Source organism: Calypte anna, chromosome 14, assembly GCF_003957555.1.
Source record: "Calypte anna isolate BGI_N300 chromosome 14, bCalAnn1_v1.p, whole genome shotgun sequence".
NCBI classification, from domain to species: Eukaryota; Metazoa; Chordata; class Aves; order Apodiformes; family Trochilidae; genus Calypte; species Calypte anna.
The window spans coordinates 6546273-6618361 of NC_044260.1; the positions used below are offsets into that span (position 1 = coordinate 6546273).

Here is a 72089-nt window from a genome sequence, read left to right on the forward strand (position 1 = left end):
TACAATCAAAACAACTCACCTACAGTGGTGTTTTCCCTTAGAACAGCAAAGTAGTGGATTTGCCTCTTGTTTCAATATAGGTGAGAGTTTTTAGAGCAAGAGGATCTGGCCAGTATCTGTTGTTTCCTTAACAATAGCATCCCATTGTTAAGCAAAATATTTATTCCAGTTACATTTAAAGCACTAGAAATCCAAAATTAAGGCAGGATAAAATAAGTACTGATTTCATTAAAATGGTAATGTATGGCAGTTCTTTTTGGGATCCTAGCATGTACACATTGTATAACTTGAGGTGAAATAGAAAAGGGGAGGAAGATATCTGAAGAAAGCCAATAACCCCCATGCTACACTTAGGGTAGTATCAAACAAAAAAAGAGTGAGAAGTGATGTGCTGAATGAGGGTGTATGTGCCATTAAGGCAGAGAACTTTATGAACAAATATTTATAGACTATTAAATTATTTTTTAAAAATAGAAATTTTAGGGTGATTTCCATATGTATGCAGTAATTGATGAAGCTGTAAAGGTTACCCCTGCTGTGCAAGGGAGAAGACTTACTCTGAGACCTTCAGATAATCAAGAACAAGAGTTCTTGTCTCCTCTCTGACAATAGAAATTAATGATAAACTGATACTGAAGTGTTTACCTGACCTATATTTGATAGACATCAAAGTAACTTTAATGTCCAAAGCATGGGGCATTTTCAAATTGTGTTTACTTAGTTTTAAGTGAGGAAAACTGGTACAAGGAAATGTTTCTATTTCCAAGCACAATAAATCAAACCTTTTTCTGAGACTTCTTTCCTATCTGATGTACTTACACAGAATGATGGGAGAAAAGTAAATTGGAAAGGAGGGAAAGAAGTTCTGCATTTATTCAGAAGAGAACATTACAGCAACTTGGCTAATGACAAAACAGCCCTACAAGATTCCAGCTCCAGAGGAGCTCACAGTGGAGTTCTATTAGAAAAATGAATGTTTTGTCCTGGATCTATGAAAACCCATTAATCACAAAGAGGATTAAGCCAAATAGCTCACAGACATCATGGAAGTCCATAGGACATGTAACCACTGACAGTCATTTCAAAGGCTTCATCTGTTCAGTCCAAGGGTTACCACACACACTGGGTACCTCCCTGCTGTTTAGTTGCTGAAATTTTACATGAGAAATGACAACTGCAGCAGGGAGGAGATAAGAAATGAGATTTGTTTAAAAGAGGAGGATCACAGTGTTTTAATTTCCCTCTTGCTCTGATGCTGTGGATCTCTGTTGGCATCCAGCCTTGGAACCTGGGCAGGCAGAGTATGGTAGAAACAGGCAAAAAGGAATTGAGTGCCAGCTTCTGCCTTCCTTCTTCCTATACCCAACCCAAAAGAGGCCCTCCCATCACTTCCAGGAGTTTTTAATGTCTTTCTAGTGTAGGGTTCACACTGCTACTAGTCGCAATTTGAAGGCTTCATAGGGGCACTGATTTTTCTCAGTGAATGCCTAAGGTCTAGGCTGGATTTTTCCATTTTTGGGGGGGAATACATCCCCCACTCACAGGTTTTTCCCAACTCAATGAAAGAGAGCTCTGTGCTGGTGTCTCATGTCTTAACTGCCTGTTCCCATCTCCTAAAAACATTTCATCTATTATAGCAGATTTCACCAGGATGGTCCCCTTTCAATTCCTATGGTTTCAATATTTTAAGGAGAGGGAAAGAAATTGTTTGTTTTTAATAGAATAAGTGTAGAAAATATCTAACAAACGATCAATATTGAGAATATTTTACAATGTTACAGAGACAATAGCATGTTTTGATGTTATTTGCAGCTTTAATGGTCAGACTGCAACAAATATATAGAATGAATATTAGCACAAAGGATACTTTTAATGACACTAGTGAAATTCAGTGTGCAACTATCATTTTTCACTTCTGTTATTATCATTGCTTGGTCCCTGAAAAAGAACAGTGTAAGCACTTAGTCTCCAGCAAAAAATAAAGAGAACTCCAGAAGAGAGAGAAAGCACATCAGCAATTTAGTTTAATTGGTCTTCTGCTCTGCATCCCAGAGTGCACAAATCTACACCCTGCTTTCAAAGAAACAAGTTTTATTAATAAACAATTTCCTATTTTTTTCATGTTTCATCTTTTACTCTGTGCTCTGTTTCTTTCCCATTTCCCTCCATTGAAGGTACTTAAGCATCCCTGTGATGCTTCAGAGGTAAATTGTAAAGCTCTCTGATGCCAGAGGAGCAGAGGAGGATGTTGCACCTCCTGAGATTGTACAAAGAGTGATGGGGTTTGGGGGGGGAGCAGAGGCTGAGGCTCAAAGATCTTGAGACATCTCTAGAAAAACCTCAGGGTGTAGCCATGGACTCTGCCCTTCCTGCAAGAGAAGCCTCTTCCTCTCCTTTTTGTCTTTCCAAAGCATGCCACAAAAGTCTCTGTCAGTACAATCCTTTTCCTTTTTTTAGGCATCACTGTCCCCCAAATCCAGATATGTTTCAAGCTGGCACTGAGTGCATCCCTCCCTCCAGTGAACACGTTTCTTGGCAGCTCTGCTGCAGGTTTAAGTATCACCCAGAGCCACCTGCATGGGAACTGCAATTTCTTCATCCTCCAGCCTCCTGCTTTATACCTTTTATAAGGCTCAGGAAATGGATTTAATTTACTTTCTGGGGAGATAAGTATTCCATTAGTGCTTACTCTGACCTTTGCACACTGCAAGGTATTTGCTTTCCCTAATTCTAGCATCATTAGCACTCCATAAGTTTTGAAATCTTCTTACACCCCAAAGCAGCAATGATTATCTGCTATACTTGCTTAATGAGTCATGAAATGCAAGAGCTGTTGATTTGTCCTGCATACAATTAATCCAACAGTTAAGTAATGTCCAAGATTGCTGAAAAGATACAATAAATCTAGTAACCTAGACAACACCTCAAGGTATTGGCTTTACTAATCACAATCAATTAGACTTTTTTTTTGCCTAAGTTTCAAAAAATAAATAGGAAAAAAGTTTTAGCTTTTTTTTCCTTTGTGAAGTTTCAATAACAATTAAGCTTGTCTGTCATTCTGAGGAATGCTGACAGCATTGATCTTTGCTTGTTCTAATCATGTTAAAAGGGTTAAACCAAAGACTTGAAGAGCAAACAGTGTAACACTAACACAGCAGAATGGTTTCATCCCACTAATGAAAAGAAATTGTTGAACAAGATTAGGTGCAAGTAGGCACTCAGATCTGGCTTCGTGATTTGCGTGTAACACAGCTCCATGGAGGCAGCAAAGATGTATTAAACTGAGAAATTAAATTAATCAGGTTGGCAAACTTACTAGTAAAAAGTAGTAGTCTTAATATTATCGAGCCCATGCTTTTTATGAGCTTCACTCAAAGGGCAGAATCCAATCATCAAAAGCATTGGACAAACAAGGTTATTGAACCTAAAAGATCCCTGTCTGTTAAACAGGGAAAAGAGTTGAACATTCTGAGCATGGGCATAAACCTTACAGTAGCTGTTTCTGTAGTGAATACGTTGCTGACCTGGATATGGATGGAATTGCCTTGTGTTGAGCCAGCTCATGGTGACCCAGTGCTCCTTGTACTGGGTTTTAGGATGCAAAGATGGGTGTGCAAGTCCAAAAGGGTATTTCAGCAGCTAAATATTAGCATAGCCAGGGCTATAAAACTTTAGGGGAAATCAAAGCACTGGAGTGTAAAGGATAAAAGCTCTTATGTTCACTACCCAACAGCATAAAATAATCTGATGTATTTTCAGAGGCCTAGCCTAGAACTGTAACTGCAGTGAAATACGTAATGGTGCAGGTTTTGATACCTGCTGCAAGAACTGTTTCTGGTCAACACAAAGTCATGCAGAGGAAGAGTGGTGGAAGGCAGCTGCAACAAATGGCAAACCCAGGAACCCCACCAGTCTGCTCTGTTAAGCAGAAGGGTGACCACGTCTGGTGAGGAACCCCATCTGTTGGGCATGTCTGAGCACGTGTGGTGTATTGAACCTCTATGATAATAGAAGTGAGTTTATAGAAGTGAGAAGTGATTTTACTACAGATGTAAACTTAAGTACACTGTGTTTCTGGCTGAGAAGAAAGCTTGTGACTCACCTTCCCCACCCCAAATCCATAAATTGCCTCTCAGATTGTCAGTCAAATGCACACATTTGCTGAGCTGGTGAAAATGTATTAAGCAGATGAATACATAAACAAAAAACCTAGCTGGATACAGACAGAAATGAGTTCCTCTTGTCTGGTGATACTTTATTGCCACTTATAACCAATCAGACTTAACAAATCTGTTGTTGTACACCAGATATAAATGACAATTTGATTCAGACTTTAATTGTGCAAGTTTCAATAGCGATGTAAATGTTTTAAGATTTAAAAATTACATTTTTCATAAACACATGTCAGGAGAATTAAATTCAAGTATTGTTCAGTGCTGCAACAATGAAGGATATATGAAGGAAAGCTAATAGACTTCATCTATTCTCTGGAGAAGAGCAGTCACTGTGAAGGCAGATGATCTTTTCTAAGAAATTACTTTTAATAAATAAACCATAGAAAATATTGCAGGGTGTTTCAACATTACTCCTGCTTCATGCTGTATGTGATTATGTTATCATAAAGCTTTGGTTACTCCCAGTCTCTAATCCTGCATACTGCCTTTTTTAAAAGTCTCTGCCTTGCCACGTGTCTTTATAATGAAATGTGAAATCAAGGCAAACAGTGTTTTGCAAAAATTTCTTTTGCTCTTAGGCTTTCCGAAGCTGTAGGACTAGCTCTCAAGCAATGAATTTTGTGTGGCCATGGGAAAACCACTTAGATTTTTTTGATGATTAATTTTCATATCTGCACCATGCTCTTTGCTATGCTTCAGCCACAGTACCACCTAAAGAATTGGGTTTTGCCATGTATATTTTATAAGTCATCACTGATTTAAGTCAGTTCTCTAAGGTCGTTCCCTTATCCTGTGGGGATTTCAGCAACTATGGTGCTTCAGGAGTTGTTGTTTTATAATATACCTCAAAGACAGTGTTGTGAACAAACCCAAGGACTGGCTGAAAAGGCATCAACAAATGGTCAAGACTGGGAACTCTTAGGCCAGAGATATCAGGCCATGGTTTGACACTTAGTTGATACAACTTACTAAAAGGATCTTTGATTCCTAGAAATCAGTGTTAGAATAATATTGTAGTACTTTTTTCCCCATTAGCAACTAACTCCAGTTTTCATCAGTTCCCTGAATCAATTTATTTTTGCTCTCCCTTTTGAATTAATCCAATTTTATTCAAATTAGAAAGTATCACTGCAGCAAATGTATTTGTAAGACAGAGGGATACTCACCCTTGATAATGAGCCAGCCACTTAAAACTGTTCAAATATGTGACCAAGAGGTGAAAAAGAATCTCACAACTTACCAGTGAAGTTGTAAATGTATGTCTGAGAAATGGTTTGGGTGTGATCTGGTTTTACACAGAGCTATTTAAGCTGCATTTGAAACAGAATGTGAGGTGGTGTGGAATTAAAATATCCCTCTTATTTCATGTAGCCTTTGTGAGCTTGTGGGGCAGTTTAAAGTCAGTAAAGTTTTCACAAACTCCTTTCAGGTGTCCCAGAGCTGTTCTCCTGCTCTCTTCTCTATTCTCTCTTCTCTATTGCCAGCTGCAAAAGCTTTAAAAGTAAATGTCCACTGAAATTCTTCTGGTTTTACTACCACCTAAATCTAATTTGTTCTGGTTTATACCCCTGTAAACCAGGTCAAGACTGATGAAAAACAAGACCAGTATTTTAAATTCATAGAGAGCAGTTTATGGGCATAAACATTCCAGAATGCATGTTCCTTATCACCAGGCAGATGCTGTTTATGTGACATGAAAAATGGGCACAAATGTTTAGAGTAAACATAAATAAAGCTGGATGTCTTTTGAGGGGAGATCCAACAAGAGAGGCTGAGTTTTGAATGCAGGTTACTTTGAGTATTTTTATTTTAAGAGAAGACTTATGCACAGATGTCTGTTTTCTAATCTCATTTATGTCTGGGTTATTCTGGGGCTCTTGCTGTAGACAGCAGCCCCTGAAATCATTGAACAGTTGGATGGATGTGTCTCTGAGTCTTTTATCTTTCATACTCTGCTCATGCTTTCAAGCCACCAGCACTTCACAGGTTTGTTGTTTGCTTTTTTTTTTTAACAGTACACTTAAAATATATGTTCTTTAGGACTCCTATAAATGTATTTCACTTAGGCTCTAGACAACTAACTTTTAAAAGGTTACTGGATTCTGGTTTTACCTCTGGCCTTTTGAAATTTTCTCTTCCTACTTCTTTTTCACTGCTCAAGGTCTGATTATAAATTTCATCAGTAGTTCACATGATAGTTTTAAAATTTTGGTTTACTTGGATTTTTTCCATTTTTACTATTTTTTTTTTTTTCCATTTTTTTCATTTTTTCCAATTTTTGGAATAGAAGGAAATAATCAGGGCAGATGCTGGCAGGAGCAGAAAGCTGATGATTGCTCTTAGAAGGATATGGATTGCTGAGCTCTAGATAATATTTAGATTAGGACTTGCTTTCACTTCTTCAAGGTGTGAAGTGCTCATTTTGCACTGCAAACCCATAGAGTCAGGGGCAGACCTGGGATATGGTATCTGGATATTTTGTCTCAGGGTTGGGGTGACAGGCTGGAAGTGCAGAGGACCTGATAGGGATAAGAAGATTAAGCAGAGGTCTGGAATTTTTTCCTTCAGTGAGCTGCTGGGCTGTGTTCAATGGCAGGTTGGTGTTTCCCTCAACTGCAGCTGAAATGCTCAGTGTGTTCCTGGGTGTAACAGTGCCTGCAAGACCAGGGTGAGGCTGACAGAAGCATGGGAAAACAGCACAGAGGGTGGTTGTTTTGGTTTTTTTTTTTTGAAGCCACTGATTGCTGTGGTATAATTAATGTTTCCCCACTCTAATATATGCAAAGGAATTGCCAAGGAGGAAGATCCACGAGCTACTGGCTCCTGTTCAGATGTGGCTTTTCAATTTCTGTTGCTCTTTATGCTAAGCCTCTGTGTTTTCCAGCACTACAAGTTGGTGCATGTCTTGTCTCCCTTGCTGCTGAACTGAACCCTTCCCAGCAGCTGCTCCATGTGTGTGGCAGTGCCCTTCTCACCCTGCCCTGCACAGAACCCCTCTGCAATCACACATTTGCCACCTGTGAGTGGCAAAAAGAAGAGACAACCTCTAGACCTATCTGCTGGCTTTCAAAAGAAAAAGTCTGAGATGCAATCAACTCTACCAAAGATTTTACACCTCTGCTGATTTTTGCTTCTTCAGGTCCAACTCTACAATCCCTTGCTAAGAAATTCATAACAAGACTGGATAAATGTCTAAATTTTTTACTTATGTCTTTAATTACATGTTTGTCTTTTATCACAAAGGCCATCTCATGGATTAGACTATCTTTGTCCTTATTGACCTGATCTGTTGGCTTTAAGTGCTCCTGAACTTGCCTTACTGGATTTATTCAGGCAGTAACTGGGGAAATGATTTTGCAATCTGAATTTGCATAATGGCTGCGAATCTTTACACATCTCCTGTAAAAGAAAGATCAAGAAGTTTGTCACAAGCCCAGCTATTGCACATTTTGAAAGGTTGTAAAGCTGCTAGGTATGTGATAAATGCTAGAAGAAACATTGGCTTTACTGCAGCATGAGGGAAATTCTTCCCCGGAGGAATTTTATAGGGTTCCCAAAGCTATGCAGTGACTTTCCAGCAAAGATTATTGTGAAACATTTGTGTTGGGATCAAGTTGTGTTTTTTCAGCTGGGAATCTATCTTGTAATGTTGAATTGTAACCAGCAGTCAACATTGACACTCAATACAGCTTGTTTATGAGTCCATCAAGAAACATAAGCAGTCTGTGTGTTTTCCTTTGTTTCTCTTTAAAGGTCATTTCCTTTGCTTTGACTCAAGCAGACTGTCCTACAACCCACTGAAAAAAATGGGGGCACGAAGGTCTAAACTGCTTGGGTGGGTCCTGTTCGGAATCTTCTCTCCAGAGCCAGAGATCTCCTCTGGGTCCTTGTGGTGAGTGGGACCTCACCACGGTTGGACGATGGAGGCAGAACCACTATGATTTCTTTGAAAGCATTCCCTTGAGAGACAGCTAGAGATGAAAGTGCTTTTTCTGACTCTGAGATTCATGGTTAGAGTTTCTGGAGCTGGATTTAGCCTGTAGATGCAGAAAGGAAACTTCAGCTGTGTTGTGGTACTGACTTTGGTGAGCACTGGTCTGACAAAAGTTGAACATCAAGTGGCTGCTCCATTGAGAGGAAGCAGATAACAGAGATTCCTTTTTGGCTATTCTTTCAGGGAGAAAGCTGAGAAAGATAGCATTTTGGCAGCCAATGTCAAAAAGCAACAAAAATATGTGCAAAGAGATGATCTTCATTGCTCAGATGGCAGTAGAGCCTCTGACTGAGTGAAGTTGAAACATTCAAAAGGAAGCAGAGTTCCCTCAGCCCCTGGCTAGCGATGTTCTAGGATTTGGAATAGAGGTCTAAACTGCAAGGTGATCCTTGTGTAAGCTAACTATATATAGGTATGACTTCAGCTTTTATTTTCAGCTTTCCTGCTGGAGGTCCATGTTGGAGCAGGAGTGAGGAATCAGAGGGCTGCAGAAGGTGCTCCCTGTAGAGGTGCTCTGCTTTGAAATGAGATGTTGAGAGCTGGGGTTAACTGCAGTGCCTGTGTTTGTATTGTTTCTGTGTCCACTTCAGATACATTCTTCACACTGTGCAATTTTCAAATTCTTCCCTGCATAATAGCAGGAATAGCATGGGACAGAGTCTGTGCTGTACCCTGATAGCAGCAGACAAGTGAAATTCCAGCTTGCATTGTTCGTGCTCGCCAGGGTGTTTGCAAGGTGCTTTTTGAGGAGAACAGAAGCTTTAGCACTGTTGCAGGCAAATAATTCTCTTTAAAAGCAGGGCTAATAATGTGTTGAAGATTTAACTTCACATTCTTCCAAGCTTCTGTTTAAAGATCTCCACACTATCATTTTCTTTGCTGTCTGCTCCTTCCAAGCAACTTGAATATTCAAATATTTGGATGTGCAAAAAAACCCAACTTGTTTCCTTCCATGCAAAGATGAAAGGGGAAGTTAAAACATATTTTCCATGCTACTAGAACATATTTCTGCAAAACATTAATGGTATAGATACCCGATTATTGTTCTGTGCAATAATTTTCATGGAATTTTGATATTAAAATTCAAAATCCTGTTTTGACTAAGAATCACTGGGGATAGCACAATCTCTCATTATTCTCTTTTCAGCATAGAGAGAACTCCCAGTATGAATATGCAGATTCTTAATGCAGCAATGACATAGTAAAGTGGAGCTGTTTTTCAGCTATCACATAATTTAGCAGGCCCAGTGAATTATGTCTTATAGCCACTTTGTTTTCTCACTATTTTCTAAAAGGCCTTTCCTGTGCCAACTCATATCGTTTATGTCAAACATGAGGCATGGGGAAGCATTCCCCTGAAAAATTCTCTCCACCAGCCAAAAGCTTTGCTCTGCATATTCAGTCTGTAAAGCCATCTCCATCATCCAGGCCTCCCAGTCCCCCAGCTGGTCTGGCAGCTTAAAGTTGGGGTTTCAGGTATCATCCCAGACTTTCCTCTCTGGGAATCAAAGGGCACAGTTATGCTCAGCCTCTTCTGCATCCCAGAGCCAAATTTCCTGTTTCAAAGATTTGGTCTGTCAGAGTAAATAGCAATTCAGAAAAATGCATTTTTATTTCCTTTTCATTCCAGGTCAAATGTTGCATCATATCACCATGTATTTGAAGTATCTGCTTCTAAAACTTAAGTTTTGATAAATATTTTAAAGAAGAACTGAAAAGCCCCTGAACTCTTTGTCCCCCTTCAACTGTGTGGATTTTTCAAAGGTTTGGGAAAATGAAACCTTTCCTAATATAAGAAAAAGTAGCATTGCTGCAGCAGATCTCATAGATGATTACTGTGGCTCGTAGTGACAAGGGTTAACCAGTCTTGTAAGCTGGGTCTGACAGAGCTTTGTGGAATAAGATTGTCAGTGCTTTAGGACTAACTGCTTCACTTGGATTCTGGGAACTCAGAAGATTGATTTTGTTTGCCTTTTGATTAAGAGAACAGGATTTGGACATGAAAATCCAATTAGATGATTGCTGGGGGTGGGAGGGAGGCAGGGAGAGAAAGAGATGAATGGCATACAAATCTCCTGCAAACTGACCTTATTCTGAAATCTGGACTGCATCTCCACTAGCTTTCATTAATTGTAAAACAGCTGCTCTCTCTGTGCACTGAAACAAAAAAATCACAAAGTTTTAGCATTTCCAGGTGATAATACTGAACACTCACAAAAAGAAATCTTGAAACCATTGAAAATAAATAACAGAAGTCTTAAAAAGGGAGAGGTGGTGATATTTTGTTATCTCCAGTATTTCTTGCAGTTAAGTATCTTGAATGGTCTGTCATGCTTTGCTATCAATAAGCCTTGCAGCAAACCCCATCTGTCTGTCATTCATAAAGTGAGATGTTGCCATTTTGCAGAACCATAAACCACATTGGGAGTTTATCCAAAAAGCAGATGATAAAAGTCAAAGTATAATAATCCAAACACTTTCTAAGTGAAAGACTATTCAAAGCAGCTGTTTTTTTTATCATTAGAGATAATTATACTGTCACAACAGCAGAATATTAACTTTTCACATCTCATTCACCTGTCTATAGAGAGGTCTCCAACTGCAGCTGTGCCAAGAGTGATGGGGAGCAATGAGGCTCACCCTGAATCTGCAGATTCATGCTGAGCAATCAACCAACTCATCCTTTCAAAAGCTAACCAAGGCCTGGGGGAAATATTTTAAAAGAGGAAAAAGCTTGCAATGGACCCTTGTGACTCTGTCCTTGATTCAGAATTTCCTTCCAAGTCCCAACTACCTGGTGCTAACTTGCTGTCAAGTATGATGTTGGGGTGGGGTTTTCCAGCAAAACTTCTTTTGGTGTTTATCTCCTTAAATTTTTGTTCACCAAAACAAACAATGATTGTGAATATCTTTAGGTTCTTCAGCCTTCTGAGGTCTTGCAGCAATAAATTCCATAGGTCTGTTGGTGTCCTCAGACGGTCACTTGTACCAGCTCTGCAATAACTGCTCTTACTCTGTACATGATCTAGATTTAGGGGAAAATGGAAAAGGCACCTGCATTCCTGTTGAGATCTTTGTAACTTCATGCAAAAAATGACTTGCTGGTGGAATCCTGGTGATTATTTTACAGTGGTAGGAAAAAAGGTAGGAAAAAAAGTTTTAATAGGGGGAAGACAAATATGTGAAGGAACCATTTGAATTTTCACTTATCTAGTTAAGGTATAAATCAGGTTAGAATGCTTCAGTGAAGTGAAACCTGAGCATTGCTGTGCATTGCTCTGTTAAAATCTACCAAAGCTTAAAATCCACGAAGTTTTACACTAATTTCCTTGGGAATCATGTTTGAGGAGAGTAGCTATGTTTCCCTTGAAGTGCGTCTTCAGTTTTCTGTGGTTATTGAGCTTGCAACTCTATCTCTTATCTGGGGAATGCTAACCATAATAAACAAGGAAATAATTAGGGCCAAATGTGAATTCTGGCAGTTGTTTTGCATTTTCTGCATTTGGTACACTAGGGATGTACACAGATCAAAATCCCAGAGGCTTTATAAACATTGTAGTCCAGAAGCTAATATGTATTCCAAAGCTTTTATTTTCCTTTGTGAATATAACCTGGTTGACAGTGATTAGTGGTTGTTATGATTCCATCTAGAAACCACTAACTGCAGTTTAAAAAAAGGTAATAAATTCACATATAGCAAAGTATGTTAACAAAAACAGCAATGGCCCTAAGGCACCACTTCTCTTTTGCAACTGATGCTGCAGTTGTCCTCTCTCTAGATAACCACATGAATGTGTGTGTGTATCTGCATGGGACTGTGAGTATGGGATCCTCAGCTGGTTGGATCACTGAGGATGCTGTCAGACCACTCTGTGACAATAGAGACAGTCACTAGTGAAGTGCCTGAAAAATTAATTTGCTGAAATCAGTGTTTTGTATTATCCCTCTTTTGAAAAGGGCTGAGGACACAGGGACCTTACTGCAAAGGAAGAGGCCAGACAAGAGCTGCTCTTAACATACGAGAAAATTATACAGTTCCTGTCTTGAGTACATAATTTGCCTGGTGTGACTTGAAGAAACCCTTCTCTGTCATTCTTTATAGAATGAGGACTGAAAGTTGAAGAGTGTTAACAAATGGCTTCTTCTGTGACCTATGCAGTGCTTAGTGGTGATACAGAAAATACAGTTGCAGGTAAATTGGGACCAAGCAAAATTTGTTTTCTTGAATCAGTAAGTAGTTTCTTGAATGAGAAGTGTGTAAAACCAAATAGAAAAAGCAAATGCTTTCTTAATGGATAATGCCATTATGAACTGAAAACAAACAAACAAAAAACCCCCACAAATAAACAAACAAAAACTAACCCAAAAAACCCTCAGCCCCAAGCTGTTTCCAAAATAGTGAAGCTATTAATGAGGTGGTTTTTTTTTGTTTTCCTTAGAGCAGCCAGATTATTCACTTTGTTTTCTCACCTTTCTAAGCAGGGTAAGAGCCAGTTTACTTTAGATTTTTCCCTCGGAAAAGGAGAGGGAAACCCTCCAGCTTTTATGATCTCTGCAGCCCTAGGTGTTGTGTGTGTGCTCCTTGCAGCTGTGACATCTTCTTGGCAGCATTTGGATCCTAATAAAAACTGACCTCCTTTTTGACTTATCTGGAATAGACTATGCTATAAAGAGGAAAAAAATATGTAACATGTTACATGTAAAAGAGCTATATCTACACACAGCCAGCCCTGGAATTAGCTTTTTTTATATTTTCCTTTGGGTGCAGTGAAGAGACTAACTTATCTACAAGAAGTCAGCATTATTTCACTAAATCAGCTCTAAATTGATTGTGTCTTGCAGTATTAGGTTCATTTTCTTCTTTCTCCCTTGTCATCTCTTATGCAAGTCAATAATTATTCTCTGAGTTTTAAAAGACTGCAAATCACTACAGTTCCATTATTTACCAATCATCTGAAACTTCCACCCACTACTTATTCCCTTCTATGTGTTTTGCTCACAGCTACCCAGTGTATGTCAAAATAGTTTTTCACATTTTCTTTAAGCAGCAGTAATTAATTGCTGTAATTCTACACATTAAAAAAAAAGCCTAGAAGGTTTAAACTGAGACTTACTCAACATTTGCTATGTGTACATGGCAGATTGTACTGACATCTTAGCAACAAAGTTAATTGAATCTGTTTCTTAAGTGTTTTTCACTGTAGAAGGAATATCTGGATTAGAGGAAGGCTTTCTGGTTGATATGAAGTACCTAATACTTTCTGTGGTCAGATTTGCTATGATTAGAAAAAAATATTTGATTCTGATCCAAGTGGAATGGACACCTCCATTCCACTGTTATATCAGTGTAAATAAGATGTACTGAAAAAAAATTAACCTACTGCAGAAATAACAACTCTGATCAATATTCCACTGTGTGGCTTTTACCAATCAAAGTTTCTCTGGTATTTGAGTGCACGAATCCAGCAGGTAAACTGACAGTGCAGGTTGGGGTAATACTCTATAGACATTTGCTGTCATTCAGGCTTGCAAATTTCTTGTAACAGACCATGGCTTGTGGATGGCTAAACATGCCACAACCAGCAGTACATACACCCAAACCCTGGAAACTGTGTGATTTCCAGGCTCTTTTCCAGCTCTTCACCTTGGATTGCAGGGAGATGCTGGCTCCCTGAGTGTATGAACTCGGGTTCCTGAAACTACTGCACAACTGCAGCTTTTTTTCTGTCTGTAATTGCTGGAGCACTGTACATGGGAAAGACACTGAGATGATGAAAGGATCCTGTCTTTTGAATTGGCAGTGTATTTAAACAGAAAGAAAGCAGAAAATTAGTTTTTCTCTGGTTTGTTTGTTTTTTGTGTATCTTCTAAGAGAGAGCTACATGAAAGGAACATATGCCTTCAGGCCTCCAATGGTTGGGGCTGCCTTGCTCTACCTGCTGCAGGTGCCCACACAAGTGAAACATGTATTTCCTTATTATTATTTTCTCCCCCCCCTTCACACCATCCCCAAAGATAAACAGTCACACCAAAAAGGAAGGAGGAAAGAGGAATACATAGAAATGGGAAAACCTCCCTGTGGGGATGATGGCAGGATCAGGAATGGAGATTGTGGGATGGGCACTCTTGACCAGGACATCAAAGGGTTGTTATGAACAAAAGTGCCAGGGGAGCTTGTGAGCATGGCTGAGCTGGGCTTGGTTAGGAGTTCTGTGCTGGGGAAGACAGTCTGGAGCTCTGCTTTGAGCCAATTTAATTAACAAATTTAGTTGGTTTTTTTTTCCACATCCTTAATTCCACTTAGGACTCACACAATTGCTGTTTCCCTTCTACAGAAACCAGGAGCTGAGCCCTGTCTTACCAGGAGCTGAGCCCTGTCTTGCTGAGGTCCCAGAAGGAACCTGGGAGCTTCAAGGGTTGTGGTTTCAGTGTGGGTATGGTGAGATTTGATGAGGTGTTCCAAGGAATGCTGCAGGGCCAAGAACTAGCTGGGGACATCCTGCTTCATCTAAGCTTGTGGCTGGGTGGCACTGAGGTGGTACCATGGATCTGCAGCCATGGGTCCTGGAATCCATGTGCTCAGAAGTTATGGTTATGTGGGAGGAAATTTCTCATAAAAATTGCTTATTACCAATATGTACCCAGAAAGAGATTTTTAGGGCCAACTGGCATTTTCTAGCAGTAAGCTGTTCAACAGAAAATTCCTGTTACACTCTGTTTGTAGGATTTAGTCTTCTTAATCAGAATGTCTTGTTCTTCCATGTGAATCTGCAAAATGCTAAACTACTGTTTAATTTTGTTTTATAATTCCACTGTAAACCTTTCCAAAAATCCTAAACACCAAAAAGCCAACAAAGCAAAACAGCCCTATGCTGTTTTCATTTAAACATTTCCTAACCAAGCAGATTTCCAGTAAGTAGAATCCAGAGTTATTTTGTTTTAGGAAAGCAAAACAAATCTATGACCTAAATAATCTCTCAATTTTATCCTCCATTTATTTTTTTTTTTAAGTGACTGCAAGTAGTCTTAAATCTTGCATTTTCCCTATAATAGAAGGGAGTTCAACCATTTGGAGAAAATGTGTTAAGCTAATGGCAGTGGATTGTACTGGCATTTGCATAAAATAATTGATGTACATGCATTTCAGAGTAACAGTGGAGCCAAAGGAAAAAAAAAATCCAAACTACTCATTAGATGTTTCTGAGACATAGATAGCTTTGGCTATCCTGGCCATTTGTCAATGAGTTGAGTTTGTGTATTTCATTTGTATTGAGCTGGAGATGGATGAGACAGAGTAAAATCTGTTTTCTGCAAGTAATTTGTTTCTTACTGTAAGAGTTCAAATCCTGTCTGCCTGCTGACCAGCAGATATGATTCAATTAATGTTATGTTTATTCAATGTTTAGGATGAGTGGAGGGGAAAACCCCAACAATGCAGCCTTTTTCAGTATGTGAACTTGTCTTCCACTCTGATATTCAAATAAATTAGCAGCGGATGTTTATAAATAGATTTTAATTCCAAACATTCCTTGCCTGTTTGTTTAATTACATTCCTGGAAGGTTACAGCCTTCCAGCAAATCTGGACTCTGTTTTTGTCGGGTCCTTGAATCTTCTTGGATTCTCTGCTTTTTTTGACCCTGCAATCTTTGATTTAGTTCAGTTATTTGATACAGAACAAACCCAGTCACCTCTGCTGAAGGCAGTGCCAGCTTTTCTTTTGGATTCACCAGGGACTGTGGAGCATCAGCATTTTCCTCTTTATTTTCTAGTTCTGCTCTTTTCATTACAGCTCACAGTGGTTCTTAGGCAGACACACAGGTGTCTGCAAGGCAGGACTCGTTCCTGAATTCTGTGCTATGTGCAGCAAGTGCATCCAGTTTTGACCTTACCTGATCTCAGCTCTGTTTCATGTGCCATGGTGGCAGCTTTGTACGTTCAGATCCCCTCCCCATTTCCATTGGAGCTGTGCATCATTTCTTTTATTACTCACTGCTTCTCTAGAGATGGGAAAAATCCCAGCCATACCACCATCACCTGATCAATCCCTTGTTGTATATTTGGAGGGCTGACCCGCAGGGAAAAAAAAAAAAAAGGAAGTCAGTCTTTGTGACTTTGGTGTCCTTAAGTTCAAGTTTCTGATGGGATGGGATCTTTTGTGACAGTGTCTATGGTGGTTTCTCACCAGCAGCTCCCTGGGTTGATTTCCTGTGAGGACATTGCACATAAAGGTTACTATCACATTATAGGTATATTCTTGAATCTTACCTGTCTGTATTTCCACATAATGAACCTCACCAGCCTTCCAGATATTTTTCTCCTTTCTTCATTCACATGGGGCTTATCAAATTATCCTGGCTCTCTTTGAAAAGTCCGTACAGATCTATGAGAAAGCAAACACTTTAATGCTAAAAATACTTACCTAGATTTCTGTAAATTGTATATAAGTTTCCTGCTGAGGTCTGAGTAAATTTTCTCAAATACAATCTATTAGCATTTTAATAGCATGCTCACACTAGGAAGTCTTTTTGTTTCACTAGCCAAATATGAAAATATTCTGTATTTGCAAAACACTGATTTGGTGCCATTTACCCATCAGATATGATCCACATCACATGGAAATTCAGGCCATCATAAACGTTAACAAGAAATAAATTGCTATCAAATGATATACAAAACTCTGCTTACAAATCCATACCCTGACACCTTTAAATAGTTTCACAGTTCTCCACCCTATGCTTATATTTGAATTGCAAACACTGGTAAACATTGATGTCTCAATACTTCTGATGCAATTGAACACTTGGCTGTAGGACCAGACGTGCATTTTCAAACCTAGGTGAATTTTTTATTTTTTTTTTAAATCTTCTGGGCAAATGTTCTCCCTCAGATTGTCTTACTAACAATTATTTTATACTTCTGAGAATGTTTTGTTATAGGGCAAGATTGCATTAAGTGAAATACCACTTGGGAATTGCCTCTTCCTGATTCCTTCCAGAAATGGCTATGAAAAGGGGAATTCTTCAGTTCTGCAGATGTACTTGCCCCGTTATCAGTATCAGGGCTAACATTTCATTTGCCCACAAAAAGCTGATGAAAAGAATGGCATTTTTACATCCAAGGGCAAAATAGAACACATCATTCATTGGCTTTGTTGATTCAGTTGTTGGTAAAAACCACATTTGTTTCTTAGAGTTCTGTTCTTTGTTTCAGAGCTATCCAATTAATAAACCATTTTGTTTGTAATCTGAGCAAGATAAGCAAATGCCCTTTTTGTTTTCCTATGATCTCATGGCACAGACCCTATGTATTATATATGATTTAGAGGATGAATCATTTTTATTTTCCTGTGTCTTTAATTTTTATGAAAAGATATGTTTTCTATAGAAAAATACAAGTCTTCCTTTTGCACTCCAATTCCCCAAGCTCAGCTTTGCTGTAGGCTACACTCAACCTTGAATTGATAGCTGAAATAGAAAGGTCCTAAAAACCATCAAAGTAACTTTGCAAAAATGACAAATAACTTTGTCCTAGCAGAACATGGAAACAACTTTACAAGCAAAGCCATAAAAAAATGCATTGTTATTGCTTGAGTATGTTATAACCCTCATTTGAAAAGAATCTCAGTCTGGTTTGAAATCACTCTGTGCATATGTTACAGAAAGTCTAGAGACATTTTGTTCTTTATTAATGAAGCATGAAGAAAATGGTACTGAGCAGATTTTGTTAGAAGTTCCAGCTTCCTTATGTATGCTATACATTAAGCCTGCTCTAATTAGACTTTTGTAAACTGAAAGGCTCAAAGAGGGGAATGCACACATGACTATTGCTATAAACATATTGTTTCTCCCCCTCCCCAAATACCCCCTGTTGTTTGGCACACTCTTTACTCCAAAATCATCCTTCTGGCTGCTGAATGGAGAGAGGGAAAGGCTTTTGAAACAAAGGGATCTTTTTGCTTGCAAATATGGAAAAAATATGGGGAAGTGTGCATGTTCTGGAGCTAAAAAAGAGGGGTTTCTTCCATAGCCCTATTTATAAACCTGTGATGTGAGGAGGAGTCTGAGATCTCTAAGAGTGTGCCAGTGTGGCCAGCCACGTGTGTCAGGAAAGATGCTTGGGAAGCTCTCTGCAAGCCAGCATCATTCCTGTCTGACATTGAGAAGCTCTCACCATGTTGGTGGGCCTGTGTTGCCATCCTTTTTTCTTTCCTTCCCAAACCATTTGTTCTTCAAGGACCTGACCATCTCTGTACTGACCTTGACAGTGCCTGAATCCCTTGAGACTTCTCCTTTGCTGAAAGGACCTGCAACTCAAACACAGGGGGGGTTGCCTTAAGCCAGGATCCAGGCTGATTAGAAAGCTGCTGGGTTTGCCAGAGCTTTCCTACTGCTACTCCTAATGTGAGTTCTTTTGTGGGGTAATACTAAAATAATAAGAGCTTTTGGCATGGTGCACGTCAGCCCAGTACTGCAGCCAGAATTAGAATTTAGCTCAAAGCAAGCTCAGTGGTGCAGCGGTTTTAGGGGTCTGGTTTCAATCCTTAAGAAACATTTGGGGGTGAAAAGGTCTAATTTAATCTTCTCAAGGAGGAGAAATTTTTCCACTGCCCAAGCACCAGGACTGTGAACTCAGTGCAACAGCAAAAACCAGAGTTTTGGGTGGGCAGGGTTCCAGCTTTCGGGGTCGGAGGCATTGGACAAGCAGCAGATAACTCACACAGGCAGAGCTTCAGGAGGGAAAGGCAGAAGCAACATAATCTGGAAGGAGAAGAAGTCACTTGGTCTCCAGTTTGAGAAATTACAAGTGGCTAGAGCTGCAGTGAGCCAAGGGGCAGGAGAGGAGGTGGCCAAAGTGTTGGGGCTGCCGGGCACCCTCCCCACAGCAGCACTGTCCCCCCTCTCTGTGCATTAACAAACTGTTTGGAAGTGCCACACATGGTTTGTGTGCTTTTTCTATTTGACATTTAATCCCCCAAAGCTTACGTCTGTGTTTATAACTCAAACTCTAATGGAAAAGGAAATTAAAGTCTTTCTAATCTAGCAAAAGAATGAAAATTGCACCAAGAAAGGGGGAAAAAAGTTTTCATTCTTTTGGGATTTGAGAAAATTAATGCTGCAATATTTTTTCCTGAAGAAAAGGAATATTAGATAATTTAATTTTTTTGTCCTTTCCTCTCAATATTTTAAATTCCTTGTATTTAGGAAAAGTGCTGTCTAACTTTTAAGCTGATACTGTATTTCTCATTTTATAGTATTTAATGAATATTTCATTGGTTCTGAAAGAATATGTTTCTCAATAAGTAAGGAATAGGGTTTATAGATAAAAATAATTGTTCTATAAAAAGTAACAGAAGTAGCACACAACTGACCTGTGTTAAAAACCTTCCTATGTGAGAGGCAAGAGTATGGAGTTGTAAGTACTTTTATATACAAGATATGTTTTAACATTCAAATTAAGTTAGCATTTAATGTTTGTAGCTGCAAAGTTTTTTTAAAAGTACTGTTGGCTGATAAAAAATGAAAATTATCTCTGGAAAAGTGGAAGTTCAGATTCCTGAGCATCTGGTGGTTAAGCATACAAGATAATGTTAGGACTGTAAGGTTTAAAAATCTGTTATTTCTTTCCCTTTGATGTGTTACTGTTACTTTCATTGCTATAATGTAGAAATGATTATATAAATACAGTTGGTATATAGAGAATGTGGGAATGCAGCATTTGGCTTTGCACGAGCAGGATGCTGGTGGTCCTGAAGCCTCAGAGCTGCTGCTGCTGCCTCTGGCTCTGCAATCTGCACATACATGGGAGGGGGAAAAGTGATTGTTATCCCGGCTCTGCTGCCAGCAAACTGGGACACTGACAAATTAAAGTACTTTCCCAAAGGAAATTCGTAGGAAAACTGAAGGTAGGAACCAGTTTTCCTGAGGCCAGGACTGATGTCTCTGCCACAGGGACTACCAGTGACCATCTGGGACCAATACAATGTGTAAATAATTCTTGGGTTTTAATTCCTGAGTGAAATGAACCTGGGGAAGGAAAGAGCTTCCTGCCCAGGTACCCTAATCTGCTTTACTTTGTTGTGCTGGGATATTTGGAAGGTGAGGAGTGAGCAAGGGCAGTCAAACAGTTGTGTCAGCTGTTGGTACAGGTGTTATGGAGTCTGGGAGAAATTCTGACCTTAATAAAACGAGAGAAAACCTCTTCAGGCTGAACACAGAGATGGTGAAGTGTCTGTCTCTGCAGACCCTTAGCCAGGCTCTAAGAGCTTTCTGTGGATGACCTCCACAGTGTATGACTGCTGAAGGAGAACATAGTGGCTGCTGGTACCCCCAGTGACAGACAGGATGTTACTGGAGAACTGGGCACTAAATAAAAAGGACGTGACTTGATAGAGAAGGTCTTGGCTGCTTGAAATGACAAAAAGGTGGTTTGAGGCAGGATGGGGCCAGGATATTGAGCTGGGTTTTGCTGCAGTCCTGTCACAGGTAAGGGGCCAAATCAGGATGTCTTGGAGATAACATACAAGACTTGATAGGGTCACTATTTTTACGAGGCACTTTTCAGGAAACAGAGCTCAGTGATAGGAAAGAGATGAAAAATATCATATAAATTTAGTGCATATAATCAAACCTTTTATTTCCTCATTTTGGAGCTCTCAGTTTATGACCAGAGCTGCCAGGAGGAGGACAGCAGCTCTGCACATGAAGTGACCTTTGCAAACCTGGCTTTGAAAGTTTGCTTTCCAAGGGTATAGAAGAAATTTCCTTTTTCTACTCCTTGGAAGGAGGACAGGGTGTTCTCTGATGAGTGAGTAGCATTTTGTCAAGAACTACTCCCATCTGCCTGGCTCCGAGAAGACAGAAGGGGCTAAAACTTTTGATAGACATCTCTGAAAATTAGGCTCAAGATGCAAAACTTCGGAGCAAGACTCTTGATCCATTTGAACCAACAGATTTACTCCTCATTTTGTCAATTCTTTGCATTTATGTTGTGCTCTTTTCTCCAGGCCAATAATCCATCAGGCTTTGAGGCATTTTAAGCACAAGCTTACATTTGAGCATATTAGTTCTCCAGCTGAAGTAACTCTGTTCTGGTGGCAGGAACCTGTCTTCTGAGCAAAGAACAATGAACAGCGATGGCTTTTTATGACTTGATACATTTTAGCACTTATATGCTTTTTTAGACTGGCTTCCAAGATGAATATTGTCCTTGTGTCTGTCAGCCCTTAAATAACACATTTAAACCCAATAGCCCATTTTAGCTACATTTGGCCAAGGAATTGTATTAAGTTCATACACCTTTTGTGAAAATAGGCAGCTGGCCTATATAGAACTTCTATTAATTTCTGGGAGAGGAACTGGTTAGTAAAGTGACTTTTTTATAGATACCAGAGGATCCACACATGGAAACTAGGTTACTTCAGCTCCATGGCTCTCGACTATTTCATCTTCTGAATAGTATCAGTGGACATCTGGACTCGTTATTCCAGAAATTTCTCTTCCTCAGCTTGTGTAAATTGCCCCATCTCCTTTGCTTTCAGTGGAACTACACTGATACCCACCAGCTGAGTACCAACCATCCCTTTGTGCTGGTCAGCAAACATCAGTGTTTTACTTCCCCTGCTTCCACCCAGTGTTGAGAGAAAGCACTGAGGGTCTCTCCCCATTTAGTCCCCACCCAGCTAAGCAGTGATGCCACTTGCCCAGCAGCCTTTTGCATCAGTGCTTTCTCCTTTTGGCTAGAAATGTCTTTCTATTCTGGCTTTGCAGAGAGCTTGTGTGTCCTCAGTGTGCTGGCCAAGCCTGGACTTAGCAGTAGCTGCAGACAGAGGGTTTGGATGGTGCAGCCTCCTAGAAGCAGTGAGAGCCAGGGCAGGCAGCTGAGGTAGGGTTGCAAGGCTATGGGCATCGTCTGCCCTTCAGAGGCTCAGTCTTGGTGGTAGCTCTCAATTGTCAAATGCTTGATGCTTCTGTAGGGCAAAAAAAAAAAAAAAAAAGAGGCAAGCAGAAAACTGTGGAAACAACACATCTGTATTTGGAAACCTGTGTCTCAGCATCCCCAGGGAGAAACCCCAGTAAACACAGCAAGGTGGGGCTGAGCTGTGGGGTGCCAGGTGCCAAGAGGAGAAGTGGAGCCCAGGAGACACAAGTGGAGCCCAGGGTCTGTACTGAGGGAAAGGCACCTGCAGGGACAGAACCTTCTGAATAAAGCCCTTCACTTGTGAACAAATGGTATATTGAACTTGCCTAAAAGTGAGATAACAAACAAACAGTCAGGGACCATATCCCTGTTCAAGGGACTATTTTTAGCTTGTGTTTACTAATTGCACAGGAGTAAGAAAAGTGTAATAATAAAGACAAATGTTCTTGGTAAGTGGAATAAGCTTTTCCTGCAGTGTCTCCTTCAGAGAAACCCATACATTTATACCTAGTGTTTTTGTAAGAACACAAGAGTAAGCTGACTAAATTAGGCAGTAATTGGTATGAAACAAGCAGCCAGTTAAAGCTGAAAGCACTTGTACCTGCTTCTCTCTTCATTATATTTTTATGTAAAATGTAGTTTGCAGAATTGCAGTAGCCTGACAATTTACTTGATTAAAAGTGACATTGTAAATACAGTCAAAGGCAATTTGTATTAGAAGCTATTTTTGATAAGAAGGTTGTCATCTGTGATGCTATTAGCCTTTATGAGATGAAAGACAATGAAACCTTAATTTTGCATGTAATACAGCTTAGTATTTTTTAATAAGGTTTTGTGTACTATCCAGCCATGGAGTTTGATTTGCCCAGGTAAAACCAAGAGCTGGAATATTTTTAAAAAAATGTAAATATGAGGTTTGTATTTTGGGCTGGTTTCACTTTTCTTTTCAACAACATTCATGCAAGCAGGGAGAAATAATACAGATTAAAAAAAAAAATATCCATGGCCATGTAATGTCCTCAGACCATGGTCAGGTCTCCCACTGTTCTCAGTGTCTTTTGCCTGGCACAGGATTTATTGAACCAAGAATATATATGGCTGTCCCAAAGGCCATGTTCAGATCATGGCTTTCATATTATATGTTGGGTTTTGGTTGTTTGTTGTGTTTTGTTGTTGTTTGTTTGTTTGTTTATAAAAAACCCATATCCCACTCAAAAAGAAACCAAACAAAAAAACAACAAAACTAAACAACATAAAGCAAATTCCTGTCCATGCTTCAGACACTCAGCTATTCCAGACAACAGTCCAGGTTCTCAGCACCATCACAAAGAACTAAATAATAATCATATTCCACGTACTATTGTAGAGATTGAAACAGGCAATGCATCATCTCTGAAAGTGGTACTTGTGAGGCTGTGCAGCAAGTGTCTTTCTGTTGCTCCCTTATCAAATTTGCTGTGTTTATTAGTCCAAGGACATTTTTTCCCAACTGCTATCACTTCTAATCAAATTGGGGAATATTAAAATCAGGCTAATGGAGCTGACATTGGTACTCGTGGCTGAGAAAGGCACTGCATGAATCGCCCTCTCTCTCTTTCTGCTGGATTGACTTGGCAGAGCTAAGAGGCATGAAGCCTTCCTCCCGCCAGGAATCTCAGATCATTTTATTCCCATTTTATGCTCTGGAAGTGCACAGAATACGTATACACACTCAAGACTTCAGACTTACACATCAGTAAAGAAAAAACAAATCCAATTTCCCATCACATAGCAAGCTGCTCGCTCTGGAACAATTTATTCAATTGACTCATCTTGTTTCTCCTCTCCCTGAAAAACCAGTATGGAAAATTCATTGTATATAAATACACAACAAAAATACAAGAAAAGCCAACCAAATAAAAAAGCTCCTTTCTTTATATTTGGATAGATGAGCAAACACCTAAAAAATACTTTGTAGACCTGATCCTTGAGTGAAGCCCACTGTTACACCTCTTTACTCACACTTCAGAAGGGGCTATTGCCTTTGTTGTTGTTTTAAGGGATGCCTGTCCCTCACAGCTGTCCACAGATGGACATCCCTCTTATGCACAGGACAGGACAGGGCTGGATGTTCTCACTATTGCCCTATCAACCCTACTGGCCCATGCAGGCCCTCAAATCCAGCCCTTCAAACAAATGCCTGCTGTGCATGGGATTTGCATGGGTGACTCTTCAGTGCTCAGGAAAAATGTTTGGTTTCTCAGTAGGGTTGCAGCCCAGAGATGTTGATTTGGAGAGGGACATTGGAGGGGAGGACTCCAGCCTTTTAATAGAGAAATAAACTGATTACTCTTTGAGTGTGTAAATACTCAGGTGAAGATCTCTTGGTGAAGTATAGCTATAGAAACTGGTTTGGGAAGAGTTCCCATTACACAGATTTGTCACCAGGCACCGTTCTCATTTCTTTTATTCCTCCATCTTTCATTCTTCATGAACCTTGCCAGCAATTTGTGCAATGCAACTGAACCTCTGAACCCTCACCACCTGCCTATTTAGAAGCAGAAACTTTCTTATTTTCCATGTCCCTATCCTCTCCATGCTCTCATCTCACATTAGCAGTGTTCTGTGCAAGTGGCAGTGGCTGGAGGAGGCATCAGGCACAAGTAGGAGATGGTAGAATGGTAAATTTGGCAATTTGGGGTTAAACAAATACAAAAATGAGCAAATGGGCAACACAGACTGAAAGGGGAGCAATGCCTCATGCTAATTTCACACTTAAAATGATAGGGAAAAAAATATAAATATTACTAAGCAGCTGCTGCTGAACCACAAATACAATGTCCTATGAGAGCATCAATGTGCACATCTTCAGTACATGATTCCAGCATCACCACCTGTTGTGGTTGGGGAGGTTGAATTAAAGCCTGAACAAGAAGGAAAATAACTACCTAGGATGCCCAGAATTCAAGGCACTGAGGAAAGATAATATCCAAATCATCTCTGTTGGGCAGAGACCAGTAAAGAGAGTCTGTTGCTAAGACAGCATTAGTTCCTCAATTACCATCCCAAGGGAGATGCCTCCAGCCTTTTGGTTGAGCAGATCAGCCTCAAAATGTCATCACCCATGATTGCTAAAATCTGCACGAGTCACAAACCATCCCCTGAATTTCTATTTTTATCTTGGGCTGGTTGCTTCCTACCCCTGATACGAATATTGAAACAGAGTGATAACAGTGTGAGCTGCAATATATGTAGGGAATGCTGAAAGGCATCAAGGTGGATTAGGAATTTGGCTAGGGGGCAAAAACTGTGAGAAGCAAAGTGATGCTGAAGTAAGGTGAGCAAAGATGGAAATGCAAAGGAAACAGAGGAGGAAATCTGGGCCCTTCACACCCGGAGAAGCTGATTGACAGCGTAGAGAATGGCACAGGGAGCATTGATAATAGAAGACAACAGAGAGACTGGATTAATGGCTGAGCAAGGCAGCTCATTTGGGGCTTGTCACAAACAGAAGATGGATATAGGATGGGAATATTTATCAGTCAACTCATTATTTTGGGAAATTGTGAGGGAGGCTGATAGACTATGGGAACATAATTCATTAGAGGGGTCTGGAGAAGAGGAATTGGGGTGGAAGATGCTGAGTATCAAAACTGGAGGAGCAGTAGTGGAAATTGAATGAATGGGATTGGGAAGGAGGAAGAGCTGAAAGGATGTGGAGTAAGAGGAAGGTACCAGATAGATGGGAGCAGCACAGTCAGACAAACAGGAAAAAACCACAAACATTTGGGAGCAAAACCAGTAATGGGTAGCATAACTGAAGAGGGAAGAAGGAAAAATGATGAATGTATGAATTGACATGAAAACATGGGAGGTAGAAAATGAAGGATGAAACTTGGGGGATATTGTAGAAGATTTTATGAAAAGAAAAGGCACTTTGAGAAGGAGACAAGCTCAGTATGAAACACTTTTTAATTTATGTTCTTATTTTTTAAGAAAAATGAAAAAGTAAAATGGAAAAAAAAAAAACTTTTAAATGCCATGGCTGTTTAACAGCTGGTTGGAACATTATGTTGAGAAAATACCATGCCCTTGTTAGGGTATCTGGAGACATCTCAAAAGGGTTTACATTGTGTAGGACAGTAGCTTGCAGTCTTCAAGGAGGAGAAAAACCTCTTCATTTTAAAATATGAATTTAAAAAGGAGAAGATGGACCGGATTCCCAAGAGTACCTCCACACTACAGTAGTAGATACTGTTTCTCCTCTCCCTGAGGAGATAGATATTGTAGATACTGTAGATTGTAGAGAGATGAGATAAACCAGGTGCCTTGAATTGCCAGTGAGTGGGTGTGAGTCCACCTGTGCCTGATTAGCACAGGCCCCTACTGGGCATGAGCAAAGCCAGGGGGCCAATAAAGGTGGGACACACACCCACAGGGCAGACCCAAGCTCACTCTGGTACGAGGCATGGAGAGGCCAGCAGCTCATCGAGCCACTGGAGCAAGAAAGGCTCTACCCACTACACTTCTACCCTGGAAGCGCTGTGTGGTGGCTGGAGTCCTGGAAGAGACCAGCGACTCATCGAGCTTCAGGAGCAATAATGGCTCCTCCCGCTACATTTGGTGGAGAATGCGGGCAGCATACAGACAACTTAAGAAGCAACTTGTGAAGAGCTGGCAACAAGAACATTCTCCCTGTATCAACAAGCTCTCTGGACAAGAAGCCCCAGGAGCAGGCAAGAAGGGGTAAACCCCGAGGCCTCAGGAACAGCCCTAGGACATTGTCCAGGAATGGGCTAAACCCCGAGGCCTCAGGATCAGCCCTAGACAAGAACATTCTCCCTGATGATCAGCAAGCTCTTTGGATTGGGAACCCCTGAACAGAGGGAAGCCAAAATAAGGGTTCTGTCTTTGAAGCCAGGAGGGGGGAATTCCAGGGTATGGAATCCCACGGAGGAACCAGAAACCCATATGGAATCCCAGGGTATGAAACCCATGAACCCCTGAGCAGGGATGGAATCCCACGGAGGAACCAGAAAATCTCTTTGGAGGCCCCTGAGCAGAGGGAAACCAAGAGAAGAGCAGAAACAGGAGGGAGAAGAATAAAAGGTAGAGACTTTGTGAAAGAGTGCCTGGGCTGACATTTGGTTGCCTATGTTTGTTAAAAATGTTTGTAAAAGCTAGGGTTAAAATCCCATGTATGTTTGTTAAAATGTCTGTATGTTTGTTGTTAAAATGTCTAAGCTAGGGTTAAAATCCCATGTATGTTTCCTAAGCTGGGGTTAAAATCCCATAAGTTGTATTTTGCCTAAGCTAGGGTTAAAATCCCATAAGTTATAAGTGTATTTTTGTAAAGGGTAAAAATCCCATAAGTTAAAATCCTAAGGCAAAAATCCTGTATTGTACTCGGGGCCCCCTCAATGCTCTTAGTTGAGTGTCTTGCGGGGCCTGAAGAAAAATCCTGTATGGCAAAAATCCTGTATGTTTGTTAAAATGTCTGTAAACTAGGGCAAACCGGGAAAGCTTTAAAAAAAAAAAAAAAAAAAAAAAAAAAAAAAAAAAAAAGGGGGGAAATGTAGAGAGATGAGATAAACCAGGTGCCTTGAATTGCCAGTGAGTGGGTGTGAGTCCACCTGTGCCTGATTAGCACAGGCCCCTACTGGGCATGAGCAAAGCCAGGGGGCCAATAAAGGTGGGACACACACCCACAGGGCAGACCCAAGCTCACTCTGGTACGAGGCATGGAGAGGCCAGCAGCTCATCGAGCCACTGGAGCAAGAAAGGCTCTACCCACTACACTTCTACCCCTGAAGCTCGATGAGTCGCTGGTCTCTTCCAGGACTCCAGCCACCACACAGCGCTTCCGGGGTAGAAGTGTAGTGGGTAGAGCCTTTCTTGCTCCAGTGGCTCGATGAGCTGCTGGCCTCTCCATGCCTCGTACCAGAGTGAGCTTGGGTCTGCCCTGTGGGTGTGTGTCCCACCTTTATTGGCCCCCTGGCTTTGCTCATGCCCAGTAGGGGCCTGTGCTAATCAGGCACAGGTGGACTCACACCCACTCACTGGCAATTCAAGGCACCTGGTTTATCTCATCTCTCTACAGTAGATACTAGATACTGTTTCTCCTCTCCTCCTCTCTTTACTTTAAGAGGAGCTTAAAAGGTTTATTCAAGGGTTATGAAAACTATGGTTCCACTAAAGTTATTGAAATACTCAAAATCATTAGTCACTTGAAAAAAATCTTGCCTACTTTTTTGTATACTACATTTTCCCTTGAATACTTGTGTATTATGCAAAATTTACAGTATTTCTGAGCCAAGGGCTTTTGGGATAAATGGAGTGGGTTCTAAACTAAAGCAGAATTATAAATAAATGTAATTTATTGCACATCTTACACTTTCTCTCTTCCCTTCACACTCTTAGTTAAAAAAAAAAAACTGAAACACTGAGGATTGTGTGCTCCAGAGTCTGGTAGAGGAGGCCTCACAACTTCTGCATGAAAAGATTTCTGCATTTCCATAATTCCCAGTTTGTATTTGCAGGCAATGGTACTGTGCAGCTGGATATTTGATCTTTATGGAGCCAGAAACTTTGAAGGCAGTGAATGATTTTGTATCTGCTGGAAAATCATGGCCATTCTCACTTCATGAATCTGCAGCAGACAGTGAGTCCCTTCATAGCATTTCTGTTTATTCCATATATAATAAGGCTCTGTTGATTTTTGAAGCTCCCATTTAAGAAGCCAAAGCATAATAAGATCTTTCTTGTAGCTAAGATCGTCCTCCTTAAAAGAGAATGTCATTTGTACAGGAAGCTCTGCAAAAGGAAAATAAGTGTGTCCCAAATTAGGACCTGTCGAGGGAGAAATCGTCATCCTCTCCGTTAGCTCTGCAGCTGCCAGCCAAACTCTGAGTGATGCAGACACACGAGTGGTTTGGCTTGATGGGGTTTTTTTGTGGTTTGGGCTTGTTGTTTTTTTTTTTTCTCTCAGCTGAACTATCCTGCCATTTCACAGGCTATGAAGTGACGCAGAGTCAATATTATCCAGTGGTACAAGACAAGAAATAAACCACCAAAAAAAAAAAAAAAAATGGAATGCACCCGTTTATAAAACACAGCAGGGTGAACACATGTTTGGGGCAGTACTTTGTGGTGGATCTGTACCTATCGACCTTCTCAGCCACTAAAAACATCTTCTTCCTCCCCATGCTGAAGGCTCAGTTTTGAGTCCTGATATGCAGCTCATGCAGCCACCCAGATGGAAAGGCAATGCATGATAATAGCCACATGGTGCACTGTGAAAGTTAGTCAAGGATAAAGATTCTAGCAACCCAGAAATTAATTTAGTGTTGAGCTTCATCTAGATCCCACTAAAACCCAATGTAAGCTTTTTCAGTGACATTTGGGTCAAATCTTTCAGGTGTCTCTGTGTTCTTTCTGTGTAACATAAGATTATTTTTTTACAGGTCAGCATTGCTAAGCATAAATGATAGACTTGAAGCATTCTCTCCCTTTCAATCTGCCTCCACATCACCTGTTAGGATTATAAGGGATTTTTTTACTGGTTTACTCTCTCTAAAACAATAATTAGATAATGCTTAGCTTGCATTTTTAATCTGTGCTGGCAGATAGGGAATGTTTTCTCTGTGTTCACTTCAGAACTTTTTCTGTTTCTCTGTGAATGACCAGGTGAGACTGATGATATATCTGCTGAAGTGAAAATATAGTATTTAAATATAAGACAAAGTAAGCAGAATATAGACTGGTAATGATTCTAGGGCAGTCTGTATTCTATGCTATCATAACCAATAGCAGTGGTTATGTAAGAAGCAGGTAATTTTTCCCTAGGTTTTGGCATATCAGTCATTTTTAGATGACTTTGCATCCTTCTAAGAGCAAGATGTGGTGGTAAAAACAAAAGACAGGAGCATTGCACATGTCAAAGTAATTGCCAATAAAGAGGCATTAGCTGTGTAAATATTACCACCCAGCTCAGCTTAATTAAATGCTTTGCTAAACACATGCAAGTACTTTTATAGACATTAAGTATTCAGGGGAATGCCAACTCACAGGATTTTTATTTAGCATTTCCTGTTTTCTGGGCTGAAGTGTCTTAACAGGGCTGCTTTGTTGCACTTCCTTGAGATCTGTTCAATGTTAACCTGCAGGGACTGAGCAGGCACAAGAAAAGCATAGCAAGGGTTGAGCAAAATGTGATTTTGCACTCCATGAGGCCCTTAGCAACACTTTCTATGGACTTTTACAGATGGAATCCCATTTTCTATGCTTCTGTATTAGTCTGGGCTCAAAGCTATGGCTGCCTGCCAGTTCCTCTGTCTCTAAAGGAACAGCTTCTGTTAATAGTCTGTATCTCTCTACTCACCAGCTCATCCCCTCCAAGAGTTGCAGAGCAGCAGCCTTCTCCTTGGAGAGGGCATCCATATAGATGATTGAGTCAGTCCTGCCATGCTGTGTCTGGGGACCACAGTGCCTGTGCTGGTTGCAGTGATCATGGTGCTGCCTTTTATCTGAAATATTTCATGGACCCTCCTGGATTTGCCTTCTGCCTGTGCTTAGTTTGTCTCACCCTGTGTGCCCAGCCTCCTGGTGCAATGGGTCCAGTGCTCAGGAACTGGACCTGCCTTGAACATCAGCCAATTTTTTGACTTAGAAAGATCTATTTAAATTGATGTTCATCAGAGCTTAATGATCCTTGTTAGCTCTTCGCCAGGGGCAAGATTGTCTCCTGACACCTCTGTGGCTATTATCAGTATGCAGAGGTAAAAGACAGCAGGAGAGATCCTCATCCAAAATGGAGCTTGCAGTCTGAGAGAGTCCCTGCTATTAATCACAGTTCACCCATCTGCATGCAGACAGATTGCTACCTTTCAAATATTCCTGATGTGAGGTGTTCAGAAGGTCATTGGTTATTCTTTTCCCTAAAGGGGATTCAAGTTTTATTATGGCCATTCATTGTTGCTGAGCATTTCTAGTTTGTATTAGGGATGCCTGTAATCAACCTGCATGCTATCTTCTCTCTCAGTAACTACCAGAGTTTGCTCAGGCTGCTTATTTTCAGAGAGCAGACAGTGTACCTATCACCTAAAACACACGAGCAAACTAATTCCCAGGAGAATCACAACCTGCAGATGGAGGAGTAATTTTTTTTTGCGGTAACTTCAGTTTTCCGTGGAGCCTTAATGCACGTTTTGAAAATCTGTACAGATGCCTGAGCAGGTATTAGGAACCTCAGAAAATCCAGCCTCTAGTTTTGTACTCGATGTGGCTTGACTTTTTTGTAGTATATGATAAGGTGGTGAGACTAATTGCTGTCAGGACTGAATACATCTGAGTTTTGCAAAACATACAGGTCTGTGTGTAGCGTGGCAGTGGAAAATGTTCTGCTCTGAGAGGAAGCATTCATGGATTCAGGTCTCATCAAATTCAGAACTGGTGGTCGTCTTGAACCCATAAACTTTTCAGAGCTGTTAATTTTTTCAATTTATGTATCCACACCCCAGGGTCACAGTCCCCAGTGCTCGCCTTTCTGCATCAGGGAGATGTTCAGAAGGGCATAAGTATAGAAATGGTCCACAGGATTTGAATTACTGAAATTACTTTCTTTGAAATCTCTACCTCCCACTTTCTTGGGTTTTTTATATATTTTGCTAAAAGAAAGAAGGCATAGCAGTCCTTTTTGCTCCAGTCCTTTTTTTAAAAAAAATCAACAGTTGAAAATGATTTGCTCTGATTAGGCTCTCAAGAGTGTTTTATGTTACAAGATTGCTGGATTTAAAACAGCGGATGAATTTTCTGTGCCACTTAATCCCAGCAGAGTTCACATTTTGCTTTCTAATCCTGAAGGACCCTTTCTCCCTCCCAAATCCCTGCTGGCACTCTTGCTGCTGTGAGGGCGATCTAAGCTCTGGGTGGGAACTCCTGGGACTTTGCAGGACCGTAGGTGGCATTTTTGGAAAGTTCAGTCAAGCCTTCATTCTTCTGAGGTGAATACATTCAAATTCCCCAGAATTAATGGTGGATGGGATTTTCGGCTATAATCTTAAAAGCTGAGAGGATCAGGGAGGACTCTGGTGGTGCAGGACTGCCCATCAGCTGCAGGCTGGCTGACAGGAGGCAAACTGGTGTGAAGGGCAAAGGAGAGAGAAGATTCCCCAGAGCAAACTGGCTGTGACAGGGCAATGGGGAAGCAAAAGGAGTTTTCCCTTGGAATACTCAGATTTTTTTGGTGGGGGTTGTTTAAACCCCGAAGACAATTTCAAAGTACTTTTGTACCCTGCCCTCCACTGGCCTCAAAGAAAGCACATGGGCTCTGTGTGGTGCAATGAGAAAGCAGCACCTCAACCTTGCAGCCATTGAAGTCTTTTAAAGATGTGTCCAGTGACAGTGTGTGACTGCTTCCATTGCTGTCCTGAGGGCTGACAGTGCTGTCCTTTGCACCCAGACTGCCCCAAGGAGGTTTAATTTCTTCTGATAAATGAAAGGCATCAAGAAGCAATTGCCCTTTGAAGATACAACAAAGAAATCTTAAACACAGTATAATGGGGTTGTTATTCCCAGAGATCACCCTCAAAATATGCCTTTTAAATGTTTGTAAGTGCAATGCAGAAAAGTCACCCAAACGGATTGGTAATAAACAGGCATTTCTCATCATAGCCCACAACAGAGCTTAATTTCTAGGTAGTTAAATGCTAGCATTAGAGATGAGCTATTCTGTGATTTTGTTTGCAGGGTGAATGAATTTCCAAATCTATTTTTACTGAAGAAGAGCTATCTCACCATTACCAATAAATAAATGCAAATGTTAGAGTCATAATCTTCTTTAAACAAATAATGCACAACAATTAGGTTTTAAATTATTGATGTTATAAAAGACAAAACAGTCACTAGGCACAGGAGTTTCCATGACTTCAACACTGAATAATGAAAACTCTTTTTTCCCCATTTTTGTTGTGTGTATTATTAAAATGTGATTCTTCATAATTTTTTTTTTGTCTTTTGAGCTTTGAAGTCTATTTAGGCAAGGCGATTGGGGAAAAGTTAATTAAATTGGGAAAGTTGGCTGGTATATTTGCCATTTCAGGGGACTCTGTGTATTTTTGCAGTGAGAGTTGAATTGAGCTTGCATTCAGAAGAGGAACCTGTACAAAGGCAGCCCTGAACAGCAACAAAACACAGAGGCAGAACTTGGTTGCTGAAAAGTTGAAACGACTTAGCAAAGTTTATATTTTAATTTCATTTTTAGGATTAGTCAGTCTTTTTGTATATTGATAAATAACTATCAGAAGCCCACCAGGCATTTTTTCTGTGGGACAACACTTTCTGTAGAAGGAAAAAGACAGTTTGGACTACAGTGGCTTTTTCGTTTAGCATAGGAAAAAAAAAAATGGTCACTGAGGATGGTGACCAAGACATGTGGGATGCAGGGATCTGGGGCATCCAGGGGGAAACTATGTTTTAAGATTCATAGGGCAAAGCTACAGTTTGTGGGAGCTGGGACAATTGGATGGCAGAGCTGTGGCAGGGTCTCATCTCTTGCTTTTTCATAAAGCTGCAAGCATGGTGTTGCACATCCCATAAGCATCACTCTGCTTATGGCAGGACCAGACCATCAGTATTAACTGCTGAACTGCTGGCTTTTGGATGGCAAAAAGGCTCAGTACCTGGAGATAGTGGGCAGTTATAAACCTCTCACAAGAAAGAAGTAATGTATTGGGAATCTTTGACAAGTTTGTTTTAATAAGTGTGCCACAAACTCAATGGGGGTTTTGTCTGTTGGAGACTTCTTTATTTTTCCTTTTTTTTTTTTTTTTTTTTTTTTTTAGTTTGCTAAATTATTTAGGGGCTGAGTTTTAAGATTAGAAGATGCAGCATTAAAAAAGCTGTGAATATTTTATGAAGGGTTCTGGGATTTCGTGGTATCAAAATACACATCGCAGCCTTGGAGACTCCAGTATGGAGCCACATGAGCCACTCTCTCCCCCCCATCCTACCCGTGGTGCCCATCACAGCCACAGCAGAGGGGTCCCTTGACCCCAGAATGCAGGAGGGAGCCTCAGGTCTCCCAAGGAGCTCAAAGTGCTGATCCACTTTGGAGCAAGTTTCAGCCATTCTCCTTTTTGGTATACCTGGGAAAACAGTATTTTTTGTCAGTAAAGTTGTTATGTATTTCAAAAGAGTGATTTTTTAGGTGGTAAATGTTGCACTTGTTTTAGGTACATCCAACAGGAGAGGTGAGGGGAGTTACAAAAGCATTTGAGACTTTCCCCCTGTGTAGAAACCACAGGAATGGGAAGCACAGACTGGGAGAGACAGAGTCCTGGGAGGTTTCTCTGCAAAGAGAGGAGCAGTGGGAATACAATAGATGAGCCTTTCTTGCAGTCAACTGGCAGGTATCTTAGAGGGGTCTGTCTGAGCAGGCTGCTGCTCACCGAGGTCTGTCTGATCCTCGGTGGATCCCTTAGCAGTCTTTCAGGTCTGACAATGCCTGCAACGAGTACTAATGGCTACAGTCAGGCTTCCTCCAGTGTAATTTACCCTTGTCTAAATGTATGTAAAATAAGTTCTGATGACAATTTTTCTTATGAATGAGCAGGTCTTACTGACACAAATCAGGAACTCAATACAATATTCAGCAAGCACATGAAATCTCCTTCCAACATGCTGCATGCTGAGACACTCTTCATTATTACCTTAAAGTACTAGAAGCTGGAGAAATGCCAGCTTCTCCCCTCTGATGGCAACAACGATGACATAGGCAGAAATAATTAGCTCTTTGCTACACAACTGGCATGGATGATGCTGTTCTTCAAAGCACATTTCTCTGCCTTTAGCAGCTATGCAGAAATCCTTGATAATTAATCAGCTCTTGGTGACACCACAACACTAATAAATCCTCAGGAGTTGAGTTTTATGTGTTGTGCAGATACACAAACCTCAGTAGTGTTAAGATGGTTGTGTTGCAACCGGAGCCTGAGCTGGGGTAGCAGCACAGCCCTGCTGAGGTTGATGGAGGACTTGCCCACACTGATGGTTTGCCTTTGCATTCAATGTCAGAGAAAGTCCTTGTCCTTAAACCTGGGAAAGCAAGAGACCTTTGGGTTTCCTACAGTCTTTGACTTTAATAGTTGGGAAGAAAATATTTTATGGCAAAGAGAAACTATTCTGACACAGTACCTTTTAAAAGAGCTAAATTATCAACCCAAAATATAAGCTGGAACCTCTTCTCATAAAGTTTGCAAAAATATGCTTGGTTTTCCAAAGCAGGGGACTCTCAGCTCTGTGCAAGGCTGATCTTGGTGAGGCTCCCCCAGAAGGGAGTCACTGTGCTACGGAACAGGAACTGAGGACTGACTGCACACCTTTTCTTCCTCATGTTTTTGGTTTTGCTTTTTTTAAGAATGGGTTCTTAAGAAAACACAGAGTTCTAAAGGTCTGATTCTTTACTTTAAAGAGACACCAATTTCTTGGTGAGAGATGACTTCACTAAGTGCATGTCCTGGGCCAGGCAGGCTTGTAAACTCAGAAGCTTGGGGTGAGAGAGCACCTCAAGCTTGTCTCAGCTTGTCCTTATCCCAGCCAAGGCTGCTCATGGGAATCCTTCATTACATAACACCACAAATCAAAGCATCATTTCATGGCACCACAAAACAATTCCCTGCACCATACCAGAAGAAGGAGGTTTTTTTTTTCTCACCAAATTATGTTGCAGTTATAATCTGCACCAGGGAATAATTTATTCCTCCATTGCAATACTGGAGATGCTTTCTCACTTTTAAAGCATCAGTTTCTCCTGCTATTGGCAAATATTGTAACAAAGAGCAGAAAATTGTTCCAAATGTGTCCATCCTCCTGACACAGATTGTAATGAGAGTGGAAGGTGGGCCAACATTAGCTCTCATGGTGACAGCAGCATAAGCCTAAGTGCCAAGCCATTTCAATTAATTATGTGCTAATAGTCTGTGTGCTGATGCAGAGTTCGGCATACTCTATGCATGCAAGTTATACTCATCAGTTCTATTTTTCCTTTTTGAATAAAGATTAGGAGTAATCTTTCAATTCTCTGGAAGCCTTCTGTTGCAATCCTAAAGTCAATGCAGCATTCAGGCTTCATATGTACTTCACCATTCCCTTAGGCCATTATTTAGGTGGCATTTTTAGGAAAGTTAAACACCATCACTCTCCCATCTCCTGCTTTGGCACAGCAAAGTCACTCCAGAACTGCTATGGGTGAGATTTACAACTACAATGGGGCACCCGAAAGCCAGAACAGCAGACGTGGCAAATAGGATCCTAATAGCCAGAAATTCATAAGAAATATTTTTATTTTGTCAGATAGGTTTTCAGGTTTGGGGATATTTTTGATTTCATCTCTTTCTCTGTGAAACAGCTGTCTTGGTCTCTCAGCCATAGACTGATGGAAAATCCCTTGTTGCAGTGAATGGACTGTTTTGTCTGTGGACCTTTTTCACAGTGAAAGCAAATATTTTAGAACTATCTGGATTGATCTGGAGAACTCTTAGCATGACTAAATACAGATCTGGAGGGAAAGCAAAATCTGCACATGGTCCTGTGGCAAAGTCACTGGAGTTGATGGTGGTTGTTTCTTTGGTAGAAGAGACTCGTGGAGGAAGGCAGCTCATAATTCAAGGCTCATTTGGACTGATTTGGGAATTTGCTGTCTGGCTTCTATTTTAATTGTTGTTTAGCTGTAAACACTTCCTCAATCCAGGGTGGATGGCAAATATAAGAATCAGAATAATTAAATGATTGCAAGTACTAATGAAGTTCCTAAATAAGCAAAGACATTCAAATGCAACAGGCTTTAGAATCATGTTAGGTCTTCATAAGATTGCAGCTTTAAAATGAGAGCCTTTTCTCCTAGCTCACCAAAGCCCAGCTTTTTTTAAGACTGAAAAATCTCTTCTGACCAGGCAGGAGAACAGTGCAATATTCAGGGTACTTAGTATATTAATGGGTATTTTGACTATTCTCCCAATTAGTTTTTATTTTGAAAAGACAGATCATAGTTTTCTGTACTGTTGCTGTAAGGTAACGTGTGCTACAACCCCATTACTAGGTTATGTTCATACCTTTCTCATCCAATGTCACTTATCTACAACCCAAGAATAAATTCAAGATCTTTTGGTGGGTCTGCTTTTGGCTGTGAAGAACACTAAAAAGGCTGCGGTTAAAAATCAACCTTTCTCATCCACATATTCTATCTAAATAAAATAAAGTGTCCTCAGTTTTATCACACACCCCTGCCTCAGAGACCTCACTTTTTCCTCTGGGTACACAACCCCACAGTACTGAGATTTTCTCATGTGCACATGGGCCTTTCCTTAGAGGCAGGCATGGTATCTGCCAACAAGACCATGAAAAAATAACTGCCCTGCTCATCAAAGAAAGCTGTAATTTCACTTAATATTACTCTCTCTGCTGCTTGAAATGAAGATGAGTAGAGCAGTAGTCTGGCTTTGGAAGTTTCTAGTGGTAAATATCTGGAGACTACTATCCCTGTCAAAAAGGATGGATGTTTCAACAGCTACTCAGCCAATTTCACGCTAAAATTAAAGTTGTCAGTCATCAGGTGGCCTGCTTGGTAGATAAGTGATATTACAGTTTCACATACCCAACCTTTTTCCATTGGTCAGAGTTTGATGCAGAATCCTTGCTGGCATGCCATTGACACATAAAATGTAGCAATTATTGCTAGCATTTTTATTCTCAAGGTTTTTTTGGCACATAGAGCTCAGATTCCCATTTGCTTGGTTTAATACATGTAAACAATCCAATTTTTTATCAGTTCTGCTCAAGAGCTCATCAGTGACTGCATATGGGTGTAATCAAGTAAGCCTCGTTTGCTAAATTCAAAGCTTAGTTCTTTCATTTCCATCAGTTCCTACTTTTTTTTTACATTTTCTAGAACAGCTCCACATTTTTAAATAGTGTTAGGATTGGCTTAATTTGTTTATTTTACCCTTACTGATATTATTTCTGGGTTTTTTTACTGCTTGAAATGTAATTCTACTTTCTCCATATAATTTCTTTGCAGTCAGATGGACATAAATGTCTCCATGCCACTCTGAAATACTCTATCTTGTTTATACAAGATAAATCTTGCCCCTAAACAATTTTCAAGAACATGTTCATTACATATTATCTACTGAACTTGTCTTTCAACTCAGTCTGATTTCATCTTTCATCATTCTGCTCTTCTTCTCTATACACATATATTGGAAAGGGAGGGAAAGATAAAAGCTGTAGAGAAGATGATGACAGGAATCCTGTGAGAGGGATGAATTTGTCTGCTACTGTTTTGCCCCCATGGTTATAAACACTTTGTTTTTCCCTCACTCTTTTAAACTCTTCTCCCTGAAGAACACTGCTCTCCCTTGGGTTAAGCAGAAAAGCTGCTCAGTGCCACTGCTGGGAAACAGGGTCTAGGCTTCCTGCTCCCTGTCAGGGCTTCTGATTGACCTGCTGATTTTCTGTGCTGGGGATTTCATATGTCTAAACACGCCTGATGTGCATCTCTGGAAATCCATTCACAGACTAAAGTACAGTTATTTCACCAGGAGAGTACACCAGACTTTCTGGGAACGCGTAATTGTAGCAAGTTATCTGTGGTACATAGCTGATATCTTTATTCAGGTAGGGCTCTTCAAAGCAGTTTTTCAAAGAGCAGAAATCCCCAGGGTGGTGCTCAAAGACTGAGGCTTCAAGGCAGAGGGAGTAAAAACCTTCCCTCTGCAGTCAGACATCTCAGTGGACATCAGCATTTCTTCCTCCTTCCTCTGGTGGCTGTTGCTGTGCTGTTCTGCTAATGCTGCCTGAGAAGACAGATTCTGCTTTTCATTTGGTACAATGGCAGAAAGCCATTAGTACCAAGGCAGTGGCTGATTTTTTGACCCCTTTGGCTCCTTTGTCTTTCAAAGCTTTTTTAGTCTGACCTCTGGTGCTCTCCATGCCATCACCAATCTCAAAGCCCAAGAGAAAGACCATTTGGGCTGTGCAGCACGGATGAGATGTGCAGCACAGGTTTTCTGCTCATGCTTTTGTCTCAGTCCACATACCTAGGAGTGAGGTTGTACACCAGAGGCTCTGCCTGGGCAGAGGGAGATGTGCTGGGGAATTTCCAAGAATTTTACTTTCTGCCACAGATGTTTTCACACACTCCTGGATCAGTGCTGTGCTTCATTGAAATCACCCTGTCCTCAGAATGCTTATCCTGCATCAAATGCTGGGCTATCCCTCATCTGGACCCTAGTGTTTTGTGATTACTGTGAAAAGGTATCTTACCATATATAAGTTATCTGTTCTATTGCAACAGTAAACACTTGTGCAGTTGCACTTTTCCCCCTTGCCTGGGACTCTGGCTCCTTGTTCTTACTGATCTTGACTTTAAGGTGTTTGAAATTCTGCTTTCAGCAGCAGAAGTTGAAAATTACGCTAGAAAAAGAATGCCAGTTCTTCCTGTCCTGTAGGAAGAGACACTTCAGCTTACTGTGAACATGGTTTATTTGTTTCACCAATATTGTTTATTTGATCTTGCTTCTTGCATGGTTTATTTGCCAGGCTGTGGAGCAGAGTGCTGTTTCCAGGCTCACTTACAGTCACAGTCAGGAAATTATGTTCTCTTCACAAAGTTCAAAGTTTCCAACTCCAAAAGGTCATTTGTAGGAAAAGTCTGTGTGAGGAAGTACAAGAAGAGTTTGGAAATTATTATCTTAAGCAGTGTCACTGGTTCATGGCAGTCACAGAAGAACTGTCCCTGTTGGTTGGATGGAGGAGGAAAAGTTGCCCCTTGCTTGTGAATTTCCATATTAAGCAAGAACAGAGTTGTGTCAGTTAGCAGAAGTACAAAATGAGCTTCTACTTTTCAAATTACTCATTTTCACCAGTCATTCCTCAGGCCCTGATTCAGCAAAGCAAGAAAGCTGGAATCATGTCCTCTCCTGATGAGCCTCAGCATCCCGCTAACAGCACCAGCATCTCTGGAGCACAGCTCTAACACATGCCTGTGTTTGCTGTCATGATTAAAGAAAACAACCTGATCCCTATGATTGCTTCTTAAAATAACTTCAAAGGGTTTTTCACATGGAGAATTTCTTGTGGGAGCACAGTACAATCAAACAGCAATATGTTTTAGAAGCCCTCATCTCAGAGACAGGGCCATGCTGCAGTGTTACAACTCTGGTAGAGCCTATACTGTAATGTTCTAGAGGTCAAGTGGAAACCCCTGGTTTGCTTCTTAAATCCTATGTTTATAACCTGATGAAAAGCATTTTTTGAGCAATCTGTCAGTGCAGTGATTTGTTACTTAGTGATTGTACAGATAGTTACTACAGTTTGATTTCTGTATTAATGAAAAAATCATAGCCTACAGAGCAATAGGGTTGCTTTTGCAGTAAGATACTAACATAGAATTTATAATATGGGATGCACTGCTTATATAAAAATGGTAATGGAAATATAGAAAACTACCATTTTTTCCCTGGTATTTCCTTCACAGTCATTATGCACCTTTTGTTTTAAACTCCAGTTGTTTGATTCAGTAACTGTATTTATTAGTAACTTGAATTGTAAAGGTACCTTCACCTTTACAGATTGTTAGTTTTGGATCCTGTACAGAGTAAAAATAGAGTTTATCTATTTATACTATCTTATATCAATAAACCAAGGCAGATTTTTTTTTTTTTTTTAATCTGCCCTCAATCATTAGCTGTGGAAAAATGTTAATTAGTCAGAAGAGGTGGTGAACAGCACAATGGAAATTTTTTATGAATAAAGTCTTTGGAAAAAAATGTGACCTTAACAAAACAGAAGTTGGAAGCATTAGGCACCGTGTAAATAGTCTGACTTTAAAGCTGCTAAAAGGGTGGAGGAATACAGACTGAGGTTTCTCAGCTAAAGCACTACCATGTCTAAACTTGCTCAGGAATGCTAACAAGTGAGGGATCCCCCCCTGAACACCTTGAACTCAGGGTCTGAGGGGTCCCAGGGGCAGGCAGGGTAGTGCTGCAGCTGCTTTCAGGTCTGTAAGCTGCAAGGCCAGGATGCAGTAAGAGCTGCTACAAGCAAAGGCAATTAAAGTGCTCTGCACCAGAAGATGTTCTTGCCAGAGCCAGAGTGGTTAAAGAGCATTAAGGAGTGTTAACACAGGAATGCAGTGTAGGGTTCTTCAAATGTGACAATGTACGGTGGGCCCCTTGGAGTGATGCTGAATCACCCAAAGCAGGGTGGCTGAGGTCTCCAAGTGGGTAGAGGTCAAAGTCCAAGAACTGAATGGTGAGAACTCTGGTCTTAGGTGCCCATAGAAACCTCTTGCTGTGCATTGTTCCTAGCCAAGCATGTGAGGAGGAGCAATTTATTCAATGGACTTAAAACTATGAATGTTTTTACTCTTTGTTTAAGGAAAGCACAGAGAATTGTTTCCCAAGGTGGTGTTAGAGATGTGGTTTGATCACACTGGTAGTTGGTATTTAACAGCCACCACTGCTAGCAATTACTTACAGCTGCTAGGAGGAGCTTTTCTGCTGGATCTCTGGACATGAAAAGCTCTCCTCCCTTCTGAAGTTTTCTGAGTAAAGCTTCAGACACATGAGAAAAAGTAAGCAAAAAGGGCTAATTGTTTGTTTGGTTATTTAAAAAAAAAATAAATTTAAGTCAAGTACCTTTTGTGCTTTTTGATAGACATGGACCAAGATTTTTAAAAATTGTTCTTCAGATTTTTTTCTTATTTGCAAAAGTGAGATAACTTTATAAAATTGCATCTTGACTTTGACAGGAAAACTGCCTCCTGTCCAAACCTGGCAATCATCTCAATATAATGAGAAGGTTTTCATGTCATTCTTTTCTTAGAGAGACAGTGTCAGCTCACTTTGACTCACCACCGAGTCCAAACACAGTTCTCTTAAAAAGAAATCTGGACAGACCCCCGGACATGGGCATTGTGAGTTAAAGCCCAGTGACCCCAATGTGCTCAGCCAAGCGGTGACTGCACTACAGCATCACCAGGGCCGTGTTAGCAGGGTAACTCCTGAGCATCTGATCTGTGTGTGTGTCTGTCTTCTTAAGATCTCATGCTATATAATTTAACAGATTAATTTTCATGAGAAAAAAATATTAAACAGGAATTTTGAGTTTTGTGATTTTAAATACTCTGAAAATAAACCAAAACAAAAAATGGCAGCAGGCCTCCTGCCTGCTGACATGCTCAGGGAAGGGATGGGAACTCTTCTGCTCCGCGACTGTGTTTTCCAGCCCTCCCTCTCTCCCCAGCACTGCCTGCTTCCACTTCTGAGAAATTAGATCAAATAAAAGTTCAATTGTTTTGCAATGAATTGCAGTGAGGCAGTGCTGGCAGTTTAATTAGCTCTTAACTCCAAACTTGAAGCCTCTAATAAAGGCACTCAGGAGCAGGCAGTTAGTGGGAATAAAACAAATGATGGTGGAGTTGTTTCTAACAGAGCTGGGGGGGCTTTCTTCAAAGGGAAGAGTGTATGGAAAAAGTTTCTGCACTTCACCAAGCCCATAGCAGCCATGTGATCCAGAGCACAGAGAGAGGGAAAATCAGCTGGAATAGGTTACACACATTGAGTTGGGGCTCCTAGGAATTCTCCAGAGGGAAACTTCCTCCCATACAAAAGATCAGCTTAGGGCAGAACATGACATAATGCTTGTTTTTCCATGTTTTTTTTATTGGATTTTGACAAGAGACCCTGTGCTGGGTCCTGGGACCTGTTAAACTGTGTCAGACATAATCTTTAAGCATTTTAAAGTGAAGATTCCTGGAGGCATGTTCTGGATAACAACAAATCTCTCAAGAGGGCTTGAATCTGCAGAAGAGGAATTGACTAAAACCATCAAGTTCATGGTTGCTTACTTAATGACCACAGCCCATGGGCTGTTTCAGCTCTTGTTGTAGCCTGGAAAGGTGGAAGCAAAGACAGGAAATTATTTTCTCAGACAGGCCCATCCCAGTCAGTGTTTTCACAGCTCATGTGAGTCTGCATTATAGGCAGTGTGGTGGTGAGGGTGACTGAGCACTGGCACGGGGTGCCCAGGGGAGTTGTGGACTCTCCATCCTTGTAGATCCTCAAAAGCCATCTGGACACAGCTGTGGGTAACTGGCTCTAGGTTGCCTTGCTTGAGGAGAGATGGACCAGATGATCTCCAGAAATCCCTTTCCAACCTGCACCATTCTGTGATTCTGTGGACGGGAGCTGTCTTCAGTGCAGGACAGGCTCAGAAATCCCTGCTCGGTCCTGCAGGGATGAGCTGCTCTGCTCAGGGACCATTTCCTGAAGGGAATCTGCTTTACCTGGAAGGTCTTGGACATAAGTGACCTAACATCATACTGGCAGGTGGATGGTCAGTATGAGTGAATGTTGTTCCAAAGGAGAGCAGAGCTTATTCTTATTTTACCTCTTCTTCCCCATAGGGAATGAATGAAGTGTATCCAGATGACTGGGTCACCACTGTGGATGTCAGAAGAGGGTGAATAATTAGTAATTTTTGTTTGATTCATTTTCTCTCCTCTGGCAGCCTGAAATTGTACTGAGCAGATGATAACTTCTCTGGAAATGAGTCATCTAGCAAACCCTTCTGCTAGCAGTTTTGGGGCTGAAGCTTATGTATAATTTAAAGCATTTGTTGTTCAAGATTATAACTTTTTATTGGGCTTTTCAGTCTTGGCCAAGGATAAGGCATCCTCACTAGAGGGACAGTAAATGGATAAGTCTTATGTTTACTATGATGAGTCAACCATTATGACTTTTTAACACTGTTTTCTGAAAGTATTTGGTCTCTTCCTTGAAAAATACTGTTAATGCTGACAAGTTTGCTTAGATGTTTGCAAAAAAGACAGAACAGATATAAAGAAGGAAACACGTATGTTTTAAAATGGGAAACTCATTCTTCTAAAAACATTTGTGTGATCTTCTAAGTCTCCAATTATGAGCAATTCTTTCATTTTGCTGAGACAGAAGTGCAGCCCAACTAGACTTGACCTGAATCAGTAAGATCCTCCAAAACCTACTGCTACAGGAGAAACAACATGTTGCTGTATCCAAAACATTTAGAGGAGAATTATGCAAAGAGCTTACTCATCCCTGGAGCAAAGTCTTAATTTCAAGTTCCCAGCACTGATTTATGTCTGGGCCACAGCACCCACCTCCTTCCCTGAAACAGGAAAAGGCTTTTGCCTCCCCTACAACTGGTGGTGGCTGAGGCTTTGATCTGGTTTGACACCCAATGAATGTGTGAATGCAGCTGGGAACTGCAACAGCACAGAGCTGACCTGAGGGGTGTCCTGTACGGCAGCAAGAAACTGAGCTCTGACTCAAGGACTGAACTCAGCATTCACCTTCCAGCTCTGACTGGGGTGGACCATACCTCTCCTTGCATAAAGGGAGATGATTCAGGATTGCTCTGTCACAAACCTACTGTGAACTTTGAAATACTGACTGACAGCACCCATTTCTGGAATGTGCTGTGACAACTGTAATTAAAAAATTGCTTTTGCCATCACGTTTGCAGAGAAAATGTGACAATGGGGTATGTGGATGGCTGGGAAATTAAGAAATAATAATTAAAAAGTCAAAGTAAAGGAACCATAGGTTGCGTTAGTCTTTAAAATTTCATGACTTTAAAAGAAGGTGGAAATGGTCTGATTCTTGAAGCAGAGGTTACTGACACTGCTGGTTTGCTTTCCTGGCAGTTGGTGTTGACAAAAAGCTCGTCAAGTCGTACATAATTTTAGAGAAATAAGGAAAACATAGTTTAGTACATTCTGTAGCTTCTGTTTATTATTTCTGAGCTCAAAAATAAGCTATAAAGGAGTTAATGCAGTTGCTACAGAGGCAATTCCACTGTTCCTTGCCATGACCCAGGTGACTCATGCTCTGTCTGGAAGAGTTTTTCACATCTTTGTTGCCTCCCACCTCTGTTTAACTGTTGGTGCACAGCACCCTAAGGTACTGGGGGAATCCCCTTCTGCCTTGTGATCCTGGTGTTTTTTGGGCTTTGTGCCTTCTTTTCCTTCTGTTCTGCCTGACCCAGAGGACCCACACCCCAGGCACTGGGGGATCTGGGGGCACCCAGTCACAGATGGGGAAGATGGCACTGGGCCACACACAAGGATGTGCAAAGCAAAACACCAGCAGGGAATGGTGAGGGGGTGTTGAACAGCCTGGGCCACCCAAGGGCTGGAAAAGAGAATGCATTAAGGAAAGGGGGAAAGAAAAAAACAAACTAATTTGGCTCTCCTAATGGCCTGCAGCAGGCTGGGAGATGTTCCCTGGGGTTAGGGACAGACTGCTCCCTTGGGAAAGGGATATGCTCTATGGATCAAGGAGCTTGTCACTGCATGCTGAAGGGGTGGGAGGCTGGGGCACAAACAGCAGGAGGGAGAAGAGAAGGTGACATATAGAAAAACAAAACTGAGAAAGGAAGAGGGAGAAATGATGGCAGTGCTGTCAGGAGCTGGTGACCCAAAGACATCCATCTTCCCTCTGCAAGTTAGAGGGGATCTGATAACACACAAGGTGGTTAAAAGCAAGGTCTTTGCACTCTGCTCTGTCTTCTAATAGGTGTATGAGAAACCTGCAAGTCCACAGTTCATGTTTGGTGTTGTCAGCTCAAGGAGCTTTCACTTCTCATTCATTACTGCCTAAGTGAGCTGCTGGGAAGGCAGGGAGCACAAAGCAGTGCCACTCAATCTGCCATTGCTCCTATTTTCAACTCCATGAGCTCCAGAAGAATGAAGTGATGCAGGAGGAAGATGAGGGAACAGACTGCCTCATCACAGCTGTGATTTACCTGCCTCTAAGGTACCTGATGGAAGAGGTTATGGCTGGGTTGCTCTGCATGAGGAGTGTTTGGGTGTGGAGAATGCACTGATTCAAACTTGTGTGTTTTATTGAGTAGGGGAAAAAAAAGAAAACCTTTGATTTCCTGCTGTGTTGTACAAGGATTTCTGAAATGAAAACACAAAAAAAAAAAAAAAAAAGAAAGTGTGGGGCTGGTAACAGACTGCAGAGCAAGTGAGAGACTTTCTGCATGACTTCCATATGGTGGCACATACCTTTCTCTCCTGTGCTGTTGCAATGGGCTATTTTGCCTGCTTTTTGGAAAACAGCAGGGAGTTTCTTTTCCCTAAATATGTGAATAATTAGATCTGTTTCAGTATTTCAAAGAGATTGCTAAGCACTTTAAAATCAAGAAATCCAGAGGAGGCAGCTTGCTTGGGGTGATGCTATGAGAGGGCTGCAGCCAAAGGGGAGGAGAAGGGTCTGAATTAGGTGCTTTCTCAGCCTCCTTGAAGTTCTTGAAGGCTCAGGTGGCCTCTGACATGCTCAAAGCTCCTCTGTTTGCAGAGGTACCTGGTTTCTATAGTCAGTCACCATGTTCTGCATCCATTTATCAGCCAACCTGAGCTGCTGTGCAGGATCAGTACCTGGTACCTTCCAGAAACTGTATCTTTGTTTTCCATCTGTAAATTAGGAGTCCCAGAACCTCCCTGCTTTGGGGGCATGCTGCAAAACTGCTTGGTGTGGTAGAGGCTCTGAAATCTCATAGTGCACAAGGTAAGAGAGATATTTCCAGTAAATTTGGGGTTATTTCATTACTGCTCTGCCCTTGCATTGCTGGGGGTGAGCTAAGGAACAACAGAAATTAAATTATAATTCTAGATATTATTTCTGTGGAAATTACTGTACTTTTATTGGTTTTATGCTGCATCTTAGCCCTAAACTTTGGACGATTTTTTAGTGGTCTGAAGCCCCTTTTCCTGCCTTGTGAGACTGAAAGCCATGACTGTGTGTACAGACTTGAAGCAATACAACCTACAGGGTATAATTTTAATTTTATTGATTTGTTGCTTAGGAGAGAAGAGATAAGCTATCCTTCTCACTAGTCAAGATCTTTTTGACTCTCCAGCCTTAGCTCAGCATCTGCTGCAGTCTTGTCTTCTGCAGACAGGCAGAAATTGAATGTCTTCTTGGAAAAGAGTCTCAGGGTTTCCAGGCAAAAGCTCATTAGTTCCTTTCAACAGGCAGTGAAAACAAAATGTGAGCTCCTTAGGTCTGGGATTTCTTTTGTTACTTGTTCATGACTCTGAGTGCAGCAAAACCCCACTCTGCACTTGGGGACCTGCAGCACCCCCCAAATAACCAAGGGATCATGGAGTACATCCAGAGGTCAGAGGAGTTGTGCCTAGAGGCCTCCTTAGCTGTGTCTGCACTGCTCCTGACTGTTGTTTTAATTCTCTGCCCTCAGAAACATCCTCTAACAGAGGCACCGATGCTGCCCTTAGCCAGGGACATGATGCTCCAATCCCAGGTGCAGGGAGCATTGAGCCAAGATGAGATGCTTTTCACTCCTGCTTCACTCAAAGTGAAGTGTCTGATGGAAATTCAGTCCTTTATGATGATGTTGTGATGCCACAGAAACAAAAAGTTTGAGTGAAAGCAAGAGGTAATTGGTTGGGTTTTTTTCTTGTGCAAAAACTACTTGAGGCAAATTTGCAAAAGCATTTCACATAAGAAAGTTGGTCAAAACTTGGAAAAGACAGCAAAGTGCTTTAGTCCTTCTTTGTTTTTCTGTCCAAAATACCCCATTTTTAGTTTAATGGGGTCCATGATAGTTTTATTTATTTCTTTTCCAGAGGATCAAACAAACCAAAAGTGTTTCAGCTTGGGGCTGAGCAAGGAATCTTTGATTGACCCCAAATGATGTTTTGTTGGTCAGTACTTCATTTTCATCATTTGACATCAAACAAAAAATAATAAAAAGAAAAGCTCCAATTCTTTCTTCATTTGTGGTCTGTAGATCCTCCCTGCTTTCCTACCAGTTCGGTCTGTCACACTGAGGGACCTCCACGTTTTCAGGGCTTGTACCCTCAAGGCTAAAGCAGAGCAGAAGGCATTTCCAGATGCCTGAGGCATTGGCTCTCCATGCTGTCTCACTGCAGCAACCGATTTGTTCCAAACATAGTTCCTTGTCACCCTTTCATCCAGTGTGAGGGAATCTCACCCACTAATACAAGAAGAATATTCTGCTTTTCATGGCTGCAGAATGTAGTAACTTAAAAAAAAAAAAAAAAAGAAAAAATACTTTTGAGAAGGATTTTTTCCATTATTATTTAGAATAGTAATAATAATAATTAAAACAAATATTAAGAACCAGACAGGGCCAGTGCTTGGGGCAGACAAAATTAATGGAACTGCTGGGAGCAGCAAAATAGCTGTGACCCCACTGTTCCCTGCCTTCATTTTCAGATGTCTGCTTTGCCTGTGGAAGAGCCCTGAAAAGCCAAAGCCACTTCAGAGAGAAAGAGAAAAGGCTGAAGGGCTTCTGGCTGCCAGAAGTGTGACTCTTCTTAGCCCCCTCGCCTTAGGGAGGTAAGAATCTGTTTTGGCTACTTGGCCACGAAGCCCTGAACTCCTGCCACTTCTGCAGGGCTAAGCAGTGAGTTTTACAGAGTCCCCTGGTAATGCCCAACCCTGAGAACAATGAAACAGAGCACGCCCCAGGTGTGTGTCTAGGAGCATTTTGCAAATATTTCTTTTTTTAATCAGCCCCTTTATCATAGGGAGTCAGATAAAGAAAGAGTTAATTGGCCAACCCAAATGAATCTGGCAGGCCAGTGGCAAAGCTGATGCAGCATTTGTCTTCATTTACAGGGCTACAAGAACATCTCTGAGTCAATAGCAGTGTGTATATTCCCAAAATACAGGTAAGAAACAGAACAGTCCATCGAATTTTTACTTTATTTGTACAGCAAGCTAGAGGTATTGCTTATTTTCAGGTGCTGTTTTAAGGGTGAGGAGAGTTCATTTATAACACATCATCCACATGTTATTGTGCTCAGTGCAGGAGTAACCAGTCAATACTCAGTATTTCAGTGTGTAACCCAGAGCAGGAGTGAAGAAAATTCACTATGTGGTGGTGTGGAAGGGGAAGGGAGTTGTGCAATTAAGTACAGTGTGTGCTGTAAAAGGCCTTTTTATTTCTTTTTTTCTTTTTTCCTCTGGACATAGCAACATCTCAGTAGATGTCTAGCACAGCAGGGCAAACAGCTGATCTCTATTTGAATTTTGGCTGTAGCTCTCCATGGGTGAGTCTTTCAAAATTACCCTATATTTGCAGAGAAACACAAGTGCAGAAAGCTCCTGGGAGTTCAGCTGGACCATTTCCCTCAGCTGGACAGACTTAAGATCAAAAATATGTGGACAGGATGAGAAGTCACAGGCTTAAACTGCCTCTCAAGAAATTTAGGTTAAACACCAGGAAAAACTTTCCAACAGAGAGGGCAATTGAATATTAATAGAAATTGCCACAGGAGGTTGTGCACCTAATGTCACTGCAGGTTTTTAAGAACATTTTAGGAACACACCTGTCAGGAATGATGTGGGCAGGTTTGGTCTTGTCTTGGTGAAGAAATATGAACTAAATGACCTCCTGCATTCCTTTTCAACCCAATTTCCTCTGCTTCTGCAATGCTGTGTAGCACTGGTTGGCAGATAAATTATAATATTGCAGTTTTTCTTCTCTGAAGTAGATGTTTTGAGTTCTCTCTCCAGTGTAGCATGAATACAGCTTTCAGCCAGGAAATGTCCATGGGTAAATAAATCTCATAAATATTAAACAGGCAAATAAGAGGAGAACCCCTTTTTTAAAGGGCATAAATAGGGCCCCAAAGAAGATTGCATCTTCATTGTTAAATTCAGAAAAGAAATCCAGAGTGAATCTGAAGTTCATATCTTTGGGGAGAAAAGAGAGGGAAAGAAGAGAAGGAAAAGATCAGATATCATTAGAACAAGACCCTAAAAGAGGAAAACATCTCAAACAAATTAAATTATACATCTAATGAGCACAAACAGACATCTACTTTCAAAAGACATTTACCCCAATTCTTCAAAGAAACAAAACCCAACAGTAATTAGAAAGTGCTTTCATCTCTTCTGGATTAGCCCATCCAATAAAGCTGAATTCCTAGAGGTGATGTTCCTCCTCCCTAAAATATAAATCATTAGAAGCTGTTGTGCAAGCCTTTTTCTTCTTCACCCTGATAGGATGCCACCAGAGTTGTGCTTCTTGGGCTGTGCTTCCTTTGCTTATGAGGAAATCAGCTGTGACCACACCCTGACTGTAAAGATGAGGAAAAGAACCTCAGGAAATTGGGACTTCTCCTTTAATGTTCTTGCTACTCATGAATCAGGCCTTAAAATCCTGCTGGTCTCCAGTGGCTTAAGACAATATTGAATTTTTGTAACCTCAAAAATTCTGTAGCTTCTTCAGAAGCATGAAGTGGGAGTGTAATGTGGGAAAGAAATATGATGAGCAATAAAATTAATTTTCTCTCTGCTTGGGTGCCTGTGCCCTGGCCATGCAGAGTGAAGCCAGTCCCTTGCTTGTGAAGTGAACATTGTCCTATAGCCACAGCAGGCAAAACCAGGTGGCTGCAGAGTGCAGACCTTTGTTTCAGATAATTTTAAAATCCAAGTTCAGAGCTCTCAGGCAGAGCAAGGTGCAGTTCCCTGTTGCAACCATGGGAGAAGTCTTAATTTTCTTTCTGTGGGAAGTTTCACAGCAGGACTGACCCATGGGTGACTTCTTCCTGCCACTCTCTCTTTATGACATGAATAAATATGCCATAAATCCCCAAGGGAAAACTCAGCACACGCCACGTGCTCACACGCACTCACGCAATGGGTGTTTCAATATGTATTTGACTTTTTATTATACCTTTGAAATTTCCTGAGCATCCCTTGACCCTGTAAGCAAATTGAGGGGCTGAAAGCCCAGGAGCCATTTGCCCCTGGGGTGTGATTATGGTATATGGTGCTGCTTTTTTTTTTTTTAAAGCTTTTTTTTGGGGGGGGTCGTGGTACAGAAATTAAATATAGATTGGGGTGGAAAAATACAGTTCAGGAAACGTTTCCAAACTGCTTGGGAAAAAAACCAAAGGTCAATCCATGTGCTGTTGCCTTTGAATCTTCAGCCAATAGATGAGATACCAGCAACCCAAAATCTGCACACAGCTGAGAGGATGTTTAAGCACCCAGATAACGAGTGGCAAACAATGCCAGAAATTTTCTCCAGCCAATTCCTCCAACCCAGACATGCTCATCACTCTTCTGTGGATTTAGACATTTCCCAGTGGACAGCTTCTTTTTCTTTAGTTCCCATGTTTCAAGAGACTAAGTCAATCTGTTTCAGCAGAGGTGCCCAGGCTCTGAGCTGTCAGCAAGGTTCATATTGGTAGCATTAATCATCTGGTAGCTGCTTGTTTCTTCATTTCCTTTTGCTAACTTGTGTTCTCAGCTGTCTCTCTCTGCTTTGATAGCAGAGTTTTTTCTAAATGACCTAGAGGACAGGAGGAATAAGAGCCAGCTCCAGACTGAGTGTAGGGAGGGAGATCTGCCACTGCTGGGAGGGGCCATGACTGTCCCATGGGGGATGGCTTAAGTTGTCACCAAATCTTCGCCAGTTAATCTGTTTCTGCAAATCTTGGTGCCTTCCATAAGTCTGCAGTGCAGGGCTTTGCTGGCATGGGATGCTGTTTCTGAACAGAAAATTTGCCACTTGCCCCAGGTGGCAGCCGTGTCCCCTTGCTGCTGCTCAGAGTGCAGCTTCCTGCGCCTCCAGTCGGGCAGCTCATGGTTCCTGTAGAGCCAAAGAATACCCTCACCTTCCCTCACCTTTCTAGCTTTTTCTTTGACTCACCTAAATACATCAAATATAAGTAAGGGCCATCTTCATTTTGTTCACCATAGTTATCACACAGAAGAGATACAGTTCCTCCATGATTCTTCCTTTTTTTTTCTTCTACTCCTAATATCTTTTTTTTTTGTACTATTGAGATAAATTATTGAGGTTAAATGAGCTGAAATCATCTTGGTAAAGCTTATTACTGTTATTATTATTGAAATAAGTTCTTGTCATTAGTAACGGGGTAATGATTAGTAATAGTGCCATTTGCTGTTTATACAGTGCTGTGTGTCTGCGTGGCATTTTCCAAATGGGTAAAAGTTATTGTTGTTATTTTCCTGAGAGAAAATTCACAAATTCAGCAGCTGTGATCACTGCCCTCTCTTTGAGAATGAAATGACATCTTTGTAAAACCATATCCTAATCCAAACTAAAATGAACCAGCATGATATTTTCCAAGCCAAAATCTCATGTAAAGCAAGTTCTGAGTCTGGACTGTCCTGGAAGCTAACTTGATCTCTTGTTGTTTGAGAAGTGGAAAAGAGGCAGAGCAAATGATTGAGGAAACATCATAGGAGGAGTTAGAAGAAGGAGCAGGCTGGACCCCAGCACCCAGCCTGGATGTGCCATGGGAATGTGTTGCACATTTTGTCTTTCCAAGTCAAAATGCTCAGAAGAACCAGCAGTAAATAATTGTTTTCTTTCTATGCTTTCAACTTTGTGGCCAAAGTAGTGAAAGGTAGTGAATGGCCATGTGTGATTACTGTCCTAATGAAGAGTAGGGTTATCTTCATCAGAAATGCAGACGTCACAACAGCTACACCCGAAGTGAGCGGAGCCTGAAGCCCCTGGTCACAAACCCACCTGTGGTCTGCTAGCACTGCTCCTTTCTTTCCTCCTCTTTCTTCACCCAGCAGATATGGCCCCATCCCACTGTGCCAGATGTGACAGCAGCCTGGGAAAAGGTTGGGGTGAGGATATCCCAGTGACAAACTGAGCAGCAAAAAGGGAAGTGACCGCAAATCACCCCTTGGTTCACCACAGCATGCATCAAACTAATGCAGTGCAGTGTAGTGTAGGTATGGCTCTAAATCAAGGCAGCTTCCAGCCTGAGGAGCTCATATCCGTAAAAGTTATGTTCTTCACTGTCACAAACTGTTGAGCTTGATACAGCAATCATTAGGGTTTATTCTCTGGCCTGGATTATGCAAAGAGGCAGCCAGGACAACTGCAGCATTTGACCCAGCAGTTACAGTCTGATATGGAGGGGGTGTCTCAAGTGCCTGGGATTTTCATTTATTTATTTAGTTTTACTGCTCTTTTTTTTTTAGGCATCTCTCCAATATATTTATCAGACCAAAGTGGTACTACTTTTACTACAAGAAATCAGGTCTTATTTAACTTTGTCTGAAAGGTAAAATTGAAAAAAAAAGTAAACAGAGTAAAGGCCATGGAAGGTGAAGGCAGATAGTTGAGGCTTAGTGCTCAGATGTGTATGTTGTGGCTACTTCAACTCCATTTAAAAACCAAAATGTAAAGAGGCTAAAAACACATTCCTAAAAGCTTTTCCTTTTTCCTAGGCCAGCTTCAGAGAGGCAGGATTTAACTCAGCCCCAGCAAAAGAGAGTGCCGGGAGCTCCCTTGTCCTGAGGCCAAAAGCTGGGCTCAGAAACACAGACCAAAAAGGGTTAAGACTTCCCAAGTCCTGTATTTTTTTCTGAAATGAACTGAAATCCTGGTGAGGGCTTAGCAGTCTTAAGCAAAGAACAGTCAGACCAGGAGCTGCCTCTCTTTGCCACATCCCACACCTATTATATCATCTGCAGAAGACAGCTTTTCTGACTCTGCTGCAGCATTAGATAACGCTCAGTGGCTGCTGTTGCTGCTCTCCCATAATTACCAGAAACATTGCTCTAAGAAGTTACAGCTTCCTGGAATGATGTGAAAAATGAACCATTTAGAGCACCAGTGAGTAATAGGTAATTGCAGGCTGGAGCATCTTTAATCACTTTCAGCCTTAAGTACATTTTTTAAGAGTGTGGCTCATTATTACCTTGCAGATCTTGATGGAGTTGTATGTTTCTGGTAGGCCAGACTACAAATTAAAAAATGATGTTGTATACAGGTGGTACTGGTTGAAAATTATAGCACAGCCTGGCTCACAGGGCCAGAGGTTTAACTCCCTTCTTTGCTGTGGGATTTTGTATGACCATAGAAAGATCATGGAGATGCTTGTGTATGAAGGGACTCCAGTGCTGCAGTGCCCACCCTTTCAGGTACCCTAAAATCCAGGTTATGTGAAATTTGATCCCTGAGGCATTTAAATGTCTAATTAGAAAGAGTGACCCATGGTCAGTGAGGGGCTGTGTGTAGACAGAATTATGGATGTCATCCAGTAGGAAGGGTCCGTGTATCATTGCTGCCCAGAGAAAGGTGCTGAACTTCTGTGACCTCCAGCCAAGACCCCACCAAGTCCTGTCTTGATTTAGCTCTACATTTCATGCAGTACAATTTCTTATTCATAAAAAAGATAATGAGCATCTTGTCATGTACCTAGGTAAATATATCAACACAATACACTGAAATAATAAAGCTCTAGCTTTCAAGTGGTGTCAGTTTAGACATTTCATAGAAAAAGAGTTCAATGGACATTTTTAAGTAATTAACACACAGTGTGTTTTGCAGAGCTCCTGCATGCTCTGTCCCTGCAATGTGGACTCCAGGAGTAAGCAGGACTGGAGTGACTGAGTTCCCTTGGCAGAAGGCTCCCAGAACATTGCCTTTCCCATGCCTTTCCTCAGTGCCTGCCCCTATCTTTTCACACATATCTGCTGATCTCTCTCAGCCAGCACAGCCACTGGGCAGCATGTTCAGCCAGCATGTTCTCATACAGCTAAGGCCTATCTCTGCCTGAAACTTTGAAAGAGAATAAACCACACTACCTGAGAGATGAAGCTGTGCTCCAGCCAGAGGAGCCTGCATCCTTCATTGCATTTTCCTGAGCTGTGTCTCAAGCAGCAGGACATGCACAGTCTGTGCTGCCCTCCAACCCATAAACCCCTGAACCTGCACTGCTGCCCCAATTCTTGATGCCAATCTTCAAGTGCAGGTGAATGTCCTGAATTCATTGCCCTGAATTCATTACCAGCACATTGATGAAAACTGCTGTTATCCCATGTAAAATAGTTTCAAATGCATTTTCCCATTGTATGTCTAAGACATTTCTTGTCAGCACATGGAGTCCTCTACCCCTTCCTCTTAAGGCAGTGGGAGCCTGGATGGGAAGGACTTGCCCTGCCCACAGCATCTGTCCCCCCAAATGCTGTTTCCAGGTGTTACCCAGTGACCTTTTGGGGAGCAAAGGGAGGGACAGTAGCCCAAGGATCTGAAAAAAATACATTTTTATATAGGACTTGTATTGCTGGAGCAGGGAAGGACAGTGTTTAAAGGACTCCCTGCACCATCAGGAACCTGGCCACGTATATGAATGGCATTTGCACTGCTAATGAGACCATTTCTATTGTAATGAGCTCATTACTATTTTTATTGCTATTGTATTTTGCATGTTTCACAAGTCATGCAGAGAACTGCTTTTTATTTCCCCTTACTCCTTCTACCTAGGAAACTTTCAGGGCAAGCCCAGTGTCTACATTACACAGATGACTGAATCTGTCCCTGTGGGGAGACTGAGAAGGGGGAGTGGGGCTGCTCTTAGCTGGCTTTACAGGAAAAAGGCAAGAAAGGAGAGAATTGAGTTGTGCCTGGAAACTAATTCCAGTAGGGAGTTCCCATGCTGTTCTGAAACCCAGTGACAAGACGTTTTTATGAATGTGTCTCCTATTCAAGAATGTTTGCACAAAATTAGTCTGTTCCTAAGAGGATGCTTGGCATATATATTATGCTCTTTGTCAACTGTTTCTTCCAGATATTGATTTGAATCAGACTTTGTTTCTCTGTCACTTTGCAATATTTAGTTTTAATAGGCTTTGGATGTGATAAGGCAACGAAGTTCTGGCTTTTTTGCAGAAGTTCAAGTTTCCAGTGTTGCTCAACTAGTTTGATTCATGTCCTTTGCAACCCTCCTTTCCTTTTTTGAGCAGTACAGCAGTCCACAGAGGCAGATCTCTCTGGCTTCCAGTGACCCTGTAGCTTTGTTTTGCTTTGGCTTCAGCTCCTCACCATTATCTGTTGCAGTTGGCTTCTCAGCAGCTACTGCCTCAGCTTTAACTCTCAGTGAAGATCCTGAAAAAGAATACCCTGGAAATAGCTTTCAGGCTACTTGGCTTCAGTGATGCACCATGAGAGTGGGCACCAAAAGGGGGAACTCCACCATCAGCTCGTGGAAGTTTTAGTGAAATCTCTGGAGTGTAAGTGAACCAGCACTGTGAATTGGCTGCTGGAAAGCCACATTGCTGTGCCATTTTGCTGCCAGGAATAGGTGTCAGAACAACAATTTCTGATGGAGCAGAGAAGATTTTAGGATGCATAGCAACGGAGGTTGTTGAGCTTTGCTCTGTAATTGCATTAATTTGATTAAGAGAGGACATAATTGTGGGTTTGTATCACTTTGGATGTAACTGGCTGCAGGACCAGCAAGCTTTAACCTCAGCAGGCAGGTGACAAGCATCCAGTGTGGCTGTCTGCCAGACTGGCTTCTTCATCAAAATCACACACCTTCGCCTTTGGCCATTATTAAGGAAGAAGTCTGCACCTCTATCTGACTCCAGAAAAGGATTTATCTGTGCATGACACCTCCAGACTCATTTTCTTCTCCTTACCTTTGCGATTCAGACATATTCTGCAAGTCGTGTGTGAAGTCCAAGAATTGCTTAAGAGAATTGATTGCTTCCAAAGAACCCGAAAAAGTTGTATGTGTGTACATGTACTTTGTTGGAACTACCAAGCTACATTTTGAATCTCAGGTTTGTTATTTTGTTACTTTGAAGTTGTAAGTCTCTGACAAGCTCCTTCTGTGTCACTCATTTCCTCTGTGTCCTCTGGCTGCTGAGACATCATCACTGCTTCAAGCCCAGGGTTAGGCATGGCCTGTTTCTAATACTCTGTAGACTTCAGAGGCATCTGGCAGTGGTGCTGCCAGCTGTTGCAGAGAGTATAAGGAAGAAAACAAGACATCAGAGTCAAAAAAATTAATAAATTCAGACAACTGGGTGTGTTCAAAGGCTCAGGCTCACAAAATTATATTCAAAGAAAATTTGGATGTAAAACTTCTGGGCCTTTCAAAGGAACCTTCTGTTACCTTGCTTGGATAGCTCACAAAAGGCATAGGAGACAGAAATAATATAAATACTCAGAGAGATAGAAGTACATGCTCTATCTCCTTCAGGAATTGAGTAATTGTTTTAGTAAACTTAAAGGCTTTTTTCCCCAGCACATGAGAAATGTCTCTGTGGTGTTGTTCTTTTGTGAGCTTTGTGCTGCACTGGTATTTTATGTTTAATAACGTCTGGAGTGAAATGGGAGAATTAGCAAGGATTTTGCTTCTGGCAAGATTATCTACATTATCTGCCCTTGGATGGATGGAACAAGTGTTTTTTCTCAAGTGTCTGTGAGTGCTTTGGGGTTTGTGACAAACTGCTATATGATTTGAGTGAGGTACAAACCAGCAGGAGCCAGATGAGGTTGATTCTTTCCTTAGGAAGTTGTGATGATAGAAAGGAAAGAAGGGGGCAAACTACCCCCTTTTAAGCAGCTGCCATTCAACCAAAATCCCCAGGAAATTTTAAAAAATAATGGCAAATAGTCATCCATCACTCTCTCTTCCATGGAGCTACTACAAGCTTCAGAAAGGAACTTTTTCCATTTTGGCTACCTGGGTCTGGTACCTCTTGGCAGGTTCCCATCAGCTCATTACTACTTTAGAAGCTTGTGTTGCATACCAAGGCACTGTATGATTTTCATACAACTTAGTTCTCATTACAGGTTGATAATTGCTATGAAGCAGAAAATGGAAAAAAAAAAAACCAAAACCAAAAACCACCTATTGAGGCTATTAGGTTTTTTTGGTTGTTTGTTTGTTTTGGGTTTTTTTTTTTGTTTTGGTCCTAGCTGAAATCTGGTTTAACAGTGTTGAGCACAACTTTTGCCAGCTGCAGGAGGGTTTTGGTAAATTTCTTAGTATATTTACTATATTTACTACAAAAACTCCTTGAGTTATCCTGGTGTTCAATATATCTCATATTGCAACTTATCTGAAAGCTTGTACCACACAGGAATGATGCAGGGGATTAAAGTGGTGGGGTGGCCAGCATATAAAATAGTCAAGAATTCCAGTAACATGGTGACAGGTGAAATTTATATTTAAAATATGATTGACAGGTGATGACTGAGTAGTGCTGTGTCCAGTTAGCACTGATGGACCCAGTAAAACAATGGTGAAGACACTGACAAACTGATTTCATTGCTGACTCAGGCCAATATTCTGGTCCTACATGGCATTTCTGACATGCAAGGATCTGAGTGTCAGCTGCTGCTCAGTTTTTTTTATGGCTCATTTATCTTTTTTCTGGTTCTTTTGCCTCTGAGCTCCTGACAGATGGAGGATAAAATGTCACCTTAGGATACTTCTGTGATAGTCCCTCTTGTGCTTTTCTTTTTCCTTTGAAAGAATAAAAGTGTTTAACAGAACTATTACTCAATATCTGCAGTAAGATAGTCCAAAAACCAGGCTAATCAGTGAGTTATCAGATGTTGATTCTGAACACTCCTCATAAAGATGAGGGCAGAAGATTAAGTCAAATGAAGATGACAAGAACCACCATATTTTTGCAGAGTTAATGCCCCTTGTGTTTTTGCACAATTTCTTTTCTTTCCTTTCATTGTCCATGAGGGAATGTTTTATTTTCTCTTTTCCCCTGAATTACAGTTGCAATTCAGCTGTCATATCAATTTGGATTTGGGACAGTAGAAAATTGCTGTGCACTAATGCTTACTGGACTTGACCTGACGATCCATTATTTTGCAGAAGATGTTTTGCAGCTTTTGTTCATGACCTGGACCAGTTTGATTATAGCAATTCTAGGAGAAGCAGTGGTGTAGTTAAGGTACTAGTTTACATTTGTTTATTCCTTTTCTGTAGGTCCTCAGCAATGGAGAGATATTGCAGTGCAGAATTTCTCTTGATTACTCTGCCACCTATTTTGTATCAGAGCACCAAAGATATAAATCTTCTGTAAACTTTTGGCCTTACTTCAGACAGTTTATGTATTATCTGAAGTTTATTCAGATGCAAACTGTATTGGAAGCTGTCCTTTTGGACTTCCTATTTGTGCAATGCATGGTGATGTGAACTTGAATTCACGTCAATGATTTTGTCAGGTTTGCCATAGGTTTTGCCATATGCAGACATTTCATGTCTTCCTCTAGGACATCACTATGGATGGTCTGCAAACAAAATTGAAGTTTACCTCATATAGGAAAGTATTTTGACATATGACCCTATGTAAGTAGCTCTATGTTTTGCATGCTTAGTTCAGCTATCAAAATCAAACAGGTCCTAAGTTCTCCCAGATAAAGTCACCTCTCCAAATTGACTCATACTGTGATATCAAGTCACACTGTTGAATTGCCAACTGTGTTGTTTAATTAGGGTGTCTTTCCAAATCATCTTCAATACCATCATTGTAACCAGAAAGCCCAGCAGGAGTGGAGATTCCAGGGACCAAGTACCCTCTCCTGCCCAGCTGAGAAGGAAACTTTTGTTCAGTTTTACAAGGGAAAAAAAACCAACTCTTGTCGTCTCCATGTTGCCCTGGATTGGGCAAACAGTTTTCCCTACTCTCTCCTTAGATATTTTTTCAGTTAAACAACCAATCTTTCTCTCTTTTGAAATCCTATTAGAGAGCTTCCTTTGGCCAAGGAGGAGTTCAAGGTGTGCCACAAGAGAAAAAAGGGCAGAAACCCTTGCAGGAAGAAGAATGCAAGCAATAGGACTTCATCCAAGGAGCTCTTTGAATCCAGAAAGCAGGATGATTGAGTTCTGCAGCAGAGGACCAAATTGAAGTTTTTTTCCAGGAAAATCTCCATGCAAGCAGTATGGAACTTGAAGGTAGGATACTTTGGGTATATTTGACTGGTTAATTACTTGTGATTCAATCCCAGTTTCTTTCAGAAGTAACTAATGTGGAGTGTACATGAAACTGCATTTATTTTCTGTTATGCCACATGCTGGGCAAGTTTTTCCTGTGACAGACCCTTGGCCACAGGAATTCTGCAGCTGTCAACAGCTGCAGGTTTCAGCTTCACATTTCGGCCACTTCATTACCCTTCCCCTGCCTTTTCAGTTGACAGGAGCCAGGAAAGCCTTGTTGAATGTGACTGACATTTAAAACATAGATGGACAATTCACAAGATTCATAGCTGTGAGATGGATTTTAGTTCAGTTAATAATAGGAGGGCTCATTGACTTGTTTCCTCAATTTTAGCCCTGTAATGTTGCTGATGTGGATTTTTTTGCTGATTGCTGGTTTTTACAGTAATGTTTTTGTTCAAAGAGAACAGCCTTAATCTGTAGATTCAAGCTGGGGTTACTAAAAAAGGTCACACAGACACACACGCCCTCAACTCAGCTCATCGTTACAGTTTCTCATTTCTTTTTGAGATCAGCAAAGCCTGAATTTTTATATTATTCCTAATATTTAGGTCAGATGATCTACCCAGTCAGAATCAGGGATTAAGAATTCATTTCGTAAGACATTGTGCAAAAATGGAGCAAAAATTTGACCCTAGCTCAAAGTCTTTGAGTCCACTTGTATGTAACTGTAAAATCAGAATCTGAAGAGAAGAAAATACAGTTGATGCAAGCAGATATTTTTTATTTTAATGCCTTTTTTTCCCCCTGTGTAAGAGCTTCTGTACACTGTCTTGAGATAGTGGATGGCTCCTTTGCAAATTCTGATATTTTGTACCAAGCAGACTACTCAGGAGCAATAAGAATAACTCTAGCTGTTGTCTGCTGCTAGAAACCTTTTAAAAGGATAAGGACACAGAGTCACTCAGTAACTACAAGGAAGGAAGACCACATGGCTTAAAGTAACCAGTTCTTAATCAATTCCTGCTGTGCAAACTTGTGTCCTAGCTAGTACATCTGGAAAAATAAAAAGCACGTGTAAAAAAATCAACATTGCTTCATAAATAGAAAAAAAAAAAGTTCATTCAAATATTAAGATACCACTTTTGACAGCTTTTTTTTTTTTTTTTTTTTTTTTTGTATTCTCTGTGGTACAAGCAGCATGCTGTAGCTGATCTCTCTTCAGAAATGGTTAAAGTAGTGAATACATGTAACCTAAAAATAATGGATGCTCCTTTCAAATTTTAATTTAGCACTAATTGGCTGATGTTTTTTGCATCTGTATTTAGAACAAAAGGAACAGCTCTGGTCTTTTGAGATTTTGTTTCTGAGTTTCAGGAAAGAAAACAACTCCTTAAACCTTAGAAAAAGGGAACAAATGAATGCAACAAAATCCACAGCAAATTAAACTGTGACTAAATTCAGTGATACAGAGAATGACAATAACACTGAAACATCTCTGAGATACTAAAGAGCCCAGATTGCCCACTGGTAGTTGCATACATTAAAAGAGAACCCAGAAATGAAATATGAAAATACTGAAATGTTGAGTTAGCAAAAAAACATCACCCTTTGAGAAGAGGAAAGCAGCACTTCTTCATTTTCTCAGTGGCTGCCCATTTCCCACTGGTGGAACTGGTGGCTGTGGAGCAGCAGACACTTCCCAGCATTTCAAAAGGACATTGGCATGAGATCTCTGCATATGGTTTGTAAATGAAACATAAATGTGGATCAACACCCTTCTCCTTGCTGCAGGGCAGCATAAAGATGTTCTCATAATTGTTATGAGAAGAGAGGATTGTTTCATTTATGCACGTGAAACATGTTGTTAAGTCATTTGATGATATGAGTTGACTCTGAGCGTGTTACAAAATGTCAATATTCCTAAGGCATCTTACAGTCAGCATTTTCTGAGGACAGGTTATTTGCCAAATAGCCTCCACATTAAGTCTGCTGCTCCCTAACTTCCAACACTGGTGTTTCCAAATCCAAAGTTAAATGGATTCTACCTCAAGAGCTGAATCGTCACCTAAACTGCAGTGCTTGAGAGATTTGTGAGGAAATTGGTATTCTACATTTCTACTGAATAATTTCCCAAGGACCTAGCTTCAGTGCATGGTGATACAGTATATTGCAGTGTTGGAGCTTCTGGATAGTCTAATAGACATATAATCTTATTTTAGCAGAAACCTGGATGCTCACAGGCTTACTTGTACAGACCAGTAATTTGCTGTACAAATAGTCCCCCTGAAATCAATGCAAAACCTTGTGCATGTCCTGTTTAGTATCTGGAAGTACACTGACACCTCACTAGCTTATAGTGATGACTTCAGCAGAGTTACTTCTTCAAGTCTATGATGGTAAAGCTCATACACTTTTCTGGTGGGTAACATTTTTCTTTGTGTAGTAGAAAAAAAAATGGAAATTGAGTTTGAGTACAGTGACTTTCCAGTGCATTTCAGGTCTCTTTTAACCCATGTTAATGAAATCCTGCCTGCTGAAAGGATCTTATTCACAATTCTTAAACTCCATAGTTACTGCTACTTGCAATGAACTACTTGGTACATGAGGTACCACTCCTGCTCCTCCCCAGTGAACTGCTGGCCAATTTTTGTCCTAGATCATTTTGAGTAGGAGCGAAGAAGCTGTAAACACTGCATATTTCTTACTGTAACCATGTTTCATTTCTCTAGACTGTGCTACCCATCTCCTGCTTCCCTGAGCAGGAACCAGCAGCAAACACCATTTTCCCTTCCTATGCTCTCAACCAGCCTCCTTTTGATCTCCCATAATTTGTTTTTTCTCCCTGAAACTTCTAAAGGTTTATGGACATGGGGCACGCTGCTGTGGAACAAGATCAAGGTAAGCATCTCTGAAAGATGTGGCTGCAACTTGTCACTGGCTTTCATTTGTGGTAGAGGATGAAAACTGGGGCAGTGACAAGTATTTACTTTGGCAGGTGGAGTGAAGATCACATCACCCTCTGCTCTGTTGTTTCCCTCACCCTCAGTACAGGAGCTGCCAATGTGTGTGGCTTTTTTTTAGCATCACTCTTGTACTGTGCAGCACAGTTGTCATGTTCAAATGTTATCACAAGTACCATTCTTGCCATACCTGGCCTATCCTTTCAAATCAAAGAGGCTTTTCAACACAGATCTGCAAACAATCTTGAATGAAACCTTTCCCTGACCGGTGACAAGTGCACGTCTTGCCTGCCGCATGCTGGGACTTGCAATTGCCTGGGGTGTGATGCTTCAGGATCACCTTGGCCTATCAAGAAGGTCAGTCCCCAGCCATTCTGCTCTGATAAGCAAGGCCAAGGACCTTGTATCACAGGCTAGGTATTTGTAGATGCACTGCATGGACTTGGAGCCATGTGAATGCTCAGGTCTCACCCAGATAAAATGGTCTATGATGAATTCTACAGTGAAAGCATTAAAGAGAAGCAGTGTGAATAGGGTTTGGAGGACCAGATCAAATAACTCTAGAGAGCACTTGAAGCAGCCTGTTGAGAAAAACATGGTCACACAGAGGTTTCAGAAGGCTCACTGGCCCCTTGTTCCCTGCAGCAAACTGTTCTCTCCCACAATAAGTGCCCTGCAGGCAAAAGATGTCAAAGCAGATCAGGTGCCAAAATCAACCTCTACTCTCTCTTCAGTTTGCCAGATACAGTTAAATAATGAACTGCATCCATTTAGAACAAGTTTCTCTTACCTGGTGTTCCATTTGATGTAATAGATGTACTATAGATAAAATTGATGCAAATAATACCCCATTGTAACCCAGTGGTATGGAGAACACAAAACACTACACTAACAATGAAAACAGCTCAGGTCACTACAAATTCAAACCCAATTAAGGAAACAAGATGTAAATCTCCTTTTTCTTGCTTTCCTATGTAAATTTTACCCTTATTTGTTAGATAAGACTCAGAGTTACTTGAGTACTTGCTTCAATTTATTGTGCATCTGTTCCTTTGACCACAGCCTCAGAGTCCAGACAGGACTCTTGGAGTCTCTCATTCAGGAGAAGCAGAACACATTACAACTTTTGCAGCCCCAGCAAATTGAAACAATAATGACTCTTACCTCTCCAGCATAGATTAGCACCCGGCATTCACAAGTGTAAACGAAGGAGTTTCACTACATGTGGATAGGAAATGGTACTGTCATTTTTATTTTTTTTTTGTCCTGCTAAAATATGTATGATAGAGAAACAGAATTATTTTAAGGAAGACATAAAGAAGCAGGAAAGCTTAGGACACAGCCTGAATAAATACTGGCATTGTCATCTTGCTGAAAGCCTGAAAAGAGAATTTTTGGCTGAGTTACGAACCAGAGAGGTTTGGTGTATAGAAAAGTACTTTCTCCTACTACTTATTCCCTGGATGTTATGTTAGTTTCACATAGATAAGGCTACATCAGAATTACCTGACTAATACCTAACTCTATCATACTATTTTTCTTCATAAAGAAACAGCAAAATTTTGTTTAACCTGTAGCAGCAAAAAGAAGTAATGTTATTGAATACCTCACCATACCAATTTCTGGTTTTGTTTGATAGGATGACTACAATTTACAGGATTTCTTTATGAGACCCAATTAAATATAGAATTTATAATATTCATGCAGTTTATGTTCCAAATATACATAGTGCTGATACAGCAGAGATCTCAAAATATCAACCACCTGCATGAGAGGAACAGACTTATGAATACATCTCCTTAAACAATAATTCATCATACTCAGAAGCCTAAAGTTAAGCTTTTCTAGAGCCAACACAGCTGCTTTAACATCTTATTTGGGGGATACTTCTGACTTACAATGTTGGTTATCATTTTTGCAACTCATGACTAAAACTAAATTCAAGTATTTAGAAGCCTAGGAAGCAGCACTGATTTTGGCATGAAGGATCCTGACTTTCAGAGTTGTCCATGGCATGCCCATGCTTCTCATACAGTGCATCGGGAAATGGATGCAGTCAGATCAAGGAACCAGCCAAGGCTGGTTAATTCATATTACATTTTTTTCTGTGGGAAAGTGGCTGAACCTTTGCACACGTACTGAGGACTGTAGGGAAATCTCCCCTCTCATCAAAGATCCTCATCCTTGAACACCTATATCCCCTCGAAAAAAATGGTATAGGGTAGAGCCTTCCTTAACTGAAGTCAGCTGAGGTATCACCTCAAGAGAATCAAGAAGACACCTATTTTCCCTAGAGAAGGCTGCTCTATAATGAAATTAATTTAAAAACCCATTACTTCCTCATCAGAGGACTTTGATATCACATAATTAAGGTGTTGGGTTTTTTGCGGTTTCTTTGGTTTGCGGGTTTTTTTGTGGTTTGGTTTGTTTGTTTTCTTTTTTTCCCAAAGTTAGCACTATGGAAGTGAGAAAGACTCAAACACTCACAGCTGAGCTTGGAGGACTTGCATACAGTCTGGCAGTTCTGGAACATGAAAAATATCACCAGAGTATAATAGTGACTTTAAGTCCATTTCCACTGCATGGAAGCAGAATGCTGCTCTGCCCATTCCAGGCAGGTGTTGGTCTAATTGTTCCTTTAGAACTTAGGTTTTACAGCTTCCCTTAGCAGCCATGCTCACTGATTAGGTTTCCTTCATTAGTAAGCTTTGCTGAATCTTTAATTTAAACCTTTGCTGCATGTGGAGCAGGGCACTTTTCTTGCCCCTTTGGTGACCAGAACAATATTGCAGAAGCACAGTCTTAGCAGACTTGTGAGAATTAGAAGTCTGCTATCATGTTTCATTTCAAAGCTATGCAAATTCACAACTTGCAGTTTTATCCTTATGTAAAGGAAATTTTTCTTAACTTTATAGTTTCTGCTGTTCTCCTAGAACCAGGGATACTTTAGCTCTTCCTGTCCCTTTCTCACCAACTAAATCTATTTCAGGATGACTGCTTCTGTGAAGTGGGCATCAAAAGCTCTCAGTCAATAACTGGAGCGTCATGATGCCCAACCAACTTTGCTAAACTGTTAAGACAGAGTGGGATAAAAGCCTCCTAAGGAATTTAAAGTAGTCAGAGTATGAGAAAGCCTAATACAGCAAATACAACCTGTTGAGAAATCCAAATTTTATCTTAGTATCCATGCTTTCATACTACTGCTTGTAGAAAACAAACAAAAAAAACCCCAAGAAACAAACAAAAAAGCCAAACCAAAGCAAACAAACAAACCCAAAACCCCAAAACCATCCTGCTTGATTTACCTCTAGCAGGCTTGTCTTATTACTCAGTCTCAAAGTTTTCCTCTTGAGAGCATGTTCCTGACCAAGAGCTTTTCCAGTGGTGGATTTGTAGTTCTAGCTCTGAAAGGCACAGACATCTTTGAGGGGATTATTACTAGCTAGTCTTTAAAAAACACTTTGGACCAAATAGATCAGGTCTGCTTATATTAAAGAAAATCTGCACTGTTGTGAAGGCAGCAACTGCCTTCTTATCTTCAGGAAATAACCTTTAGGGTTTTAACAAATAAGGACAAGGAAGAGCCTTTTCATCCAGACTGTTATTGCCTGAAGCATCAAAATAGACTGAGGGCTGTTTTCAGAAACAGAATGCACAATGGACTCAGGATGGGGTGAGAACACAGAAATAAAACTTCAGATTTATTTTAGATTACAAGTATATTAGTTTATCTCATCCCAAACCCTCTTATAATCAGCATTTTTTTATCTCATCTGCTGTCTCATTTTACATTTTGCTACCAAATAGTGCTGGAGGCTCAGTTCTAGGATGCCTCTCTTCAACAACCACAATGTTTGCCTTCCCTATTTGACTGAAGCTTCATTTCAGCAATGCAGAAAATTAATTAGGGCATTTTATTTCCTTCATATGTAGGCCTAAATACTGTTCCTAAGGCTTTATATACAACAATTCTGTGAATGAATGGACACTAAATTAGGCCCCTTTTGCATGATTTCTGAAGCTGATAGCAAAAACAACCTTGAAGGAATCTTGACACAGAATCTGCTGTTTTAACCATACCGGAAAAAAATTCTGCGTCCCAATTAGAGAGATGACATTGCTCACAGTGATGCAGAGAACTAAATAATCAGGGAAATATACTAACCAGATGTCACTTTATCAGACAAGAGGAAGGAGTATTCCATGCTGAATGGAAGATGGTTTGTGGAATACGCATTGGCTTGCACATCTATTTCCATTTATTCCCATAATTTCTTCTTCTGTGGTCTTTCCTCCAGCTTTTGCTCATGAGTAGCATGAATACTTCCACTGCTCTTGGTGGAAAGAGCTCCTATTTGCCTAATGAGGAGACCTTCAGTTTGCTCAGTGGGCACTGAGGAGGTGGTGTACACATATTTATTGAGGTCCTGAGCACCCGTGCTCACCTCTTCTGTTTTGCACCATAATGACATTTGAAAATATCAGGAGGGAAGGGTGGATTTGTAACTTCATTGTTAGTCATTACAAATCTCTACTGGACATCTCATGGCAAAATTGGCATTCCACTAAAGATACAGAAAGAAATAAAGAAAAAAAAAATAATTATTAAGAGCAGACAGTGTTCATCACCTGCGCTCTGATGCTGCTGTTTAACAAGCTTTTGGAAATAGCCCTGTTCAAGGTTTTTGAAGTCATATACTTCACCAGATGAAAACCTTTTTGGTATAAATACTCCACTACTGAAAAAAAGTTGTTTCCACCCATATCTAAAAAATACTTTTGAAGTTCAAATTGATCTAATGTGAATTCATGCTCAACTGTGCATGTGATGTTTGGATATAAACATCATTTTCACATTGTATACTACCACCCCACTGCCATTGTGTCTTTCTTCAGCCTCAGTTATATATCTTCATGGTATTTTCATGTCAGTGGCTGATTAGATAACTTAAAATGCCTACACTAAAATCCACTGTACTTAATTGGGCTATAGATGTCAAAAGCATATCTATGTGTTGTCCAAATTACTTTGAGCTAACTTGCTATGAAATGATACCTCTTTTCCAAAATAGGCCAAAAGGTTTTCCACTGTGTGTTGCTGCCAAGGTTAAAATGCACAAACAAAAGCCATGCCCAGATTCTGCTCACCTGGCAATCCTCTGTGTGATCCTGGCATGCATTTTCAGAACCTGGTCTCATGCTCCCCAGCCAGCCCACACTGGTTCCCACCATCCCTGTCCAGTATTGGCTCTCCTCCTTGGTTTTTTTCAAAGGAAGATTAAGCAGAGGAGTAAGAGATGGAGGAGGTGGGGGAAAATGCATCTCTGTGCAGTAAACACAGCCCAAGGACATCAGTTTCTCTCAGCATTGGGTGGCAATTATTTCTGTGTAATAGGCAGGCACCCGATGACCCTCTCCAGCATGCAACACTTTTGCTGTCAAGTGTTAATCCTTTTGTTAGCAAGTCAGCTGCACATTCATTTAGGAGGGCTAATGACTTACACTGTTCCTTCTCCACATGATTTCAACAGACATATAATTAGAGGTGAATAGAGTCTTCAGAGGGATGGCAACCAGGAAAGCCAGAGGCAAAGTCAAAGTATTCGGCTAATTTTGTGATCGGCTGTTTCAGTGAATGAAGCCCTGTGGTCAGCTGCATACAGAGGGAGAAAAGGGTAGAAAAGAAAGCAAAAAAAAAAAAAAAATTTAAAAAAAACCAGCCATTAAAAATAAATAAATAAATGAAAATTGATAGTCTGGCACACACAAAGCTCTGAGATGAAAAGAAACGCAGTTCAAAATATTTTTGGTCAGGGTGCCAGAGAGCACATAGTAAGATAAATGCCAGTGAGGAACCTGTTCTTCTCTCACAGATTGAAAAAAAGCATCTAAAGGTGAAAAGCTTTGTTTTAAAGTGCTTGAGATCCTTAATCATTAGCACAGTAAGTGTGAGAGTTGGAAAGCAATAGAAAAAAAAAATCTGTGAAGGTGAACTGAAGAACTTTTGTATGCACAGTATTGGTTTAGAGGTTAGAGAGTTTTTCATGAAAAAACACCATCGATGTCTATAGCACCTCAGGAAGCATCCTACAGCTCTTACACCAAATGACTACATCCTTTTGAAGTCCAAGAGATTTTTTGCCTTTGTATTATTATCACAGGATGAAGTATAAAGGTATCATAGGAAAGAATAATCCTGAGAGATTTAAAAAAAAAACAAAAAAACTTCCTGCTCTGGTTTCTGTGTATGGACAAACTACAGAGAAGGATCCATTTTGCATCAATCTGTCATTCCCCTCCCACCATGTAGGGGTGTGCAGATGAGGCCAGATCCCAGCACAAAGGGTTGGCTGATGGCTTATGTAAGTTTTGGCACTGCAACCTGTTGGGGTTTTTTAAAGACTCCTATTTTGCAGCTCTTCATCCCTGGTTTCCCTGTATGCTGTGTGGCCCTCCTTCCTGCACCACCTCCATGCAGCACAGGAGGTTTGTTTTTTTTTTGTCTTGTCCATTTTGGAGCATGGAGTCTTCTTTCTCCATACAGTTTATGCAAAAGTGCATTCTTGGATGATATGGTGTTAGCATAAAATAACACCCAGTTCTATCCTCAGTTACATAGTAGCCAATAAGAGTGGTATTTTTATGAATTAAAATAATACACTCACTAGTGCTTTGAATTCAGGAGCACAATTTCATTTAAAAAACCCCAAACAAACAAAAAAACCCCAAACAACCATAATGATAATTAATTAATTATTGGCTTAATTCCATCTGGGTTTCTAAGCTAATATGTCTCACACAGTTGCCTAATACAGTTATAATCATAATTTCATGCTTAATGAAATATAAATGAAGCAACTGAATGGCATGCTCCAAAGAAATCTCTGCCAGTTGCCCTCTTAACTCTTCCACCTTTCCTGGGTGCTTTATTTGCTATTTTATTTAAGACACAGCTTCTATTGTGGAAATAATTGAAGACCACAAGCAGCAGACAATCCATCATGCCTTTAAAGACGTAGGTCTGATGGTGAAGTGCCACCATGATTTAAACTGTGTGTCTTAACACTGACCTGGGGACATTTTATTTTCTCAATCTTGGCCTCAGTAGCGCTTGTAATGTCTCAGGACAAGTCTCCAATGGCAGAATGTTCCAGACAGCCACAGATGAGCTCACACACTCAGTATCTGACACACTGGGTCCCCACCCCTGCTTCACATCTGACAGCCTGGATTCTGGGGTGTACATGGTGCAGCCTGTCCTACCCCCCTAAAGTCCCACATTGACTGAAACAAGAACACACATCCATGAATGTCTCTTTTTTTCCTTGCAGCCTATTTCCCACCACGCTGGAAGGGACAGAATGTTTTGCTGGTGGCAGCCTCAGGTAAGAAGTCTATGGGCAGCTGATAAGGACACGATTTTTTTGACTGATTTGGGATCTGGTGGTAATCAAACACAGTCAATGTATACTTCTGGCTATTTTAAAATTTATCATCTTTGTCCCTAACATTGGAATTGACTTTCTGAATTCTAACAGTAATTTCTCTCACGTTGTGACCAGCTGGCTGGCAATGCCCAGCGGTGGCATCGTGAAAAGCCTCGTGAGCAATCACATTGCTTGCAGCTACAAGTAGGTAAACCTGTAAAATACTTGCACACTAATTTCTCATTTCCAAGTCCTAAGAGCTTCAGTGGTGCTTGTTCTCACTGTGTGCCTACTGAGCAGGAGAGTGAAGGAAAATTAATCCCTTCTTACTGGGCCTGTAATGATCCTGATAGGGGGTGGTGCTAATCCACCAACCTGAGTACTGCTTGCTGTGGCTTGGGTCTGTGCAGTGTACATTTATTTTATTTTGCTGGTGCTTGGATATAATTGAATCAAAGTTTGTTGGAAAGTTAGCCCAGCTCACTTCACTTCACACAACTTGAAACCAGGTAGTTTGGCTTGGTTCAGATTTAATTATGGCTGGTTCACTCAGCTTCAGTAACGACTCATATTCATTAACTATCCTATATATGAGATGTGACAAAAGTGTAATTCAGATACACAAAGCATAATTATTTAATCACGAAGTAAAGTTGATTAGGAAGCCTCGAAGCTATTAGACTCTTAGTAGGGTATTTTGCAGTTACTGAATAAATGAACATAATTTAATTCTTAAAAGCTATAGAGCTCCTGCTGCTTTTGAAAACGATATGTAGCTAACAAGTTAGGTTTTCCCATTATAAAATTCTGTATGCTACAACAAAGAGGATACAAAATTCAATGTATTACCACTAAGAACAGGGGAAGCTATTCTTAGTGACTATCCAGGCTAAAACCAAGAGGACTCACATATCCAGTAACAATCATGAACCTGACAAATCAAGCTTATTAGCCCATGGTGTGATCTGAAAACCTAACAAGCTTCCAAGAAGGATCTCTGTTTTAAAAATACATTATTTCTTTCTGGATTTATTTTTTTTTCCATCAGATGTTCAAGACTGAACAACACGAGTATGGCTGTGCCATTGAAGGGATATATTTATATATTATGTAGCTGTGTTCCAATTATGAAATTGATCCATGGATAAAAATCCCCTAAGGGTGACTATTAATGAGATTGCCTGCTCTGAGTGCATCCAGTAATAAGATTAGGTATGCATTTATCCTGAGTAAAGATAAACCCATGACAAGTTTGTGCCAAGATAAGACAGCTTTGAAAGGCAATTAAACATGGGACATAATGTGCGTGCATATGTCTGTGGGAGGTTGCAGGATGGAAAGTTGGTTTTCATCTGCAGAAGAGCTTCTGAGGGTAACAGGTAGGGAGAAGCAGGCTCCTCACAGTGCTGAGATTAAACTTGAAAATCAAAATATTTGAATTTTAGTTTACAAATCAGTTTTAAAAAATGTGCAGCCTGGCCTTTTTTGGCTTCCCTCCATTTGTGGATGGCTGGAAAACACTCCTGACAATTACCAGCTGCCCTGTGAAACAAGCCTCAGTCACCACACTTGGACTTACATTACATTGGAGTTCAGAGAATATAGCACTGTCACAACATCCAGGCACCTACGCAGCTTCTCACACTGTCTAGCTGAGGCAAACCAGGCAGTGGTGCTCTAAGAGAAAAGACCTGAAGTATTTCCTGCAGGATTTGCTGTAGAAATACCTGCGTGATATAATACTGCAGAGTTAAAGCATCAAGAGAGGGTCACAAAAGCTTTTATCAGGGATTAAACCTTAAAAGTTTGGGTACTGCTGGAGGAGCATCCAAAGAAGCCCAGAGCTCAGC

At 40.8% G+C, this 72089-nt stretch overlaps 1 long non-coding RNA gene and 1 other non-coding gene across 2 annotated transcripts; both read left to right on the forward strand.

Annotated features, from left to right (window-relative positions):
- Window positions 1-609: 609 nt before the first annotated feature.
- Window positions 610-708, forward strand: LOC115599194. Its single transcript, XR_003988201.1, has one exon. It is a non-coding gene; the product is annotated as a small nucleolar RNA Me28S-Am2589 (small nucleolar RNA).
- A 47762-nt stretch (window positions 709-48470) lies between these two features.
- On the forward strand, window positions 48471-56654 carry LOC115599184. The gene is made up of 3 exons (XR_003988191.1): window positions 48471-48489; window positions 48772-48824; window positions 56594-56654. It is a non-coding gene; the product is annotated as an uncharacterized LOC115599184 (long non-coding RNA).
- The last annotated feature ends 15435 nt before the right edge of the window (window positions 56655-72089 follow it).